Source organism: Castanea sativa, chromosome 1, assembly GCF_040712315.1.
Source record: "Castanea sativa cultivar Marrone di Chiusa Pesio chromosome 1, ASM4071231v1".
NCBI classification, from domain to species: domain Eukaryota; kingdom Viridiplantae; phylum Streptophyta; class Magnoliopsida; order Fagales; family Fagaceae; genus Castanea; species Castanea sativa.
Genome location: NC_134013.1, coordinates 53,911,097 through 53,983,185, shown reverse-complemented (window position 1 = coordinate 53,983,185; position 72,089 = coordinate 53,911,097). Strand labels below are relative to the sequence as shown.

Here is a 72,089-nt window from a genome sequence, read left to right as displayed (position 1 = left end):
TTTCTTCAAACTCGTACATCAGAGGAGTAGGTTTAGTATACCGCTTTTTGTAAAAGACGGGATTGGGTTTTCCAACAAATCTTTTAATTTTTGGTAAACTTATGTCATCATCAAAAACATTTTTGGAAGATTTTGAAGACAATGAGTCGAATTTGTATCATCATCGAAACAATTTCTTTCTCATTTCTTGAAATAGCACAAGCGCACTTTTAGAAGTAGAAGTCCGCTCGGTTTTAACTTTTAAATCAGCAATTATTTTTTCAATCTTTTTCAACAAGCTTGATCCTTGGGAATTAACTAAATCAAAAGTTTTACTCGAGAGGTTTTAAAATCAATATTTTTTCTTTTGACTGGGTAAATCAATCAAAGGTTTCTCGTGTTTTGAAATAGAAGGTTTTTCATCAATTTTTTCTTCAATACGGCCAAGTCGTTGACCACTAATATGCAAAGATTCATTAGTAAAATTGTTTTGTTCAATAATGGCAAAACATGTGAGTTTTATCATCAGCAATTTTGAAAGGGGAGGCTTTCACCTCGGTGCTTTCTTTATCACTTTTGCAAGTAATCAAAACAAGCTTCAAGGGGTGGATGAGTGGATTTAACAACAAGCTTTATCATGTTTAACAAAAGCAGATTTTTTTTATTACGTTCAAGTAATTGGTATGAACCTCATTTCTTGAAACATAATAATTCTCAAGATAATCAAAAAACAAAATATGTTGTTTTAACAAATTCATTTTTTCTCTCCATTTCCTTTTGATTCTGTCTTTCTCAGACTGAGCAAAAGTACTTTGGTAATACTTTCTTTTATCACGGTTTGCTTTAGAAAAGAATTCATTACTTAAAGCAACCATATCAATTTGAAAAGCAGGGGTTTCAACATCCATATCCATCAAGTTTATCACACGCAAATGGTTAAAAGGAGGAGGAGTTTCAAGAGGTGGAAAATCGTATCCTGCAGGAGCTTCGCATTTTGCATCTTCTTCTTCTTCATGATCATCTTTTGGAAGAAATTCAGGTTTAGTTGAATAATAAGTATTGCTAACTTGGGAATTGTTGCTAGCAACTCCTTTTAGCCTTAAATCAAGTGGTTCAAAATTCTTTTTCAAAAATTCGTCAACATCAGCATTTCTTTTAACAACACTTTCAGATCCAACAAAGGACTTTCTTCCTTCATTGATTCTCAAAGGTTTGTGAGCAGAAAACATTTGGTATCATCAAAAAATATTTAACAAGCTCCATCGAATATTGTGCAATTTTAGTAAGATCAAGTTCATCAAAAACATGTTTAATAGGTGGTGCAACTTGTTCCAAAGTCCATTCTTTGGGAAGAGTAATATCTTGCCATTGAATCATTTTAGGGACTTGGATCTTAGCATCGTGTGGAACATTGAATCAACATAGTTTAAAGAGATCACGTCCTCTAGACCGAGGAGTTAGCCGGGAATCAAGCAATCTATAAAAAATTCGGTAAAAAAGAGTAAAGTCTACTACCATCATCCATATCATATCCAAGTCGATATTCAAAGTTAAAGCTTTAATAATATTAGGATCATCAAGAGCAAGAGCAAGATCGGATAACAATCAAAATAAACGGACCATCATACAAAGAAGCAAAGGATCATGCCAAGAATGCTATCATTAAATTTCTTAAATCTAGCATCACGTAAACACATAAGCACGTAAGCATCAATTCCTTTTCTTGTTAAAGGTTTAATGTTAACTTGAACCAAACCAATGTGTAAATATTTAAGATTTTTCTTAGACAAAAACTCGTTAATATTTTTCTTGGAAAATAAACAACATTTTTCATGAGTTCTAGAAATAGAAAAAGTTTGTTCAACAAATTCGAGCTCTATATTCAGAGAAAATACTTTTTCAAATTCCAATTAAAATCATAAACAGATTTAGTAGAAACTTTAGGAATATTCCATTTTCTAAAATCTGGGTACTCACTTTCTTCAACAGTGTGGTCTTCTTCATTCACAATATCAGGAGGACTACCAGTCCTAGAGCTAACAGAGGAGTCGAATCTCCACATCCTATCAATATCTAACTTAGTTATAACACTCAATTATTATGTTTTTCTCACAACCGTTGCATTTCGTAACACATACCGGACATCAACCCTATTCCTCTCACGCCCTCACGCTCTCCTGGCTTCACGGGCCTTACTGTTCGGATCTGGGACTTTTTACAATGGCGGTGGCGCCAATGACGGTGAGATCGACACAACAACGAAGTATCACAAGGTCAGGTAGACACGGACAGAAGATGAAAGACTCAACAACACTATCGGCCAAGGAAAGAATGGCTCTGATACCATATATATATATATATATATATATAAATTAGACTAAAGTAGAATTTCTATCTTGTAACGCAAAATAATGTAAAAAAAACAATGAGGATCAGCAAGAAAACAATGATGATGATACGGAGGATACAGAGATAAAGAATGAAAACGCAGAACAACCAGGAGATGAAGAACAGTTCAACGACGAAACATGGGAAATCAAGGTATCTAAGGAGTTGAAGTAGAAAATGGCAAGTCCATGGCAAACCAGCATTATCATCAAACTTATGGGTAAACAACTTGGCTATCGTGCTTTGCAAACCAGGTTAGGTAGTATTTGGCGCCCTTCAGGTAATATGGCTTGAATTGAGATCGGATATGGATATTTTATCATGAAATTTGATGTTCTTAAGGATTACCATCATGCTCTTATGTGTGGACCATGGTTTGTGGGAGATCAGTATCTCCATGTCCAAGCATGGGAAGCTGATTTTGCCAAGGTCACATCCACTGCAGTTTGGATTCTAGAAATAGATGCGATAACAAATTCTGGGACGAGGGGAAAGTTTGCTAGAATGTGTCCAAATTAAATCGACCTCCATAAATCTCTTCCCAAGCGTTTTAAGATAGGGACATTTTGGATAGAGAAATGAGAATGTCCCACTGTTATGCTTCAAATGTGGTCGGATAGGAGTAGGACATAAAGAATCTACTTGTACGGAACCTATCATTCCTGTGAATCAAAACCCAAACATAGAATCTCCAACACACCGAATGGATAATTTGAATCTCGGGATCCATGGAAAATTGTTCAAACAAGAAGGACACGTGTCCGCGGAATAGGACAACGAGAATACATCTCAAAATTTAAAACTTCTGTTAACAATCTTCCACCGAATCCGAAAGTCAACTTCACCCAATCATCTAATCCCTTCCATTTGCTGCAAGTTGACTCAGCTGATAAGGTTGCATGTCAATCTACACCTCATAGACCAAGTGAGGTGGATGAGCCTAGCATGGTAATTTTACAATCTTACTGGCTGCCACCTCACAAACACTCGACTCGGACAGGGACAGCATGCATGCAAGCACCGAGGACAACAATCCAATGCAAGATGCAAAGACACGTACTTCCCAAGATTTTACCCCTCTCTACCCGTGGACTTAACCCCTGTTTTTATACCCAAAAAACAGAGCACACCGAGCCTTAAGCATGGCCCCATCATCCGACCAATAATCCACGACACCAACACCTCCAGCCATCCCTCTCTCTCATCAATGGAGAGTCCACATCACCCAAACGCGATATAGGAAGTCCACATCACCCAAACATGAATCCCATGCCCATGCCCACGAACACTCACTCCCCCTGGATCACCTCAACCACCTAATGAGTTACTTTCACATAGAAACCTCCAACAACGAGGAAGTGACATATGTCCGTATTCCAATCCATCCACGGACATGGGTTGCTTGGATTCGAATCAGAGAACCCAGACTCCAAGTTTGCCTCTTCGGGTAGACTCAACCACTCGACACCGCCAAAGGAGGACTTTCAGGGGCCATGCACGAGTCCGACAAGTGGGACAACATGCACGAATGCCAGTTCAAGCTCCACTACCACCCATGTAGAGGAATATTCAGGAAGGCTCCGACAGTGTGATGTCTCCGGAAACACTGCCAGTAGCCATTTTCTGCTTCTTAGACTTAAGCGAAATCAACCTATAGCACTTAGGGCATGTTTGGATGTTTAAAAAAGGAGGAGAGTAGAGTAGAAGGAAGGGGAGTAATTCAATTACCTTGTTTGGGAGTTTTTTAAGGAAGGAGGGGGAGGGATTTGGAGGGGTTTGGAGGGGTTTCAACTATCTCCAACTCCCTCATTTTTAATTCTCCCAAATTGGAGAGATTTGGAGGGAGAGTAGAGCACATAAAATTATTTATAAAGTAAATTACCTAATTTACCCTTATTATATTTATAAAATTACAATGTTAAAAACAAGGGGAAGGGCTAATTACTCCCTTCCCCCTTACTAATTATAAAAACATCCAAACAAGGTGGAGGGTAATCATTCTCATCTACTCTCCTCCCCACTACTCTCCTCCCCACTACTCCCCTCCCCTCTACTCCCCTCTACTCTCCTCCCTCTCTAAACTCCCAAACAGGCCATTAGGGAGGAGGAAGCAAAACTTTACACCACCTTGTTCTCCAACCAAAGCCTTCCATTCATTGTGTCCGTCATGTTTTGGCCAAGGCTCGGCGAACTCGAACCAATGTATAGGATCAAGACTATGACAGTGACTCATCAATGCATCACTCGATCCATATTGAGGACGCCGAGGACCTCAGGGAGGGTCCCCAATGATTATCTCAATCCAAACACATCCTCCATGAAGATAGTTTCCTGGAACTGTCAGGGAGCAAGAAATGAAGCTTTTCGTACACATGCACACGAACTTTATCGTTTGCATCGCCCTCAAATTCTGATTATTTTTGAACCCCGGATTGCGGATGACCGTGCCCAAGCAGTCATAGATACTCTTCTGTATTCTCGTTCCCAAAGGGTCGACCCAATAGGCTACTCGGGCGGTATCTGGCTTTTGTGGAACGAGGACAGTAGGCTCATTGTGGAGATTCTCACCACTAGTGAATACAGTATCCATGCGCTTGTCAAGGTACCCACCAACCCTTACAATTTTTTTTCTTACGGCTATATATGCTTCGCCAAATTTCAATAAGTGTAAAATTTTATGGAATTGTTTTAAAGAATTATCACCATCTGTTAATATGCCTTGGATCCTTTTAGGCGATTTTAATGATATGCTTGTTGAAGACGAAAAAATGGGAGGCTTCCTCTTAACACAAACTAGATGATGTTCCGTGGGATGCATATAGTACTTATTTTGCTTCACTAATATATATATATATATATATATATATATATATATATATATATATATATATATATATATATTAAGACTTACATATAGTCCCATCAAAAAAAAAAAAAAAAAAGACCTACATATAGTACTTATTTTGTTATATAATATTAATGTTTGCCCACAATATTATTGAATACTTTAAAACTTGATTTTTTTAATTCATATTTTATTAAAAAAAATTTGTATAACACTATAAGATTGTAACATATTATAATATTTACCGTTAAAATTAAGTAGATTTTATTTTTTAAATTAATTAAATGATTGTGAAACCTATAAATAAGAATTTAAAGCATAAAATATTTATATATTCTAAAATTACATAAATTTAAGCAAGCTACCAAACACTTCCTCAACCACTCTATTGTCACAACGAAATATGGAGACCTCAATCACAAACACCCAATTCATTATCTCAATGAAATTAAGGAAATCATTTTTAAGTATCAACATAAAGATAATGTAATTAAATAAAGAGAAATTGGCTAAAAACACATCAATTTATCAAAATTTAATTGTTTTTAATTGGGCTCCCGTATCCTTTAAAAAAAAGCAGAAAATAATTTGAAATCATCATCAATTTTTATTTATATTACTGTGGCTCATACCACACAAAACAATAGTAAAAATAAAAAATAAAAAAAAACCCTACATAGTATGAGTTATAACACCAAAAAAAAAAAAAGTTGACTTCATAAATAATCAATTAGAAAATTTATTTTCTTTAGTTCCAAAATAAAATACATTTATGACTTTCCCAAACCAAAATCTCAAACACCCAAAGACTCAAAACGAATCACAACCTTCACAAAATCCACAACATCCAACTTCAACATCAAAACCGTAAGCTACCATCACTGAATAAAAAATGTAATCCCCCTTCCTTAGTCATAGCCTACTCACACGGGTTAGAATCAAATGGTACCACAATGTTGAAGTTATGTATGTGTCTTTGAAAGGCTGAAGGTAAATGACATCATTTTTTTTTTAGTGTATTTGAGATGAGATGGCATGAAGGGTTGTGGGCATGTGTATATAAAGGAGTAGAAGTGAAAATGGTGAATAGAAATGCAAAGAGTTTTTTATGTGTGAGAGAGAGAGGAAAAATCTTAAAACATTGAACCAAATAAAAGAAAATCTTCAAACATTGAATCAAATAAAAGAAATTGTAGTCTTAAAACATTGAATAAAAAATGTAACGAAAAGTAGTCTTGAAACATTGAACTAAATGAAATAAAGAGTCCTTATTTTTAAATTTGTTCTTATCTCTAATGTAGCTTAAGAACATTTCAATTCCCTTCATAGAGTGCGCCACATGGCAGAATCTCATGTTTTTCCGCATGAGGTCTCTGCTTTTATATATATATTGATATGTAAAATGCGTTTAGAGATTGTATCCATTCTTGTGGTCTAATGGACTTAGGTTTTCACGGGCCCAAATTTACTTGGACCAACAAGAACCCAATTTGGCATCGAAATATTAAGGAATGATTAGATAGAGGCTTAGGTAATATAGAATGGAATATTTTATTCCCTAGGTTAGAAATTCATCACATTCCTCGTTCCAAATTAGACCATTGCCCCATTTTATTAGAATCTGAATCTCCCACATATAAATCGGCCAAACCTTTTAAATTTGAACAGATGTAGCTTACTGACCCTTCCTTCTCAACTCTGGTAGAGAGCAATTGGAATTCCTTTATACTATCTTCTTCCTCTTCCATCTCTAGGTTACAACATCATCTAAAATTTTTAACTACCAACATTATTGATTGGAATAAAAATCATTTTGGCAACCTGTTTTGGAAAAAGAACCGCTTATTAGCTAGACTTAGAGGCATTCAGATAGCTTTAGCATGCAAACCCTTAGCATATCTTTACTCTCTAGAACACTAGCTCATCTTAGATTACAATCATACACTCCATCAAGAATTCCTTTTTTGGCAACTTAAATCTCGAACTACACGGTTAAACTATGGGGACGCTAATACCAAATTCTTCCACTTAAAAACTTTGCAGAATTGCAGTTAGTCTTGTATTACGACTCTTAAAGACTCCACTAGATTATGGGTATTGGGAGACATGTTAACCACCCACATCAGAGATGCGTCACCAAATTGTTTATGTCCTCATCTCCTCATATTGGAACTCATCTCCCTTTGGTTAGACATTACCTTCAGTACAATCCCTTTATTGAACATCACCAATGGCTCTCTAGTACTCCCTTACCTGAAGAAATTTACCATAATTTTTTTTCCACTCCTTCCTTTAAAAGCACCAAGTTCGGATGGATATTATGCAATTTTCTTTCAAAAAATTGGCACATCCTTGGATTTGGCATTATTTGGGCCATTCAAGAAAATTTTGAGACTACGACAATTCCTAAAGATTGGGGTGCCACAAATCTCGTCCTTATCCCAAAAATAAATCACCCGCACGTGATCACACAATTTGCCCTATTAGCTTATGCAATACCCTCTATAAATTGGTATCTCATAGTATCCTGCAAAGGCTAAAACTTTATATCGCAGACATTATCAATCCATGCCAGACAGGTTTTGTTTCGGGTCGCCGGATGAGCGACAACATTATTATTGTCCAAGAAATTATTCGTATGATGGTCAGAAAGTCTGGACCCAAGGGACATGTGGCTCTTAAACTTGATCTTGAAAAAGCGTATGACCGTCTTAAATGGTCATTTATTCAGGAAACGTGTGAATTCTTCCAAATTCCCCCTAAATTGATTCAACTTATTATGAATATGCTTTCCTAAACTCTTTTTAATATTATGTGGAATGGTACACCTTTATCAGCTATTATCCCAACTAGGGGAGTACATTAGGAAGATCCTTTATCCCCTTACCTGTTTATTCTATGTTTGGAAAGATTATCCATCCTTCTGGAAGAGACGGTTTGAGATAGAGCTATTCATCCTATTACATTTAGGGGTCAAATTAAAATTTCCCACCTTTTATTTGCCGATGATATCTTTATTTTCTCGAAAGAAAAAATCACGGAGTGTCAGAATCTTGAAAACGTTCTCCAAAAATTCTGTCAGTGTTTTGGAAAAATTATTAGCACACAAAAATCACATCTTTGGTTTTCACCAAACACATCTAGGCGAATAAAAAAACTGATTGTTAGCGTCTTTGACATCCCCACTATAGCTCAACTTGAAACTTATTTAGGAACTCCTATTTTCACTACCCATTGAAAGGCATCTGCTTATCAATATATAGTGGATAATATCCACACAAAAAAAAAAAAAATTGAAGGCTAGCAAGCTAAATACCTTTTTGTTGCAGGCCGAGTTACTTTAATCAATTCCACCTCGACATCTATCCCTATTCATGCCATACAAAGCACCCTTCTCCTGCAAAAAATTAGTCGGCAACTGGACAAAATAAATTGCAAATTTCTATGGGGAGACACTGCCAATCACAAACACTGCTATATGGTGAGTTGGGAAACCATAACTACTCCTAAAGATGCGGGTGAATTGGGTCTAAAAACTGCACGTCATATGAATGTGGCTTTGCTTATGAATCAGGCATAGAGGCTTCAACAAAAGTCATCTATGTTATCGGCTCAAGTCTTAAAAGCCAAATACTTGCTCCGTACAAACCTATATGATAGTGGCATAAACCCTAGAGCATCTTATATTTTGAAAGCATTACTAGTAGGAATAAGATGGCTTCAATGAGGTATGAAATGGGTATTAGGGGATGGACAGAACATTCGTGTTTGGGAGGATCACTGGATACCTGGAGGGCCGCTACGAAGTTATATTCATGGCCCTTTTCTGCCCAATGAAGAACAGAGGTTAGTAAGTTCCTTGCGGGAAAATAATAATTGGAGGTTAGAAATATTACAATTTCCCATCCCAACACATATTGAACAATTTATACAAGGCATCCCTGTGGCCCAGCTGACTAGGTTATCCGATACTTTTGTAAGAATAAGTGAATAACGGTATTTGTTCGGTCTGATCTGCATTGAAATTTTTATACCAACAAGCCAATGTTCCTTTTGCAAAAACCTATTGGAATTGGATTTGGAAACTACAATGTCCCCAAAAAAATTCAAATTTTTATTTGGAAATCCATACGAAACCGATTGCCTACCCGTCTATATTTGTCATTTTCTCGACTGGAAATAAATAACTGATGTCCTAGATGTAACAATCCTGAAACTACTATTCATATATTAAGAGATTGTCCTTGGGCTAAGAGGATATGGTATTATTCTCCAGGTATTTTGCCCCTATCCTTTTTTCACCTCCCACTTCAAAATTGGCTATATACCAATGCTGCATCAGATTCTCTTATCTTACACTATCAACTACCTTGAAAAAATTTACTTCCCCTTCCTTTGTTGGCACTTATGGCTGGCAAGGAATGAACATATATTTAAAAATCAATCTTGCTCTCAAAATCAGATTATACACAAAGTGGTTCAGTGCGCTATTGAATTCTTCTTTTTAGTATGCCTAGCAAAGAATATTAAAATTAGACTTCCTAGGATTATTAAATGAAATGCTCTGCCAGAACCTTTTGTAAAACTAAACACAGATTGTAGCTCATTAGGTAATCCTGGTTTAGCTAGTGTAGGTAGATTGTTATGCAATAGCTCAGAAGATTGGATTTCAGGTTTTTCACTACATATGGGTATTACTTCCAATAATATCGCTGAGTTGGGTGCAGTTTGCTAGGGCCTCCTTCTGGCATGGAACTTGAGTTTCAGATTTATTCATCTTGAAATAGACTCTATGGCCGTTCTTTCCTGGTTAACTAATAATAAAGATATCTCACCAGTTATTAACCCACTATAATGTGATTGCAGGAATCTTATGGAGCGCGACTAGACCATCTAGGTGTACCACATATTCCGTGAAGCTAATGGATGCGCGGATGTTCTAGCAAAGAGGGGAAATCAGCAGCAGTGCCTTTTGGAAACCTATGATACCTGTCCCTTTTTGTATATATGACTTTTGTATGGGATATAAGACATATAGGAACTACTAGAATGTGTCCTGTAAAGGCTGTAATGCCTGTTGTTGTTTGACATTGTATATAATTAAATAATACTCCCCTTTTATATAAAAAAAAGTAAAACATATTAAACTACGAATCTGTGTTTTTTAAGGGCAAACGTTAGTAATTTTTTTTTTTAATGTTTTATATTTAGGTATCATAATTCATTGAGAACTTTTTAACAGACGTTTTTGTTTTTTTAATTTTTGCTTAAACCAACATATTTAAGAAGCTGTGTTTTAAATCTTTTGTAGCAAAAGCTATTATATTTTTAGTTGGGAGGAAATGATACTTTATCCCCCTTAAAATAAACTATTACACTTACTCTCTAAATTATGAGAATGCACACTTACCCTCTTTAAATTATTATCCGTGTACTACTTGTCTTCTTAAGTCTTATACTATGAGAGTGTATATTTATCCTCTTAAACAATTACTTGTGTAACATTTTGTACCTTGTTACATCAATAATTAATAATTTTGAGAAATAAGTGCGCATTTTCACAGTTAGAAGTAAGTGTAAAAGGGGTATAGTTTAAAAGAAGGCATATAATTTTGTACCATTGGACTCAAAATAGGAGAAGGAAGTTTTTTATTATTATTATTTATTTATTTATAAAAGTTTCAAATGTATGCATACAATGCTTGTTTTTCCTAATTAGGTTAAAAACTATGCTAACAAGCACATCAAATTTTGTGCAATTTAGATGTTATTTAGTATTCGATCTATAAGCTTATATTTTATACGTAAAATTTAAAATACATAAACTTAAAATTTAAATATTATATATAGACAAGATAGTTATTGATTTCAAATATTTTAAAAATTTTACAAGTATAGAGATATACAAAGAAAATGTAATGTAATACTAGCTTTGTCAAAATTCGTATCCGATAAAAAATATTGAGTAACATTATTTGAACCTAACCCATCTATATATATATATACACACACACATACAACCTTCGAACTTAAGTATGAATCCTACTTAAGCTAACACCATCAGGTGTTCTTACGTAGAGTTAAATATTAGAGCTCTTCACTAGACTAGCCCTTGAATACCACTAAGTTTCTAGGGGGTTTTATATTCTTCATGGATAAAAAAAATTAGTCTTTTTTATACTAAGGACGAGTTCGTTACGGGAAGGCATGAGACATCCATTCACATCCAAAGCATTTCTAGTTTCTAAAAAGTGAGTAAGGATTATTTCATGTTTAATTAATTATTTTATTTATGGTATAATGGCCTAAAACTACATAATATGAAAAATGACAAAGTGAGTAAGGGATGTTTAAGTAATTATATTATTTATGGAATAATGGCCTAAAACTATGTAGTACTACATAGTGTGACTGTGATAAAATAATAAATAGGGTAAATTTTAGTAAACTACCTTGAGGTTTGGGCTAATGCCAATTAGATCTAAGACTTCTCAAAAGTGACCAATTTGGTCCCTCAACACATTTTGGTCCTTAAACACTGTTACCTTCATTACTTAGCCTCTCTCTTGCCTCCTCTCTCAAACTCTATCTTCTCTAGTGAATGCTTATGATCTTTTCATTGTGATCACAATGATATGAGCATGCATTTTAAGCACACCGACTACACAACTGCACCATGACATAAAACACAAACATACACAGTCATGTAAAACCCAAATCCCCCCAAAATCCTAGATTATAGTGAATACACTTAGATTCATAATCATATACACCAACAAGAACAGCATATTAGATACATTTTGAGACAAAACTAAAATCAGAAAATACCCATATATCCTTAAATGATCATTCCCAAATAGCACATTTCAAACCCAAATCAAATATCACCATAAAAAAACCCAATCCCTAAATCAATAAGACCCAAATCAAAAGAGAAATAAATAAAAAACAAAAAAGTAGAATAGAGATAAAGGAGAAAGATTGGTGGTCATTGGGTGGTGTCACTAGTGTGGTTCGTGGCTTGTGGTGGTGGCGGAGCTTGTGAGTCTTGGCCAAATGCTCGAAAGTCCTAGCCAATTGTCTCCATGGCCATTGGTTCAAAGAGAGAGGGCAAGATGGTAGTTGCAAAATATGAGTTTCGGCTATGGCCAAAGCTTGAGAGAGAGAGAGAGAGAGAGAGAGAGAGAGAGAGAGAGAGAGAGAGAGAGAGAGAGAGAGAGAGAGAGAGACTTTAGACACCGTGGGTGAGAGGGAAGAGAAGCTAGAGAGGTCTTGAGAGAGTGAAGAGAATCATGGGATGAAAGAGGAGAGAGAGAGGCTGAGAAGTGAGAATAAAGTAACAGGCTAATGGCGTTAAGAGATTAAATTGTGTTGAGGGATTGGGTTGGTCAATTTTAAAAAGTTTTGGATTTAATTGGTATTAATCTAAACCTTAGGGTAGTTTATTGAAATTTACCCTAATAAATAGTAGAAACAAACATGATAATAATAATAGAATTAACAAAAGGTGGAAGTAGTTAAAACAAGATCAATTTTATGAATCATGCCAAAAAGTTGACTTAATTATCTTGATTGTTAATTGGATAGGAAAAATATCATATATTTATTTTTGGCTAAAATACAAAACTCATCTTTTAAGTTTCACTAGAATTTACTTTAGTTCTCAAACTTTGCTTTCGTTTATTTTTAGTTTTTTTAATTAAGGTCTCTTCGTCAACTTCCTTAAATATTTTTTTAAATTATGGAAAATATTTTCAAATCATTAATTTGATTTTTTAAATTTGAAAATTTGAAGAAAAAAAAAACATTTGGACAGTTAACTGCAACAATTAACAGAAATTTATGAAGATGTTTTCTTTTTAAAAAAAGTTTATGGAGATGTCTTAATTGAATAAACTTGATACTTAGAGAATTGAAATGAACAAAAGCAAAATTAGAGGACTAAAATAAATTATGATGAACTTAGAAGGGGAGTTTTCCATTTGGACAAAGTTTGTCAACAAACTTGGTTGTAGCCAAAGGCCACAACATCACTCAATATCTTTTTATTAGATGTGAATTTTGACAAATCCACTATTAGATTACATTTTCTTCTTATATCTTCCATGATTGAAAAGTTTCAAGAAGATTAAAAATTAATACCTATGTTATCAATCAATTATTTAAATTGCAAGATTTTGTAGTTTAATATACATAAAAAAATAAATTGATGGATCATATAGTAAATAATATCCTATTAACACAAAATTTGATATGTGTGTTAAAAATATACAAAACATGCCATTTAACAATTAAATTTTCAAAATATGTAGTCATATTAAAATTTTTAAATGAAGTTGTAGTTTTAAGTTATAATCAAGTTTGTAACAAAATTTTGTTCTTTTCATTTTAACCTTACTTTTTAGATAAACTAACCACCGCCACCTCCTCTCTCTCTCTCTCTCCCAAGAAAAAAAAAAGGGACCATGTCTAATAAAAGGAAATGGACTTCTAAGAAAATTATGACTTTATTTTATTAAAATCAAGTCGGCCCACTTTCAAACTTTTCGTTCAAAAAGGGCCTAAATTCTTCCTTACTCAAAAGTAAAAACCCTTTTAACCCAAAACGATCCAAAGTCCAATAAGATTACTAATTAATTTTTTAGCTTAATAGAAGCCGACAAAGCAATCTCCTTGCAATTGGGTTGACACGTGGTCCCCATTTATCCAGTCATGTTCAGGTAAGCCTATTACCTCCCTAATCCCCTTCGATCCTCTTCATTTCAAGGTTTTCTCAATTTTGTTCATTTTACCATAAGAGTTAATTTTTTAATAGAGAGGTGCTACGTCCACAACATTTTTACAACAATTTTACAATAAATCATAGGTGGTTAGTTGTTATAGGTTCAAATTTGAATCTAATACTAAGATTACTTTTTTGTCTTAACAATAACAACCAGTAACAACTTGCCACTTAGGATTTGTTGTAAAAATATTGTGGACATATCATTTCTCTTTTTAATATAATATTATATATAACCCATCATGTCATTTAAAATTTTAAACTAGATTTATTAAATTTAATCCGAACTTTGAAATACGTCCATTTCAATTCAAATAGAAAGGATTGTTTCCTCCCCCTCTCCTTCTCTCTTCCCCCTTGACTTAGTGGCGAAACCAAAAAAATGTTCTTTGTGAGGCCATGGTTATCCTTAATCTTGTAGATACAATAGAGGCGAAAATCACTTTTTCATCTTTACATTTTCAGTCAATTCTCACTTTAGTCTCTATATTTTATTTTTACCGGATTTAGTTCATATCCTGAAAAACGCTTCCCAGTTTGGTTCCTGCCGTTACTCATTTAACAGAATTATCCTACGTGGCAAACGGTCCAACAGTAAGGTGGATGGTGGCCAAAGCCACGTGGCACCTACATGGTTTACTTGGTCCTCAAGGAACCTCAAACAGAAATAACTTGTGCTTCACGATTAACCCTAGTTAACAGAATCTTTATATGGAAAGAATCTCGCCAAATATGCGCATTTATGAGGATCTTCTCTACAAGGAAATGTTTCCCTCCGCCAAGGAATCGAGGTCGGTTCCCCCACTACTATAAAAACCTAAAACCCTCAGAAACCAAGGTACGCTTAATTTACCCAGCTCTGGCACTCTAGAGTTGTGACACTTTCCTGACTTAACCTTTGGGGGGTATTTGGCCGGTACCATACCGGTACTCTCTTAAGGTCTTCTCTGTGGGAAAGGTACGCTAAGAAAATCATACTACTGGTTCCTAGACAAAAAGTTGCATAGTGCTTACTCACTCGATGGCAACCACCACCAACAACTAAGGAGACGAGCTCCGTATAGCGACACTTGAAAGGAAGGTCCAGACTCTCGCCGCGGCAGTTGAGTGCCTTACCAAGCAGAACTATGACTTAGAAGAACAGTTGTGCCAAAGGGATGCTGGGCCCCAGAATCAAGAAGAGGAGCAGGAAGGCAACAACCTTAGGGATGCTAACGGCAGGCAGAATATGGAAGGGCTAAAAGGCAGTAACGCTGTGAGCAGGCCGACAGAAACAGACATCGCCCTCCCAAACCTAGTCGCAGATATGCAGATAATGAGGGAACATATGGACTTGATGATGAACGCCCTCAGGGGATGGGTATCAAGTGATCTCGACAAACTAGTGCATCAAACAGGTCCACCCTTCACTGCACCTGTTACTTCATTCCCTCTCCCACCGAAGTTTCGTATACCGCAAGTAGAATCCTATGATGGGTCAAAGGATTCTTTGGATCACTTGGAGACGTTCAAGACCCTCATGCACCTACAAGGTGCAGAAGATGAGATAATGTGCAGGGCTTTTTCCACCATGCTAAGGGGTTCTATAAGAGTGTGGTTTAGCAGGTTGGCCCAAACTCCATCAGTACCTTCAAGGAGTTGATCGCCTAGTTTGCCTCACACTTTATAGGGGGACACAGGTACAAGAAGTCAACTGCGTGCCTAATGAACATCAAACAATGAGAGGACGAGATGCTAAGGTCTTACATCACCCGCTTCAACAAGGAGGCCTTCTTGATTGATGAAGCGGACGACAAGATACTCGTGGCCGCGTTCACCAATGGGTTACGGAAGGGGAAGTTTTTGTTTTCCCTATACAAGAATGACCCGAAGACCATGTCAGATGTACTTTACAAGGCTACCAAAAACATGAACACGGAGACGAGCTGCTCGCACGAGAGGAGAAGCCTAGAAAGAGGGAAAGACAAGAAGAAGGCAAGAAAGAGGTTGAAGGCCATGAGGTCTTGAGACGGACAAGAGGACAAACGCTTCAAGCCCCCCACGGGAAGATTCACAAATTTCACCCCGCTAAACGTCCCATCGATCAAGTGCTCATGCAAATCAAAGACGAAGGATCCCTGACGTTTCCAGACAAGCTGAAAGGTGATCCTAACAAGAGGTCCAAGGATAAGTACTGCCACTTCCATCGAGACTATGACCACGATACGTCTGAATGCTATGATTTGAAGTAGCCGATAGAAGCCCTAATTAGGTAGGGGAAATTTCAGAGGTTCGTATGTCAGGCCCCAAAACCCAAAAGGGTCCAAAGCGTGAGAGAAGAACTATTAAGAACGAGAATGTAGGAGATTTTTTTTCTTCTCCTCAACACATGATAAGGATAAATAACCCTAATAAAATCTCCATATTACAAGTCAGAACTCTATCACACATTTACAAACAATACAAATTACAAATAATGTCTCCAAATATATACAAAATTCCAAAACTCCAAATGGATCAACATCAAATCACAATCCTTCCTAGGATAGGCAACCTCAACGATAGAATCTATGTCTACCATGCCCAAGGCTAACAAATCTCAAGAGCCCAGCCTCCGATAGAATTAGCAATGGCCTCAATAAAGTCAGAAAGTTGAGTTACCAACCAATCATAGCATAAATCTCTCAATTAGCATAATGCTCCAATCACCACCAATAAAACAAGCTCCATGCCCGAGGTATAGCAAATTTATTTGAAAAACTGTTGGAGAGTGGAATGAACTAAAGCCCAGTAAGTAGCATAATTAATGAGGGTGCAGGAAATGCAAGTCTCATTATAATGGGCATTTTACAAAAAAATGTTATACTTTGGGAATTTCAATGAAAATCCAGCAAATTCATTTTCATTGGTAAAATGACACGAATGATTAAAACTATGCAGCAAAAAGCTTTCTTAAAATATCTCAACATGAAACTACATACCATACATTGTGAGCAATAACAACACTATTCCAAACCATAAAATCCAACCCAAGGCCACATGACAATCATCGACACAAAGCCGGAACTCAAACGCTGACACAAAGCTAGAACTCATTTGCCGACACAAAGTCAGAACTCATCTGTTGACACAAAGCCAGAACTCACCGGCGTCACAAAGACAGAACTCATATGCCGTCACAAAGAAGGGTGTTAAGATACCAATGTCACACAAACTATAGTATCTAGCTAGGTAATCACCGGGTAATCACACGTCACGGCATAAGGGTAAAACATAAAGAGCTCACAGATTACATGAATTCAAAACAAAGTTCATTTCCAAATAGTTTCACAAAACCTTTTAATATCCAAAGATATCCACAAGCTTCTCAAAGCCTTCAAACTCATTTCTTGTCAAAAGATTTTGTATCAACTCTACCAATTATCAAAGCATCTTTAAATTTTGCAAATATTGCAATAAATCCATAAAATCCATTCTCAAGAATTTAATCAAAGATGCTTTTCTTTCCCATGCCAAATATTCATGCATTTCCCCATATGTAATATTAAACATGATGCACTTTTCATATATAGTCATATACATTAAGGTTACAACACAATAGTTCTTAGAAAGATATAGTTCCACAAATAATTTTCCAAAATGTGTTTAACCCAAAAGCAACGTTTATGCAACATGGTTATTTTCCAAAAAATCCCATTAAAAAGCTACTTATCTCGGGATGCCAACCAATTTTACCTCAACCGGGCACCATGAAATCAACCAATCTCATCACTAGGTCCATTATCAAGTACCTTGGAACCTAGAAACACAAGTATTAAGCCTATTAATAACATGGCCTACTACAAAATTACGCTATCAAATTTGTCTCCATAAATCGGAAAGGATTCCCTCAAAAATCAAACCTAAGGCCCTAAAGCCTAGCTTGACCATTCAAGACAAGTACCCCTACACAAATGGGAACCAAACAAGCATACAAGAAACTCATAGGACTATAACACAACCAAAGCTTTTAATTTCCCCACTGCAAACAATGTGCATTTACTAACTTGATACAAAGTATGTCGCTACCAAATTCTGATTAAATTAGCCAAAGTAAAACACTTTTCAAAGAAAGCACATATGAACTTACAAGCTAAATCACACAATAAAAGGTTAGAGTAAATTCCTCAAAGTCGCAGCATTCTAATTACACTTTCAGATAACTTCCAAGAGGTCAGTCCTTTTTTTAAATTTGTTTGGTCCACTTAGCGTTATCCAAAAAGGGAGAAACCTTTATATGTCTAGTATGTACCACTAAAAATTCAACTCAAAATTATTTTTCTATAATTTATTAAAAATTATGTAATGCAGCTTACTCAAATCTGTCAGGGACAGATTTACAATTCCAAAATAAAATTACTATAATCTTAATACTATGCCAAAAAATTTCAGACTTGATTGACCTCAAAGCTACATGTTTTAGCACATGATAACAACTATGAATGCAACCAATAACCTCATATAGCTGCTCTAGGAAACAAAACCTCAAATACCCATTAGTAAAATAGACAACCAAAACATTTTAAATTCATTACCACAATAATGTGCATCATAAGATAATATAGCATACTCATGAATCTCTTTGGGTACTAAATAATTTATTTAAGCTAAGATAAGATCAACCAAGGTTTGGGAATAATTCCACAATTTCTCAGGGTTTTAGTCTTGCTTTCAGATCTAGTACATAGCAGGGTAGCCATTTTGTAAAAAAAATTTGCTTAATGAAAATTTATCCGATTAATTCAAAACTTTAAGGGAACATTCCCCTATATGCATACAATGTACCATAGAAACTTCAGCCTAAAACGAGTTTTTTGAAATTTATTAAAAATCATACATTGCGGTTGACTCAAATCTGTCATGACAGCTTTAGAAAATTGCTATAGTTGTAAGACTAGCCCAAATTATTTGAGAATTCACTCACATTAAAACCACCAGATTTAAGGCATGTTATAAACAAGAAATCAAACCCAAAATCTCATAGAGGCAATATACCAAACACTTGGCATGCACAAGCACATTCTCAAATCACTATGGCAAGTAATAGTTAACATTTCATCAACTTCTTACATATGACAAAAATCATTACAACAACTCAACTCAAAACAGAAAAATAATCATAAAACACGTAAAAGTCAGCCCCTCCTTCCTCCAATAAACCAAGTGCCCAAAACCTCTATGGTTGAATACCCTAATACCAACTATCAAATACCTACACCCCAAAAATCGTAGTTAACCCTACCAAAGTGTTATCCCCATCCATTGGATCAATCCCACATGAGCATTGAGCCATAAATGAAATAATCAAGGAAGTGGCTCAATGGAAAACTTACCTTAAAATCATTGTTTGGGGCAGCCAAAACTCATGGAAGATCATACTTGTTGGATTTAAGCTATTGAGGAGGTTATTTGAAGTGGTGGTAAGGATATAGGACCTTTAATGGATCAGTCATGGAGGATGGTGAGAACAAGAAGAGAGAAAATACAAAAGAGAAGACAAGGGGGAGAGAGAAAACGTGTAGGCTTGGGGGGGAGGGGGGTGGCTGACTTATGGGAGGGGGCTTAATTACAAGTTTGCCCCAAAAATATCTTGTGTTTAATTACCACTCCACCCTTAAGGTTCCTCCCATATTTCATCTAGCCCCATAAATCACTTAAGTATTCATAAGTCCTCCATAAAATAATTAACCACACTAATTAAAAAATAAAGTCCAATTTAGATATTATTCTCATTGTAAAAATTGCTTAAAAAAAAATATTTGGGGTATTACATCGTAAGCAAAGAGAAGATAGGCTAGCCACAAGAGCAGGGCCCCCGGAGGGAAAATGAGCTCCCAAAACCACCCATCAGGGACATAAGGATGATTGTAGGGGGCACAACAACTTTCTATTCAACTAAGAAGGCGTGCAAGACCTACCTCAGGATGGTTCAGAACGTTCAGCTGATAGGTTTGGTCCTGAAGATGGAGCGCATTGACAACCCTGTAATTGGGTTCTCGGAGGAAGACGCTCGACATCTCCATCATCCACATGACGATGCGCTAGTTGTGAGTATATGGATTAGCGACTACAACACCTACAAGGTCCTAGTAGACAACGACAACTCTGCCGATATACTCTACTACCCAGCCTTCCAACAAATAAGGATTGAGAAAGAACGGTTGACACTAACGAATGCACCACTCATTGGATTCGGAGGAACAAGAGTGTACTCGCTCGGTGCGGTTACCTTGCCTGTCACCATTGGCGATTACCCTCAGCAAATCACTAGGGATGTCACATTCCTGGTAATAGACTATTCATCCACCTACAACACCATCCTGGGCCACCCTACACTTAATTCGTGGAAGACCGTAACCTCCACTTACCACCTGATGGTCAAATTTCTCACCGAATATGGCGTAGGAGAGGTATGGGGAGACCAAGTAGTGGCACATGAATGCTACATCGCCATGCTAGAGATGGACGACCATTTGCCAACAATGTGCATAGAAGAACGTCAGAGGGGGGCAGAACCGGTCGAGAGGTTAGAAGAGGTACTCCTTGATGATTTTATGCCTGACCAAACGACAAGGATAGGCACTCTTGCGAGCCCACTAGTCCGTCAGGCATTAATATCATTTCTAAGGAAAAACTAGGACGTCTTCACCTAGAGCCATGAAGACATGCCCGGAATCCGCCCTTCGGTCATGGTCCATAAACTGAACGTATCGCCCACCTTTTTCCCCATCCATCAGAAGAAGCGGGTATTTGCTCTAGAATGAGACAAGGCCATAGCTGAAGAAGTTTGTAAGTTGAAGGAAGCAAGATTTATACAAGAAGTATATTATCCCGACTGATTGGCCAACGTAGTGATGGTTAAAAAGGCCAACGAGAAGTGGAGGATGTGTGTAGATTTTATAGATTTGAACAGGGCGTGCCCCAAAGACAGCTACCCGCTCCCCTGCATAGATATCTTGGTCTACTCAACGGCAAGACATCAGTTGTTGAGTTTCATGGACGAGTTTTCTGGTTACAACCAGATCAAGTTAGACGAAGCTGACTGAGAAAAGACCTCGTTTGTCACCAGCTAGGGTCTCTTCTGCTATCAAGTTATGTCATTCGGACTTAAGAACACAGGTGCCACGTACTAGAGGTTGATGGACAAGATGTTTGCGCACCAGATTGGGAGGAACATCCAAGTATACGTGGAAGACATTCTGATTAAAAATGTACGTGAGGACGGGCAGCTGGACGACCTCAAGGAGACTTTCGAAACCCTTCGGCACTATAACATGAAGTTAAATCTGAACAAATGTGCATTCGGAGTGACGGCAGGAAAGTTTGGGATTAATGGTATCCCAAAGGGGTATTGAGGTCAACTTAGACAAGATACGTGCCATCATGGAGTTGGCTTCGCCATAGACTGTCAAGGAGTTATAGAGTTTTAATGGTAAGGTCGCTGCATTGAACAGGTTCGTTTCGAGGGCCACGGATTAGTGCCTAACCTTTTTTCACACACTAAAAAAGGCCTTTGAATGGACGACCGAGTGTCAACGCGCATTTGAGGACCTGAAGGCTTATTCTTCCCTACCTTTGCTTAGTCCATTTAAGCCAGGAGAAGAGTTGCTTCTTTACTTAGCCATCTCTTTGGTCACTGTCAGCATAGCCTTAGTTAGGGAGGAAGACAGGGTATAGAAACCTGTATACTTCACGAGCCAAGTGCTCCGAGGAGCAGAAGAAAGGTACCCCCTATGGAGAAGCTCGTTTTCACATTGATAATTGCAGCATGAATGCTAAAACCATACTTCCAGGCTTACATTGTTGTTGTCTTGACCGATAAACCCTTGCAGAGAGCAATGAGCAGTCTGGAGGCAACTAGATGGATGGTGCTATGAATAATTGAGCGGAGTGAGTTTGACATACAATATTGCCTGTGTGCAACCATAAAAGGGCAGGTTCTTGCCGATTTTATTACAGAGTTCACCCACACAGACAAGTAGGGGGTAGGAGAGAATCCCCAATGGGTGGTCCACATAGATAGGTCGTCAAACAAACATGCAGGGGAGTTGGAATAGTACTCCGCAGCCCGAAGGGAGACGAGGTTGAGTGCATGGTCTGACTTGACTTCCACACAACAAACAATGAGGCCAAGTACGAAGATCTGATAGCAGGATTGGATCTCGCACAAGTGACATGAGTCACGGATGTGATTGTGCATTGCGACTCCCAAGTGGTCACCAATCAAATTAACGGTGGATACGAGTGCAGAGGAGAACGGGTGAAGGAGTACCTCAAACAAGTGAAGAATTAGATGCACAACCTCAATACCAAATTCTTTCAAATCCCAAGGGAGGAGAACGAGCGAGCCGATCGTCTTGCCAAGACAGCGTCAGCAGAGCACATGTCTTTTCCCAGTCAGGTACTTTTCTTTGTTCAGGACTCACCTACGGTCAGTGTGCAAGAGATAGGTACCGAGAATAACTGGACGACATCAATTGCCTCCTACTTGAAGGATGGTGTGCTACTTGACAATAAGGAAGTTGTAAGGAAGTTGAGGGTCTACGCCACACGATTTGTACTGATTAAAGGTATCTTATACAAAAGAGGTTTCTCCTACCCATACCTGAGGTGCCTTATTCTCAAGGAAGCGGACTATGTCATGAGAGAAGTCCACGAAGGAGTCTGGCAGCTGAACATAGAACAGCAAAATATGGAATAGAACATAGAACAAGATACAATAAACTGAGGGATATTATTAGATTGAACAAGTTTTTTACAGGACTAGAAGACATAGACTGAGAAATATTACACAAACTGGCTAACTCTCTAATTTTTCTTTCTAACTCTCAAACTCTCATTCTGCTTCTTCAAACTCTCTGCTGAACTAAGGATACAAATAGCCTATTTATAGGCAAATATTTTACAACAAGACAAAATATTCTACAATGTGAATGCTGATTTTTTCTTTACAGATGTCCAAAATTTTTGAGTGATCAGTGCCAGTTGTCTTCTTAATCTTCAGAAAATATTCGCCTGTGGATTCGTTTCTGACAATAGGCATTATGGGACTGAGCAAAGGACTAGGCATCATAGAGTTCAATAGTTTCTATCTTGAAGAAGGTGTGACGGCAAGTGAGAAAGGAAAGCCAAGACAAAAGTGGGTCCCACGAATTTTTTTTTTTCATATATCTTTTGTACATATCTTACTTTAATCATCTCTTCCTTGGAACCATTCTTCTTCAATGTCCGCATCTGGATCATGGTTATGGTAATAAGGATCATCGAAGTCGAAAGGACTGGGCATTTCCCAATGGTGTTGATAGGGCCATTGCTGTCGGCAAACATCTAGGTCTGCTGGCACAATGTTTGGAAGGATTCCTTGATTGAGGGATTCTGCCATTGTGAGTGAATAGTGACAGGATATCCAAGATACGTCTGTGTGTCTGTGAATAGTTCCGTCGGCATTTGTTACCCAATGTACTTCTGAAGGGTGGACAATTCCTTCTGCTTGAACATTATTTTTGGAGTTCAGCTTAGCTACTAGACATGCTGAATTGATTTTGTGACCAAACCGGGGGTGATCTGTTTTGTGATACTTGAACCATTGACCATTATGAGCATCATTTTTCAAGATTTCATGCCAAAATTTGTTAAAATATTTATTTTCATGAGGAAAAGTGTATGAGTAGAATCGTGGCTCAAAATGAATGCACAAGTAGTACTCATTGAGTAAGTACCACATGTAAAAGTAATGCGTAACATTCCAATATGTTATCCAAAATGCAAATGGGGTTTTCCATGGTTGCTCAATATCTGGGAAATTGGCAAGGAAATGGCTTTGGGGTTGTTTAAGGTAATCATGGAGGACTCGAATGATTCTTTTGGATCTGGCTTGGAGGGTCAGGGTTTTTATTTGGTCTTTTATGTCTGGGGGAAGGCTTTCTATCATGTTCATGATATCATCAGAGGATGAAGTAGAAAGGTTAGAGGATGAAGAAGGGCCTGAGGATGAGGATGAATCTGTTATTGGATATACATATAAGGGTGGATGAATTATTGTGGTATGGAGGACTGGAGACTTTCTAGAAAGGTAATCAGTGATAAGGTTATCTGTACCTTTGATGTGTTTGACTTGGAATGACCATTGTGAAAACCAATTTGACCATCTGAGTAACTGGGGATGGGGGAGCATTTTTCTTTTGAACTGGAGCATTTTTGGGAAAGAAGACATATCCATTTCTACAAGAAAATTGTGACCAAGGAGGTGAAACTGGAACTTTTCAATACCATGTTTAACTGCCAGAATTTCTTTGAAAGTGGAATGATAATGGAGTTCTGAAGGCTTGAATGCACCGCTTTTGTATCCGCAAATGTTTCTTTTTCCGTCAATTTCTTCAAAGAGAGCTGCTGCCCAATACTTATCACTTGCATCTGTTTGTAGAATTCTTTTTCCTGTTCATGGAATCTGCAAAGGAGGAAGCTTTCTTGCCAATTTCTTCAATTGTTGGACTGCTTCTGTATGAACTGGATTCTATGCTGAAGGAGATTTTTTCAACAACTTGGACAAACAATCTCTGTGTCTGGAAATTTTTGGAATGAAATCTGACATGTAGTTAACAATTCCAAGAAACTGCTAGATCTGTTTGGTGCTGGTGAGTGTATCTGGAAATTCACTGAGAGAGACCGCTATGTGAGGCTGCAGAGTATACTTTCCATCTGAAATGTTTACTCCTAAGAAATTAATAGAGGATACTCCTATGACCATCTTCTTTTCTGAAAGCATTATCCCTTGAACTTTTACTAAATTGTAGAATTCAGTAAGCAATTTTTCATGGGATTCTGCATCTTTTGAGAATAGGAGGATATCATCTACATAGATCAATGCATTTGACAACAGTGGTTGAAACAGAGTTACCATTGCTTTTTGGAACTGGGATGGAGCATTTTTGAGGCCGAATGGCATTACCGTCCATTGATAATGGTGGTCTGGAATGCAAAATGCTGTCTTGTATCTTTCGTCTGGATGGATTCCTAATTGCCAAAATCCTGCTTTGAGATTAAACTTTAAAAATACTTTGGCATTGGAAAGATTCTGGAAGAAAGCACTTTTGTTTGGCAGTGGAAACTTGTCATCAGCAAGGAAATGATTAAGATCTTGGTAATTTATTATCAATCTGAGCTTTCCTCGAACTTGTTCTGCATGCTTGTTAACATAGAAGGCTTCACATGCCCATGGAGAAGTTGTGGGTTCAATGAGGCTTTCTGAAAGAAGGGTAGCTAACTCCTGCTTAGCTAGGGACAAGTGTTCTGGGTTCATACCTCTATGACTAGATTTTGTAGGATTAACATCTTCATTCTTTTTGAAGGGGAAGGTTATGAAAAAGGCTGGGTTTTTCCAAAGAGGATTTAGGTTTTTGAGGAGGAATTCTGAGTGGGTGGCTGCACAACATTCATTGATAATCTGGGCTTTCAAGGAGTCAAAAGGGTTTATTGAGAACAAATGTGGTACTTGGGTCCATTTGAGAAGGTGCTGTTTATGCAAGAAGCCTTTTGAGGACCATCTGAGGCTGGGTATCTGGTGAAGGAGGTCAAATCCTTTGAGGAGGTCTTTGTCTGTGAGGGGGGATCCAAGGACTTGGTGTTTAATGGTAAGGGTTGGGAATATTCTAATGTGAATGAGTTTGCTTTTCTGGGTGATCAAGAATGTTTCTCCATTGGCTGCTCTGAACATCTGATGATGAGGTAACCAAAAATCTTCTGGTAAAATCTTAGGATGAATGATTGTTGCTGCTGCTCCTGTATCAAATAGAGCTATTACTGGGATAGGTCTGGAATAGGTATCAAGGAGGATGTGAACGTGAGCTATTGGTGTGGGGCCAATTATTGGGGCTATAAGAGGCTGAGATGTGTATATGGTTTGGATTTCTGGGTCTGAATCATCTGTAATGTTTGAATCTGACTCATCTTCTGAGGTTGAATAAGCCATGACTGCCAAGGCTTAGGAGGAATAGTCATCATCAAGGGAAAAGAGTGATTCAACATCTGAAAAATGGAGTATCATCTGCATGAATCTGGGCTTGCTCCAAAAGCTTTGCTGCTTTTTCTCTTTTTGGACAATTTTTTGCAAAATGACCGGGCTTTCTACATACAAAACAAACTTTTGAAGTTTTGCCTTTGAATTGCTTTCTTCTGAGAAACTTCCATTTCTTTTTTTTGAAAAATTTCTTCTTTGGATGAGAATGTTTCTTCTTCCAAGAATACTTCTTGTAATGATCTCTTCTCTTTGTTGGACAAGAACAGGTTTTGTCATAACACTTGATCTGCAAATCTTTCCTTTTGTAATTGTCTTTAAGCTTGCTGTGGATCTTGTCAATCTCTGAAAGAAACTTTCTTTGATTGAAAAGTTTTTCCAAAGCAATAAGGACATGCTGATAAATCTCACCTAAAGAGGCTTGCTGCAGGGTGATTTTTTGAAGATTCATCATACGAAGAGTCTCATCACCAAGTGGTTCTGGGAATGAGTTCAAGAAAGTGTGCTTGGAATTCACATCATCCATGCCATTAAAGGCGTAGTATCTGCTGGACATTCTGTCAAAATGTTTTTCCAAATATTTTCTTTAAAAAGAACAGCATTTCATCAGTAGAAATTCATCTCTTGCTACTTCAGTATAATGGGCTAATAAACCAAGAAATTCATTATGGAGGATCGTGAAAAAATCCTCGAGTGTGTTACTCTGGGCTGCTTGTCTTTGCCTGTATTCTCCAAGGTTAATCCACCATTGTCTCAGTCTACCTGTGAGTCTTGCTACAAATTTGGCAATAATCTAGGCAACTGTATTGTTTGGGGCTTGAAGTTCTGCTGTACACCATGAATACATGTTGAAAATCTCATCATGCCATTTTGAAGGAGGACTGTTATCAAGGGTAAACAAGTGCTTTGAATCTGTGGTTGATGAGTAGGTTAATCTTGTGTGGTGATCAGGGATGACAGGTGGTGTAGGAAATATTGGTGGTGGTGGTGGAGGTGGAGGTTGTTTAGGGCGAAGGACATCATCTTCTTCTTCTACTTTTGGTTCAGTCATGAAGACTTCATCTAGATCAAAGCCAGATAAGTCTAAATCTGTGTCATCAATGACCGGAAGAACAAAGGGTTTTGTTGGTTCTTGAAGAGTTAAAGTTCTGAGAAATGATGATATCGGGTTTGGAGGATCAGAATTTATGGCCAACATGCTCATATCTGGGGGTCTGGAGGAAGCACCAATAGTTGGATCTGGTGGTTGGTATAAGGGTTCTTTGTCTTTTTTGATGGGAGGAGGTTCCTTTTATGGTTTGGTTTGAGGTTCTGGTCTGGGTTGAGGTTCTAGTTGAGGTGGTGGTGTTGGGTTTGTTATGCTGGAAAAAATTTCACATGGTTTGAAAGGATTTTGGGCTGGATGTGTCATGTTTAGTGGTTGGAGGTTTTGGTATGGGGGAACTGGGGAAAATGGTGAGGGTACATGTATGGACAGGTCTTTATACAGTGATTGACGAGGTTGGTATGGCATGTAGACTTGCATTGGAAGTGCTTGGGTAGCTGCCTTTTGTGAGTTTTCCAAAGACTGGAGTTGCATCAACAACTGTTTTTTTTCTTTTTCTTTTTGCCCGATGAGTGGAAAGGAGACAGACAAATCTTTTACTGTGGAGGCAATTGTTTCCAATTCTTGTTCAATTTACTGTATTTTCTTCTTCAAATCTTCAATGAGAGAATTTGAGGATGAGAAGGTATGGCTTACTGCTTCAGTTAACTTTTGTTGATTGTCAAGGATCTTCGAAAGAACTTGATTTTGTGCTACAGCATTTTTTGCCTGCCAATTGAGAGCTGCTTCAACTGAGGAAACTTGTTTTTTCGTTCCATCTAGATTGGTTCCAATAGGGTTTTTGATTTTCCAAACATGTTTAACATTGGCTTGTAGGTGGTCAAAACTTTCTAAAGGAGGAAAATGTTGTGAGTATGAGGGTGATGCATGGTCAAACATACAACAAAGTAAGGGCTTTTGTGTGTGGGTTTGACTGGAAGGCTTGGGTTGACATTTTTGTATTTGGGGAAGGACTTTCTGGTAATATGGGATTAAAGGTGGTTTCTAGTTTTGTTGGTTTTGATCATGACTTTCTTTGCATGGGGAAAGGGATGGAGGTTTTTGTTTTATGGATCTGGGATAAAGGACATAGTAGTCAAACTTTCCTGAAAGTTCTCCAAGGAGGTCAACTTCTGGGTCACCTGCTTCATATCTTTCTTTAAGAAGCTGCTGTGAAGACTTTTTCTTTCTTCTTTTCTGATCTTCTTCAAATACTTCTTCTTCTTGACATTCTGCACAATTACAAACATCCCACCATATGTGTCCAATGGATGATTTTCCTTCATAGATAGGTTTTTCATCTTCTCGAAATGATTTAATCTGAAGACCATCAAGACCTTCATATGAAACTGGTTGGATCATTGCCGTTGGAAAGACTGTCATTTCTTCTTTTTCTGGTGTGGCTGTCATAAACCTAACTTCAACATCACCGTTCTGGTTTCTGATGAAGAAATGAGTGTTGGACTAGATTGGCTAAGATGCCTAATGAAAAGTCTCATATTTTGTGATCCATGATTTTAGAAAGAGTTTTTTCATCTGATCTTTGTTCAACTGTCTTGAAACAAATGTGCACATAGGCGTCATGCCTGGATCAACTTGGATCAAAAGAGCATCATTGGACTGGGCTATTTCTGGTATAGCTAAATCAAAAGCATGGTTTTGGAGTTTGTAGGCAAGCTGATAGTGAAGTGTAGCTGCAAAAGTATCATGCACTTAAGAAGCTCCTACCATCTGGACTTGGACTTTAAGAGCATCACAAATGTGAGGGTCTTTGAAAGACATGTTAAAATTGGGGAAAAGGGTGACAAAGACTGTTCCCGCATTGAGTGTGGTTTGGACAGTTCCTATAACTGCATTGTGGTATTCCAAAAATCTAGAATCAAGAAGAGCAATTCTAGAAGCTATAGGGAGTCCTTTTCTGCCATGAAAAGTGAGTGCGAGTCTTACTGCACCAAAATGGAGGTGAGTATAACCTTATCTTTGCCATGGAATGACAAACTCTCTGGGAAGAGCAAGAGTGATAAAGTTTTCTTTTTCACTAGCTGGAATATTAAACTGGTCAAACTTTGAGGCTTGGACATATTCTTTTACACTAGAAGGATGAGAAGGACCTAAAAATTTTTTTATGGATTTTTTGAAGGTTTTTTGAGGTTTATCAAACACAGTATAGGGATTTACAATGGGAAAATCAGTAATAAGAATTTTACTATCTTCAGGGATATGGGATATTTCATATAAGTAGTCTAATCTATTTACAGTAGATTTATGAAGGGAAAGATCACAAGAAGTTGTAATGGTATCAGTGATTGCTGAGGATGTAACTGCTGAGGATGATGAACTAGCCATGGTAGTTTCTAAAATGAAGAACAATTTTCCTAAGATCTGATAGGACTAAAATGCCACTCCTAGGCCCACGTCTACTAGATGACTCTGGAAAAATAATTCTTTGACACTTTTAGTACAACCTCTTAGTGTTCTACTTGATTATCAAATCCAGTTTTCTGATGTGATTATCATAGATGATCCATAATAAGTGGCAACTGTTAATCATAGAGCATACTAATCAGGACAATAATTCAAGTATACTAATCAAAGGAGAGTGAAACTGGTTGCAAGGCTTTAGCAGTTTTGTGTTGCATAACAGTTTTGACTTGTATGGGAAAACTTGTATGGCTCTGATAACAATTATGGGAGAATTGGCAGACGGATCCCTTTCATCATAAGATGTGCCTGGGTCGTCATGACCAGACGAGTACACTTCATCGTAGTCCGTTCCTTCGTGGACCCATGATTGATCACTCGACGGCTCACTAGACATATGTCACCTATACGTGACATGTAAACCCCTAAGACTCTCTACGGGTCTATGAAGACGACGGGCCAATAACATTTAAGCTAAAAAAAACAAAATTAAAAATAAGGTGTAACAGATGCTTACCTATTGACGATTAGTAGGGGAGACGGACACCATGTAGCTGATGGAAGAAAGCGGTGGATGGTCTCCAAGATGCAACGGAGAAGGCTACATTGAAATAGAAAGTAGACGGTGGCACTTTGGCTCTAAAAATTTTTCAAAAAGTAAAAATGAGAAGGGCAGGCCATATATATATATATATATATATATAGATAGAGAGAGAGAGAGAGAGAGAGAGAGAGAGGAAACGGCACGGAAGATGAAGGGACGCATCTATACGAGCAATTAACCAATTGGAACGTGCCACGTGCCCTTACTACATTAAATGCACTTGTCTAGCCTGTCTAATTAGGATACATCTCCTAAAAAGTTGTATTGAACCGTCACTTTATGGGTCTGTCTAGGAAACATGGCAACGGATCCATAGAGTGAGGGGGCAGCTGAAGAGGATAAAATTGAGATGGACGGTCAGATTTTACAGAAACAACTTTGGGCAGCTGCACTAGGGTGATGGACGAAGAGAGTAGGTAACACAATGACATAGTGAGTGAACAGATTAACCTTGTTGGACGGATAGGAAGGTAGACAAACACTAAGGTGGACGGTGGCCAAATCCAAATGGCACCTACATGGTTTACTTGGTCCTCAAGGAACCTTAAACAGAAATAACTTGTGCTTCACGATTAACCCTAGTCAACATAATCTCTATATAGAAAGGATCTCGCCAAATATGTGCATTTATGAGGATCTTCTCTAGAAGGAAATGTTCTCCTCCACCAAGGAACCGAGGTTGGTTCCCCCACTACTATAAAAACCCAAAATCCTCAGAAACCAAGGTACGCATAATTTACCCAGCTCTAGCACTTTAGAGCTGTGACACTTTCCTGACGTATCCTTCGGAGGGTATTTGGTCGGTACCACACCGATACTTTCTTAAGGTCTTCTCTTTTGGTGTTGTGCAGGTGTTGTATTGTGTTGAGCACGTGAGGACAGTGGAGCTTACTGACGATTTTCAGCATCATCATATACGTATGTGTGTGTCCATTATGAATTGAACCCAATTACTCTAGTTGAAAATAAATAAATATCATAAAATTATAAAATAATTATAATAAAAATAATCATATTGAACTATTTTACATTACTTTACTAAATTTTTTACAACGTATAGTTCATTTTTTCAGAAAATTATTTTTCATATATCATTTGAATAGTTATAATAAATAAAAGAAGTAAAATGCACCCATATCACTCTATCTTCGACTATTTTCTAATTACAATCCATTTATTTTACTATTATCATAACAGAATCATGAGATATCTATTTATATATATGTTGTGTCTTATATATAGATAAATAATGTGTGTTGTATAAGTAATCTACAACTATGGGCTTAAGTATATTGGGCTTATATTTTTAACATCTTCCCTCAAACTCATGATGGGTGAAATGATGTCATTTAATTTAACACTCCCCCTTCACTTGTGGGTTACTTGAGCTGTCATTGAGGGGGGTCTAACACATGAAAATTTAAATAAGAGGCAAGTTGGACATAGGGAATTGAACTCAAGATTTTTTGTCCTCATGCCATGCTAAAGTCTTAAAAATTGTGTATTAAACTGGAAGTAATAAAGTACAAGGGTTTGCCTTATATATATGAGTAGATAAGGTATGTTGTACAGGTAACCTATAACTATGGACCTAAGCCCATTAGACTTATATTGTAACAGTTATTAAATAAAATCTAAATCATACATAATCAAACAATAAAACACTAAATGGAATAATAAATAGAAATCAAAGTTCAACAATTACACTCAATTTATAATCATATATATATATATATATATCAGCATATATTTGAGGGACTTATGAGTTAATTTATTTTAGTATGGTCCATATATTGAAAAATTTTAAGGGGGAGCAACTACTTATTTTTCTAGAAAAATACTTGTAAATATAAGTATATTATCATATATAATAAAAAAGTTTCAAAATATTTGGGGTGCCATGGCTCCCTGGCCTCAATAAATTAATCAATAAATCTATAGGTGGGTAGAATGAATAAAAAAGAGCTGCAGCAAGGATTTCGACTACTACTGAGATTCAAAGTATAGGGTTTAATTCAGTGTGGCCGATACCGTACCGGCCAGTGCACCGGTACCGGTACACTTTTATATTGTACCGGAAAAAATACCGGCCGTACCGGCAGCGTACTGGCCATACCAGCCAATTTCGGGCAATACCGGCCGCTACCGGGCGTATCGGCTGGTACAGAAAAAAGTTTTTTTTTTTTTTTTTTAGTTTTGTAATTTTTGAATTTTTGAATTTTTGTAAAGGTATAATAGTAACTTATTTACATTAACTTCTTAGTATTATTTGTTTTCTTAGTATGCAATGAACAACTAAGCTTTCTATTTTTTATATTGTGTTTTTTTTTTCTTTTATTTGATACTAAAGTCTAAAATTATGAATAATTTGTTCTGAATTGAGGTAATGTTTTATAATAAACTTTTATATTTACTATAATATAAGTGAAATATTATATGTTTATAAACATGGTTCTAGATATTTTGGTGTGTGTGTGTGTGTGTGTGTGTATAAAATAGCGGTAAACCCGAAACGGTACACCGGTATTGACTGGTATCCGAAACATATTGTACCGGTGGCCAAACCGGTACAGCCTCCGGTACGGTATTGACTTCCTTGGTTTAATTGGTGGATAATTAATTTGCAGAACAAAAATAACCTACTTACTAGGCTGTAACCAATGACCAGTGAAGTTAGTTGGAGGCACTCTAATGAGTAGGCCATTAAAGAAGATCACATATATGCTCAATGAATATGGTAGAGTGTAGAAATTAAAGATGAAATGTGTTATGATCTGGATATGTGAATAAATTATTTTAGTTGGATTTGAGATGACTAGCCTCCTAGAACATGAGAGAAAGATAGAAATTTGGGTTTAATTATGCTGGAGTTCCCTTCCCCCTTTCACAATACATAAATAATACTAATAATGAGATAACTGTTGAACTAACTCCTATCAAATACAAATTTGAAACTGTTAGGGTCATGCGTTTTGGTATTGTCAATCATCCCAAATTATGTATCTTTTATTGAGTTTTGATGTGTCTTAAAGTTGTAATTGAAGACGAAATTAAAGACACAAATTTTGCTCATAAAAGCCTAAGAAAAACACATTTTCAGCATGTACCTCGATAGCAGATAGAAACTTACTACCTCCTCAACACAAGCTTGATACAAGCTCAATCTATTGAGATTTTGTTCTCGATAGGAGCTCGATTTGTCGAGCTTCGCAGATCAGCAAAATTAGCAATGCAAAAAAGTCCATAAGTTATTCGTTTGAAGCCTAAATTGAGATCCATTTTAAGGACATCATAAGCCATCTATTAGGAGGCTTTTGAGAGAGAGAGAGAGAGAGAGAGAGAGAGAGAGAGAGAGAGAGAGAGAGAGAGAGAGAGAGAGAGAGAGAGAGAGACTCCATTTATGTGGCTAGGGTTTTGTAACCATGATTTATCTATTTCACCAAACCAAAGAGTTTTAAGGTAGATTTGAAGATTTCATTGGTGAAGAAGCTGAAGTCATGGCAACCTCCATAGACTTGCTATTGTGAGGAAAACCTTCGAGAGGTTCTTAAGGTAGTTGGAGGTTCCAATTGTGATTATGGGTGGAGCAATCATATATTGAAGAGTTTAAAAGTTCTGAAGCAATAGAAGATTTCTACTATAAGTTCATCTACTGGGATTGTAGAGTCTAGGGATAAAGGTTTTGAAGTATATATGACACTTCTTTTTATTATAGTGGATTACTTTTTGGGAAGGTTTCTTCCTAGGTTTCTTTACTATGAAACTAGGTTGTTTCATTGGTTTTCCTGGGTTATCATATCTTGTCTTATTTACTATTCCGTTGTGCATGATATTGATATTTGTTTGTTTGAACAAGGATTATTCATAATAGATCTAATTAACAACTTGGGTTTAAAACTAGTTTATTCTATCAATTGAGGTCTATATTTCCTAACAAGTAGTATCAAAACGGGTACACTCTAATTGAATTAATTTCTTGAGTGTGATCCTTGACACCCGTTGTCAAGGATCGTGAACAATCTTTTTTGATACCTCATTTGTTTGACGGTACTAATTATGCATATTAGAAAGTTTGTATGAAAGCTTTTTTGTAGGCTCTTGATAATAAAGTTTGGTTGGCTGTTGAAGTTGGTTGGAAGAAACCAAGTGAACCCCGAGCTACTTGGGATGATGGCATGATCAAAGCTGCAAACTTCAACAGTAGGGCTTTAAATGCTTTGTTTAGTGGTGTGACAAATAAGGAGTTTAAGAAAATATCATCTACTGAAATTGTTAAGGAAGCACAAACCATTCTTGAGACCACTTATGACGGTACTAAGGCGGTAAAGACTGTCAAGTTTCAAAGACTCACTAGTAGTTTTGAAGAAATAAGGATGGAGGAGGATGAAACCTTTGATGAGGTCTATGCTAAACTTAGCATATTGTGAACTTTACCTTCAATCTTGGAGAATCTATAGTATAATCTAAAATTGTTAGGAAAATCCTTAGGTCCTTACTTGAAAGATTTCATGCTAAGATCACTGCCATTGATGAAGCGAAGGACATTGATAAAGCTCATTTACCTGAGCTTGTAGGAAACCTTCAAACCTATGAGATGGATTATGTAAAATAGGAAAAGGTGGAAAGAGTAGGAGCATGGCCCTTAAGGGTATAGTGGAAGAGAGTGATGACTCTGAAGATGAAGATGAGGATGAGAATGAGGACGAGGACTTGACTTTCATAGCTAAAAAGATTAGAAAGCTTCTCCATTATAGGAAAAAGGACAAGAACAAAGCTCCAAGGAAATTTGAATCCTTTAGGAGGGGTAAGAATGAAAAACCCCTTATTTAGTGCCATGAGTGTAAATGTTTTGGTCATATGAGGATAGAGTGTCTAAACTACCCTATGAAAGAAAAGACCAAAAGATGTTAAGGACATATTTTATGTAGTTGGCTAATTCTTTGACAAAACGCACTTTACTGGTATTTGGATTGATCTAGGATGTGTTTAATATTTCAAAGAACATGTTATTCAAGTCTAGTATTAAAGCCATGAAGATTAGACCAAGAAACAAGTGAAGAAAAAATGTTTACTAAAGTTGGACACCTGCTGGATAACTGCTCGACAGATAGCTATCTATCGAGGTTTAATGAGGCTCGACAGATACTATCTATCGAGGTTACAGAAATCAGAATTTTTAGATCTGATTTTTGGGCCAGGCTTTTGTATTTGTGTAGGGTTTCTTTTCTCACAACCCTAGGCATATATAAGGCTTATTTTAGAGGCCGTCATATAAGAGAATACAAGGAGAACATATGCAAAAGGTGACCGAAGCCTTATTCTATCAAAAAGAAGCTACTGCGTCTTTGCGCCTTAGGGTTTTGTAACCAAGTGCTTCTTGATCTTCATTGTTGATAAAGTGAAGAACTTTGTAGCCAACATCTTCTTCTCTAATTGGTGATTGAAGTCGCGTACTGGGATTCGGGCAATTGGTTAGTTACGTACTGGGATTTGTGTATCAAAGGGTGACGTTTATATATAGAAGAGTTCAGAGATTCTGAAGCGGTAAAAGGTTTCTGCTGTGAATTCATCTACGGGGATTGTAGAGTTTAGGGACAAAGGTTTTGTACTAGATCTGAAACTTCTCTTTACTATAGTGGATTGCTTTTCGGGAAGGTTTCCTCCCAGGTTTTTTACTGTGAAACTGGTTGGTTTCATTGGTTTTCTTGGGTCATCATATCTTGTCTTATTTATTTTTCCGCTGCACTTAGTTTTGACATGATATTGATGTTTATTTGTTTTAACAAGTTTATGTATAATAAATCTAACTAACAACTTAGATTTAAAACTTGTTAATTCTATCAACCGGGGTCTAAATTTTCCAACAAGTGGTATCAGAGTGGGTACACTCTGATTGGATTAATTTCCTGAGTGTGATCCTTGACCCCCGTTGTCATGGATTGTGGACAATCTCTTTTGATTCCTCCTTCATTTGATGGCACTAATTATGCGTACTGGAAAGTCCGTATGAAAGTGTTTTTGCAGGCTCTAGGTGAACAAGTATGGCAAGCTGTTGAAGTTGGCTGGATTAAGCCAAAGGAATCCCCGGTGGATTGGGATGATGCAACAATCATAGCGGCAAATTTCAACAATAGGGCCTTGAATGCTTTGTTTTGTGGGGTGACTAATGAGGAATTCAAGAAAATTTCATCCATGGAAGTTGCCAAGGAAGCATGGACCATTCTTGAGACCACCTATGGAAGTACCATGGCAGTAAAGGCTGTGAAGCTTCAAAGACTCACTAGCAGTTTTGAAGAAATAAGGATGGAGGAGGATGAGACCTTTGATGAGTTCTATGCTAAACTCATGGATATTGTGAATTCTGCCTTCAATCTTGGAGAATCTATTATGGAATCCAAAATTGTTAGGAAAATCCTTAGGTCCTTACCTGAAAGATTCCATGCGAAGATCACTGCCATTGAAGAAGCAAAGGACATTGATCAAATTCCTCTGATTGAGCTTGTAGGGAACCTCCAAACCTATGAGATGGGATTAGGCTCAATGGGAAAAGGTGGAAAGAGTAAAAACTTGGCTTTTAAGGGTATAGAGGAATATATAGAGGACTCTGAAGATGAAGATGAGGATGAGGATGAGGATCTAACCTTTATAACTGATGAGATTATCAAGCTTCTTTAGTTTCGAAAAAAGGATAAGGGCGAACCTCCTAAGAAATCTCACTCCTTTAGGAAGGGTAAGAATGAGAAACCCCCTATCCAATGCCATGAGTGTAAGGGTTTTGGTCATATGAGGATAGAGTGCCCAAACTACCTTATAAGGGAAAAGACCAAGAAGTTCGAAGATAAAGGGTTGGTTGCTACTTGGAGTGACATTGAGAATGACTCTTTTGATGAGTATGTGGATGAATGTAGGCACGTTCTGGCCTTTGCTGCCTCAACCGATAAGGTGATTGTGGAGAACACCTCATTAGAAGAGAAGGTCAAGAATCTTGAGGATGAGCTTAGTCAAGCTAGAACTCAAATAGAGAGGATGTCTAGTGCAAAGCTTGAAGAGGTTTTGAGTGCTCAAAAGCCTAATTCTGATAAGACCGGCTTAGGATATGCTGTCTCCTCCAGCCCCTCCTCTTCCACGGCTTCTGGATCAAGGACTGTCATGGTGCCTCAATCCAAGAATAATAAAGGTATGAAATCCAAAACTGTTTTGGCTAATTCTAAATCCTTTGTTAGACCTCATGTTTGTCACTATTGTGGTGTTTCTGGACATATTCGTCCTAATTGCTTTAAGTTGTATCCTCAAAAGTAAGTGTCCAAAAGGTCACAGGTTTCCTCTCAAGGACCTACACCTTTGTTTGGAGAGTTATTAAAATTTTTGAGCTTTTTAACTCAATTTCAGGAGAATTTTAATTCTTCTTTGTCTTTTAGTAGACATACTAGGACACGTGCCTTTTCATCTTCACGGCCAAAGACTCATGTTGTGTGGGTGAAAAAGGAGCTTAAGACTTAATTGTCTTTTTTATTTGTCCTCTGCTTTAATTCTTTCTATTTAAAGTAGGACTATCTTTGCTTGATTTCTTATCTGCTTTTTGAATCATGCCTTCATGTATATGCATCTTTCTTTCATGCTTTCATGATTGTTTGTCTATTTTTGTTTGATTTTTAGTTTTTATTTTATTTTGTTTTCAAAAAAAAAAAAAATCAGAAAAATACAAAAACAGTGTGTTTGTGTACATCGGTTCTTGTGAACCTTAAAATGGCATTTGAAACAGAGTTTTCTAAACTTTGTATCTCTTGTAACTTAGATGAGCATTCTTATGCAAAACTAAGTAAGTGAGCTTTGTAGCTCTTTATTTGTGATGAGTAAGGTTAAGTGATCTCTTGTACTTAACACTCGTATCACTCTTTTTGACGGGTAGGACTAGAAAATCCTAAGAGAAAGGCATAAATAACTATCTCACCACTGTTACTCGCCAATCATGATATGACATCTGTATGCTTCGGCATAGCAAAAGTGCAATGTCAATGACATCTGTATGCCTCAGCATAGCAAAAGTGCAATGTCAATGACATCTGTATGCCTCAGCATAGCAAAAGTGCAATGTTAAAAGCTTAACATAATTGGGTATTTCTTTTCTCTCTTTTATATATACATGTATGGTTTGCTAAATAAAAAGAAAATATGCAAAGAAAATAAAAGTAAAAAGGACAAAATGCTTTAAATATGATTGCAAGCGTGTTTTCTAGGAAATGTGAGAGTTATAGGATGTACCTCAAATGTGATAGTCCCCATCAAACAGTTATGATTGTGTGTGAATTAGAGTGATTTTCTCATATCTCAAATCGTCATAACATAGAGACACTTGTGCAATCTTGCGATGTTTTCACACACAACATGCAATATTCTTTGCTACTTGATACATGTGCAGGTACAATGTGATTTGGCCATCACAAGGTTTACATGCGTTGATGTATGCTCACTAAACTATCTTAACTTGTTTTTGAAATATAAAATTAGTTAGACGTGTTTAGTGTGTGAGTGTGTGTTTTGAGATTCATGTGCTTAAGATTGTTGTTGAGAGATGTTTTTGAGAGTCTATTGTGTTGATTGGATCATTGGTTGAGTTGCATGATTGATTGCATTCATATTTGTGTTAATCATTTCTTGAAAAATTGTTTTTAAGCCATCTCGACACCTTCTCGACACCTCTCGACACCTGGCTTATCTGTCGAGCTCTTATGTAGCATCTTATCGCAATCTCGACACTTCTCGATAGTTAGGTGGATCGATCGAGATATCTTCTGTCTCCTCGATAGCTTCTCGATAGTTGTTCTATCCATTGAGGTCTGCTCGATAGCTCCTCGATACCTCTCGATTGATCGAGATCCTCTGCATGCATTTTTTTTATGTTTTGCATGTTTTTTTTATCTTGTCATCCATATCATCTTGTTTCATTACATTCATGCATTTTTATGGATTTCTTGTACCTCATTGATCATTTTTTATCATCTTTATGTTTCTCGAGTAAAGCTTTCTAGCTTCTTGTACCCATTGTCAATCGTGACAAAAAGGGGGAGAAATTAGAGAATTTGTGGTTTCTTTCCTTAAGATTCTACAAGTTAGGGGGAGAAATACATTCCTTTGTAAGGGGGAGATGTGTTTCATCTTGTTAGGGGGAGTGTTTACCTCCTTGTTGTTGTAGAAGCTACTTTTAGCTTCTTGTTCTTGTACCTTAGGTCTTATGACCATGTTTACATACATGATGCTTATCAAGTGGTATATATGTTGATGTATGTTTTCTTCACCTATCTCTACATGTGTTGTTTCTTTTCTATCTTTATACACATGTTTCTTTATTTGTATGCAATCTATTGTTTCTGTCTCACACTAAGATGCCTTGATGAGTTTTGTTTAAAGTGTTTTAGAAATATAGGTTGTCAAAGTCTTCCATGCCATGAACTCTCTTCTTGCAAAATTTTTCAAGAGTTTGTGTTAGGGTAGATTTTATTGTATTCAATAAGTGAGTATGAGTTGAGTAATTTATGGCTTCTCTCATATGTTCATTTGTTTGTTGTGGTTTTGTCACGGATTGCCAAAGAGGGAGATTGTTAAGGACATATTTTATGTAGTTGGCTAATCCTTTGACAAAACGCACTCTACTAGTATTTGGATTGATCTAGGATGTATTTAATACTTCAAAAAACATGTTGTTCAAGTCTAGTATTAAAGCCATGAAGATTGGACCAAGAAATAAGAGAAGAAAAGGTGTTTACTAAAGCTGGACACCTGGTGGACAGCTGCTCGACAGATAGCCATCTAACGAGATTTAAGGAGGCTCGACAGATGCTATCTATCGAGGTTATGGAAATCAGAATTTTCAGATCTGATTTTTGGGCCAGGCTTTTGTATTTGTGTAGGGTTTCTTTTCTCACAACCCTAGGCATAGATAAGACTTATTTTAGAGGCCGTCATATAAGAGAATACAAGGAGAACATATGCAAAAGGTGACTGAAGCCTTATTCTCTCAAAAAGAAGCTACTGCGTCTTTGCGCCTTAGGGTTTTGTAACTAAGTGCTTCTTGATCTTCATTGTTGATGAAGTGAAGAACTTTGCAGCCAACATCTTCTTCTCTAGTTGGTGATTGAAGTCGCATACTGGGATCTGCGCAATTGGTTAGTCACGTACTAGGATTCGTGCATCAAAGGGTGGCGTTCATATATTGAAGAGTTCAGAGGTTCTGAAGTGGTAGAAGGTTTCCGCTGTGAGTTCATCTACGGGGATTGTAGAGTCTAGGGACAAAAGTTTTGTATTAAATCTGAAACTTCTCTTTACTATAGTGGATTGCTTTTCGGGAAGGTTTCCCCTTAGGTTTTTTACTGTGAAACTGGTTGGTTTCATTGGTTTTCCTGAGTCATCATATCTTGTCTTATTTATTTTTCCGCTGCACTTAGTTTTGACATGATATTGATGTTTGTTTGTTTTAACAATTTTATGTATAATAAATCTAACTAACAACTTGGATTTAAAATTTGTTAATTCTATCAACCGGGGTCTAAATTTCCCAACAGATCAAAAGGTAAAGTTTTGGTTGCCACCTTGAGTTATATTGAGAGTGATCTTTTTGATGAGTTTGAGGAAGAATATAGTAATTATATGACTTTTGCTGCCATAACTGAGAAGGTAATTGTAGAGAATGTTAGTGATAGTAAGGATTCTTCCGATGATGAAGCACCTAAGAAGTTGACCATTTAGGAAGCCTATGATAAGCTGTGCATCGAATACATGAAATCTGAAAAGACCTCCTTTCTCCATAGAAAAGAGCTTATTGAGGTAAAAACTGATTTGTTAGTCAAATTAGATAAGACTCTTATTGTGGAGAGAAGGTCAAGAATCTTAAGGTTGATCTTAGTCAAGCTAGAACTTAAATAGAGAGGATGTTTAATGCAAAGCTTGATGAAGTTTTGAGTGCTCAAAAACCTAGTTTTGATAAGACTGGCTTAGGATATGATGATTTCTCCGGCCCTTCTTCTTCTATAGCTTCTAGTTCAAAAACTATTTTTGTGTCTCAATTTGAAAAGGTTGATAAAGGTAAGAAATCTATTACTGATATGTCTAATTCTAAAACCTTTGTTAGATCTCATTCTAGGAAATCTAGTAATTCTAAAACTACTTATGTTTGTCACCATTGTGGTGTATTTGGACACACTCGTCCTAATTGTTTCAAGCTGTATTCTCATAAGCAAGTGTTAAAACGGTCTCCGGTTTCTTCTCAAGGTTCCACACCTTTGCTTGGAGAGTTATTAAAAGTTTTGAGCTTTTTAACTCAATTTTAAGAGAATTCTAACTCTTCTATGTCATTTGGTAGTCATACTACGACACGTGCATTTTCATCTTCACGACCCAAGACTAAAGCTGTGTGGGTGAGGAAGGATTCTAAGACTTAATTGTTTTCTTTTTTTCCTCTGCTTTAATTCTTCCCATCTAAAGTAGGACTTTCATGCTTGGTTTCATATCTGTTTTTAGAATTTGCTTTCATGAATTGTATTGTTTTGCATTTATTTTTTTCAATTCTTTTTATTTTATTTTTTGCTTTAAAAAAAATAAAGAAATATTTGAAAAATACAAAAATAGTGTGTGTTTGTGTATACTGGTACTTGTGTACCTTTGGATGGCCATTGAAACAAGGTTTCTTAACTATGTATCTCTTGTAGCTTAGATGAGTATCTTTATACACAACTAAGCAATGTAAGCTTTGTGGCTTGTTATGTGATTTGTAAGATTTGGTTAATCTTTTATTTGCAATTCATAAAATCCGTGCTCGGCAAGGTGTAACACTTGTATAATAAGAAAATGATGTTTGGCTAACACAATTGGTTATTTCTTTTCTCTCTTGTGTGCCTTTGCATTATATGCCTTTTATACTTAAAAGAAAAATATGCAAAGAACTTGAAAAAAAAAGAATCAAAATGCTTATATATATGGTTGCAAGCATATTTTTAAGAGATGTTGGAGTTATATGATGTACCTTAAAGATGATGGTCCCCGTCAAATGGTTATGATTGTGTGTGGATGTATTTGATTTTCTTATATCGTTACTCTTCATATATGTGAAACTTATGCTTTCTTGATAAGGTTTCACACACAACACATAATTCTTTGCTACTCTTGATACAATGTATAGTTACAATGTGATTTGGCCATTTAAAGTTACACTTGTACTAGTGTGAGTTTTATTTAAAAATACAAAAAGTTATGTTTTTGCTTTAAAAAGTCTTTTGGAGTTTTGAGTTTTACATTTTTTCCCTCCCTTTGTGTTCATAACATCTTGTTGTCATGTTCTTTTTGTAGGTCTATGATTTCTTGTTCTCCTTGTTTCCTCTATGTCAGTTTTATGTCTGTCTCTAGTCAAGTTTTTTGGTTTTCTATGCTATTTGACAATCATGTCAAAAAGGGGGATAAATTAGAGATTTGAATGTCCTTCCTCAGTGGGAGTAATAGATTTAGAGGGAGAACTTCATGTTAAAGGGAAGAATTTTTTTTGATGTAATGGGGGAGAGTTAGTTTGATACAACTTGATATTGATATATTTTGTGTTGTTTATCTTTTGGTTTTGTAACCATTTATATACATCATGTGTTGTTTTTATATATGATGATGATGTATGTGTTTCATTCTTTATCTCATATGTGATGTTTCTTTTCTCATTTTATACACATATTTCTTGTTTATTTAACTTGTCATTGTTTTCCACATGGTATCTTGATGCGTCTTGTTTAGTGCCTTTTAGGAAAGACAAGTTAAAGCCTAGTCAAGATTTTGAGCCTTCTTCTTGCAAAAACTTCCAAGGTTTAGATATTTTAGACTAGACTTATTTTATAATCTTGAGTAGAATGTATTCTAGGACATTCAATGTACTCTTGTGGTTTTGTCATAGATTGCCAAAGGGTGAGACTGTTAGGTTTAAATTTTTTATGTAATTGACATATATCCTGTGACAAAACACAATTTACTTGTTTATTATTTGTCATTGTTTTCCACAAGGTGCGCATAACATGTTTGTTAAGTTCTTTCAGGAAAGACAGATATGAGGCCAATCAAAAAAGTCAATCCTAGTTCGTGCTATGGTTTCTCAAGACGGGTTGTTTTTAGATAAGCTAGTGTCTTTGAATACGGGTTCATTCATTGTATTCGGGTTATTATTGTATTAAGCTTACTTTTGTACTTGAGGTTTTGTCATAGATTGATAAAGGAGGAGATTGTTAGGGTTATGTGTTTTGGTATTGTTAGCCATGAAAAATTATGTGTCTTTTATTGAGTTTTGATATGTATCAAAATTGTAATTGAAGACTAACTTAAAGACACAAAATTTGCTTAAGAAAAGTTCAAGAAAAATACAATTTCAACATGTACCTCAATAGTAGCTTCATAGAAGCTAGAAACTTACTGCCTCCTCGACACAAGCTCGATCTATCGAGATTTTGTTCTTGATAAAAGCTTGATAGTAGCTTGATTTATCGAGCTTCGTGGATCAGTATAAATCAGCAACACGAAAAAGCCCATAAGTTATTCGTTTGATGCTCGAATTGAGATTTGTTTGAACTGGAATTTAAAGGACATCATAAGCCATTTATTAGGAGACTCTTAAGAGAGAGAAACACTCCGTTTATGCGGCTAGAGTTTTGTAACAAAATTTTTTTTTTCACCAAACCAAAGAGTTTCAAAGTAGATTTGAATATTCTATTGGTGAAGAAGCTGAAGTCATTTCTACCACCATAGACTTGCTACTATGAGGAGAACTTTCAAGAGGTTCTTGAGGTCAGTTGGAGGTTTCAATTGTGTTGTGGGTGGAGTGTTCATATATTGAAGAGTTCAGAGGTTTTGAATCGGTAGAAGGTTTCAGCTGTAAGTTCATTTACTGGGATTGTAGAGTCTAGGGATTAATATTTTGTACAAGATCTGAAATTTCTCTTTATTATAGTAGATCGCTTTTTGAGAAGGTTTCTCTCCAAGTTTTTTACTGTGAAACTAGTTTGTTTCATTGGTTTTCTTGAGTCATCGTATCTTGTTTTATTTACTATTCCGCTGTGCATGATATTGATGTTTGTTTATTTGAATAAGAATTATTCATAATAGATTTAATTAATAACTTGAGTTTAAAACTTGTTAATTCTATTAACCGATGTCTATATTTCCCAATAGAAACAACAACAACCTAATCTACTGCTGCTTATTTATCCTTTTCTGCTGCTGCATATTTCTGTATCTTATTTTTCTGTATTTCGGACATAACAAAATGCATACCTTTTCTGTTTTGTTGAGTGGAGTATTTCATCAATAAATCTCACCCAAGAAAACCCAGATAGTTGGGTATCAGACAGTTGGGTATTAGACAGCTTTGTTCAGTCAGAAATTGGATGTCTTCGATGTTTAACAAAAAGCAATTTGAAATTGGAATGATCCCATTTTTATTATCAATTTTCGCTTTACAAGTGATCAGGTTGCAAACTTACAAGTAATCAGACAACAATGGAAACCAGCATTACAGTTGGCTATAGAGTACAAACCAGCATTAGGTATGGTTGATTTGGAAGAAAGTGCTCAGCCAACTTTCATAACCATGAATAAGTTAATTAGTTACTCGCTTACTTTGAAACTTGAAAGATGATTAGCATGGTCGTGCTTACCTGTATCACATACTAATTGGTCTCTACCCAGATAAAGCCACCCACAGGAATAGTCTTTAAAAGTGACTAGAATTTGCTCCCCTTATTATGTGATTCTCTTTTCCTGTGTGCACTTCTACTATTTCTTATTTTCCATATTTTTCTGTCACATAAGCTTTAGCCACTCATAACAAGCCCCAAAATAGGTTCCACGTCCAATCGAAAGATTCAACTTGCATTAACACTAGAACTATGGTTTCCTCTTCCTCACAAACACCCTTCTATATATCTATGACTTCTCATTCATGAAGATAATTAACTAGTCATCAAGGAATGCAAAATCAGAAACAAGACAAAGAGGAGATAGTCATGAATTAGTCATGTTCTTTGCCCTGCCAATCTGGTCTGCCTAATGTGAACTCCAAGCTTGGGTTCTTGCAATCCAAAGTTGACCCTAAGTAGCTCTTCAGTTCGGTTGAATCACATTCCTGTCATGTTTTGGAAATTTGGTTACTATCAAGTATACGTGAATGTATGCAATTGAATAAATGTTCCTGCGAATAGGGTCATGTGAAAACATGTCCAAACGGCGAAAAAATATGTGATTATCTTGATACTATATGAATTTTTAGCAGCATATGTGAATCATATTGTACAATGGAATCCAATACTTGAATCAGTACCTGTATATGGTGCCCTCTTGATCTTTGTTGTGAATCGAAGGATGCTGGTCTTAGCACCTCTACTTCACTGGAGTTAGCTTGTGGCCATGCGTCTCTATTACTGCATTTTTGAAAACTGAGTTAGCCCGAAACTATTTTGGTATATTATTTATTTTATCATACATGTTGCACAGTAGCAGTGAAGAGATAGAGGTAGAATTTTTCTTATAGTGTTAATTATTTGACATCATCATGAGAATTTCAGTCATGTTTGAAGAAGATACATGCATGAAAAAGATATATGAACTCAAAAATATTTATTTAATTCAAATTTAGATTTTAATGAAAAAGATATATGAACTCAAAGCCTTATTAAAGGTCCACCACATGCAAAACAAAACGCTCTTTACAATCTCGAAGTTGATTCTCAGAAGAAACAAATTGGACAGCGTTAGGAAACAGCTAGGGAAAATATTCACTTGAAAACGATGGCTTCACATGTTTAACCAAGGTGAGTATTAGAGAGTGATGGTGACCACAAAACTCAAAAATAAACTCACACAATAGACAGTAATTTATTTTGTTTCCCATTTAGTCAATAGGCATGCAATTAGTCGAGCTTTGGGTTTGTAGTTTTGGACCATCAACTATACCTCTACATTACAAGCTTGCAACTAGAATACTGTGCCAATTTCAAGTCAAGAAAAGGTGAAGTTATGTCTACTCAGGTTGCATTTGAAATGAATACAAAGAAGATAAAGGATGACTATCCAATCCCAATGTCAGTAATGCTGGGAGTGAAAAAAGGAACAAAAAATGTCTCTTAATACAAAAAGGAAAGAAAAACTTGAAATTAACATCTAGACTCTAAGAAAGACTGTATTTATTTACTAAATGCATTTAATTTAACACTAAGCCTACGACAGAACTAGTCAAGACTGAAAGTTTCAATAGTTTCATTGGGTAGATCAAGCAGAAAAGTTTCTGAATTTCAGCCACCCTTATTATATAATCTATCATATATTTTATATTAAAGTTGAAACACAGTTAGATTTCAAATTGAATTTTAATTAGTTTCGATTTATTGTTTAATTCTACACTACGCATATAATTTATTATTCTATTTTTAATGTCAACTGATTTATTCATAATACTTAACACGAATACTTAGATGGCCGCCCAACTCACCTAAATAAGACTATCTCATTATTTATTGTTAAATGTTTTTGTATGTAAGCACACGAGTTACAATCAAATAATATAATTAAAGTAGATACTCAACAAGTTAGAAGGCCTCTATCCCAAATTAAGTGTCCAAATTATGTTTTGAAGCCACACTACTTTTGTTCCAAATGTCCAAATGTAAAACCACTTTCAATCCATTTGAAATTTATCTAAATTTCACCAAAATTTATCATTGACTTAAGTATAATATCAATGAAAAATTTACCATGTTTCAAAAAATTAATTGTTCAGTTTTAGTAGATGTTCATAATAACTGAATTTTCATAACTTATATAATAATTGTTATAAACTTGATCAAATTTCATTATATCACAACATTGAGCTTTATTTTTATTTTATGGATAGGTACAATATTGAGCTAATCTCATCCTTTGTATATTTTGTATTTTGTTTCCTAAGACTCTTAAACTCTTGCAATCTTTATCTATCTCTTATATGTATTTTTCAATATAGATATAACACATACACCACTCAACCATGTAAGTGGCAATATATTCAAAACACCGCGTGCTTCAATTTAGGATCAGAGTCAACTCTTCTTCTGTTCACCCAACTGAACCTTCCCCAACTAATGTTCTCCTTCCTTCATTGACTAATGCTCACCATTTTATCTATCAAACTTACCAACAAAAATTACCTCTACTAGAAAACTCAACTGATTCCATACCTTTGAGGTCAAGACGTCCTTGGCTTTCTTAGTGGCTCTAATCTGTGGCCCCTTCTACAAAATCTATCAATAACACCTCAGCCACAAATCATGTCTTCCTTTCCTGAACTCGTCAAGATCAACTTCTTATGAGACTCCTAATCTCCTCCTTTTTCTCCAATGAGATTCTACTCCTTATTGTTGGTCTCACTTCCATCCAAGAAATTTGGAGCACACTTGAGTCCTCACTTGCCTTTTCTTCTAATACCGAGATCTTCCAAATTCACATGCAATTTCAAAGTTTCAAACATGGATATTTTCTGTAACTCAGTTTTTACATAAAGCCAAGTTAATGTAGCTAGACGGCGCCTGTCTATTCAAGACTTCAACATCTGTCTACTGCACCTAGTTTGTTTTAATGTGCCACAATTTATCTAAGTATATATAGTTGTACTTAAATACGTCAATGCAATTGCTGAGATTCACAAGCTAGTTTGTTTAAATATTGTGAACAAGATTAGGCGTGCCTTTAGATTATTATTCTAAATTCTAATTTGCTGAAAAGGGACAAAAGTATATATGTGACTTTAAAAAATGAGACTTTAGAAAAATTTACACAAACAAATAACAGAAGGAAAGTGGATTTGTCTATAAAATTTGATAATCACAAATAATAACCATGTCAGAGTTCAAATTGGTTTCAGGATATATCTATACTATGTAACTATTCAAACATAACGAAGATGAGGTGCAAAATCATATTTATAATGCATTTCGTATATATATTACAGGAAATTGTTGTTAAGCTGATATACTAATAGAGATGAAAGCAGGAATATCAAGTGTTTTTCAACTAACATAGAGTAAGAGAAATCACGTCTTGTCCATTTTTACTTGTGTTGGTCACGGTGCATGGATGATGGTCCCGTAAGGATGGGTATCACATGTAACAACCTTGTTTGAGAATGGAGGATTAAAATGACCTGAAAATTAATCTTGGTGCCTATTTATAATCATCATAATCATGTAAGGAGTTGTGTCATTCCTAACAGTTGCAACCATTCCAATGTTGTAACCCTTGTCAAAGGTCAAATCTATTCAACAGAATAACACCTTTGCACGGGAAGCTATCACCATCTAAGGACTGAGTGTAATGAGTGAGGGCACACTATTATTATGTTATCGTTCACCCCATTCCCATGCTTAAAACTTGTCATCTCTAACTTGATAGTAGTAATGTATTTGCCTAGTTAGAATTAGTCTTCCCTTATTGTTTTGACCATCCCAGCTATCGGAGTTTCAATTTGATGCAATGGTTTTTCCGTATATCTGCTATGTATCTACATATTTGATAAAAAGAAAGGTTAGCATATATTCATCTAAGAGCTAACCAACTCTATATGGGGTAGATAGGATGGTTATAACCAACTCTCTAGGTTTGGAAATATATGACGTACTTTTAGCTCACAACATAAACATTTGAGTCCATAAATTTGATATGCTAATATCCTCTTAAGAACGAAAATAGATCTTTATCTAACTTATGGCAATTATTTTAATCAGTTTATTGGTATTTGCGTATGTAGAAGTAGAATTATAGTCATTACTATCTCTGATTTGGAAGATTTATAAAATCAACCTCACTCTGATTTATGACTTACCATGTAAATCAAACAACTTTGTACATTACTGTTTAGGAAGGAATGACTCTTCTCCCTTACTACGAATTTTCAACTCACCGTACTATGAAAAACACCATGCATTACATATTCTACGCATGATATAATTGTTTACGTACGGAGGAAAATTTCATCTGAGATTGATATTTATATTAGTCAAAAGTAATGTGCAAAAAGTCATTTCATTCTCCAAACCATGTCTACTATGACCAATTATGAGATGTTTATGATGTTTTTCTTTTCACCAACCATACATCAATCTGAGTAATTATTGGGTTTTCAATCTTCATATTTCTTAATGATGTTTAAAGCGCCATGTACAAAGTTACTAAAACCTAATTAATTACATAAGTTTTAAAAAAACCCTAGTTAGGTGTACTGTAAAAACCACTTTCTTTTTTATATATACATATTAAAATAAATGTAATTATTACTATAAGATTGTAAAGAAGCTTTTAAGTGAGTATCTGTTATAAGGAAATATTATTTTAGTATTGTAAATGACCATAAGTACTTTACTTGGTAACAGGAAATAGATTATACATATTTAAAGCACATAGTTAGATCTTAGATGTACGTTTTCTAAAATCATTTCATTATATACCCAACTAAATAAATGGCAACAAAGAAAAAAAAAGTGAAATCAGACTATATTAACCATTCTCGTGAAGAGCATTGTGGTTAAATGTTATTATCCAATTCTTCCATGCAGGAGAGCGTAGTTTTGCTTTAAGTTTATATATGTTTCCATAATTTTGAGAAATGGCATTATGAGGGCTGCGGTAAAAGAATTACAATATAGAAAAAGATAATTCCCTACATAGATTTCATATTTAATAGCAGATTTATTATTTTCTTCCCTCTTTTTATGTTACATGATGACAAAATAGAAGATCCTGATGCTGGTGACTAGCAATTAACTATATGACCTTTCCAAAGGAATTAGATAATTAGTATTCATAATAAACCAATAATCTATTTATGGTGTCCATATGAATAGTATAACAATCAAGTACGCTCAATCAGCTACTTTTAGCAGCAGGCACTTGAAATGAGATAAAATAAAGAAAACAAGATGTTGAGAAATTATAATATATATATATATATATATTTTTTTTTTTTAAGAGAGAAATTAGAATATCTTTGAATACTATATAGATAGTACCTCATATCATTCCCCGAGGGAATCAATGACAGAGCAAAAGTGCAGAGAAGCATTAATGTTAGCATCTAATTGAATCAATTAGAGCCATTATTAACTATAGATGCATTAAAAATAAAAAGGAAAAATAATTATAGTAGTAGCCCAAGTCCCAAGTCCCAAGACAAGACTAAACTCCATCTAATCACTCTTGTAGTCGTTATATATAATTCTTAGCCGACAAAAATTAACTGGGCTCTTAGATTGTAATATTCAAAAGAAAATAAAGGAGAATAGAAGGAAGAAATTTAATGGAAGCATGGAGAACATTTAAAATGGAAGCTGGTGCCATGTACGATTTATATATAAATTATATTAGAATATAGTTGCTTTGAACCTTGAAAAGAGGAAAGCTAGCACTTACTCTTATAGAGTCAAGGGAGTACTGGTCTTTTTGGTCATATATGCAATATCCTCGTGGAGAGAGAATAAGAACCAGATTTTAATAAACAACACAGTCACAATTAAAATAAACTATAAAATCATCAATTTATATAATAATAAAAACTGTAATATGATATACATAGTTCTAAAGAAAAAGAAAAAAAAAAGTGTTATATGTGGTTGCTTTCGCTTATCCTCATTAACATTTGATTGTGTCTCTAACTTTTCTTTGATACCCATTAAAGCTACAAATCTCATCTCAACATAAATGCAAATCTTCTCAAACAAAAGATTAAAAAAGAGAGAGTGAGAAAACCAAACAGAAATAAAGCAAAAGCTGCCTCAAGAACCCTTTTTTATTCTTCAGAAAATGGTGGACGTGTGTTTTGGTTTCTAAGCCAAGGTACCATGCAAAAAAAGCAAAAGGAATTCAGTACTTAAAAGCGTAGTACATACATGCAATCTTGCATAGCATAAATAATAATTTAACAAAGGGGGGGGGGGGGGGGGCGCCGCTACAACAGTGTTGCATACATGGGTGTATTAAAGGGAGAGACAGATATTGATGAAGAAAGCTATATTAGTACCTTGAAGAGTTACTCCAAAGAGTGGTGGAAGCATAGTCAAGTACATGATCTTGCTGCACAGGACGATGATCAGACGGTCCTCTTTGATCATTATATGAATGACGTAGGCCAAGCTCACTATTGCTCCCAATTGGTGAGATATCATCCTCTCCAGATCCATCTGATTGGCCTTCAAGAAAAACCAAAAAACACTTTCATTACAATATTTAACTAGTCATGCATGCTTATAGTGAAGCTTGAATGTGTGTAACTACATGTATGTATGTATGAATGTTGAATTTGCATTCATCAATTTTACTAATGTCATGTATGTATATAGTACTCATGGAAGTTTCTGTTTTAGAATTTATATTAAAAAAATAGGGTTAGTAAAAAGTAAAGGAAATGACAAAGAGAGAATTTTTTTCCTTTTCCAAATGGGGCTCAGTAAAAAATAAAAAAATAAAAAAGGGAAAAGAACAACACAAGGGGTAAGAAAAAGTTAAGGCTGCTAATTTAAAAAAAGAAAAGGGTGTGAAGGCTAAGCAATACGAATTGTTACCTGAGGACGCTGCAGGTTTGTCCGTGGTCTTAACAGTTCGATACATCTGCAAAGTGATTGGGAAGAATTGCAAAGACATATATTAAACACTTTGATTATGAAATAAAAATTAAATATATTGGCACAAAAATAATAATAATGTGAAGAAAAAAAAAGGGGAAAAAAATAAAAATTAAGATCTCTCTTTCTCTGTGCTATTCTATTTTCTGTGGGCTTTCTGGGTTTGTCTTGCTTTCATCATTAATCACGAGGTTGATGTTTGATAAGGTTATAATGATGTGTATTATTGAGAAATGATGACTACTTTGTCTGTCATCATTATACTTTGCTTTTTTTTGCTCTCTCTCTGTCTCGTGTGTTTGTGAGAAAGCAGAAGCTGTACTCTGTCTGGTCTCTCGGAAGCTATAGACTGAAACAAAGCTCACTAGCCTCTAATTCACTACTTTCATCGGCTATTGTGCTGGTGGGATGGACCAACACCGCCCTAGATGAATGAGCTACACAAACAAAGACACAGAAAAAGAGAGAGAGAGAGAGAGGTTTTGTGATATTTACCTGTAAGTGGCTTTTTACATGCGCTAATGTGAGATCCTTCACATCCATGAGCTCAAGAACTGATTTTGGTGTAGCTCCTGAAACTCATTCCCCAAATAGATTTTAGACAAAAAGGAAAAAACACCCATGAAAAAAAAAATCTAAATTTCAACACGAAAAATAAAAAAAAGATATAAAAAGTAAGAGAACATATATTTATATAGGAAAAGATGAAATCTTTACTTTCATGGCCACCAAGAAGCTCAACGGCGTGAACAAATCTAGCGTGGAGAGTGCTTGTCCAGCGCATTCTTGGTGCTCTCATACTCCTCTTTGTTGGAAGCTTAGGCATAAATCTTGATCTCATCATCCCAATCCCATGAGGAACCTCTGAAGGTCCTACCCCATACTGATTATGGTGATGATGATGGTGCAATTGGTGAGATTTGAAAGCATCTGTTGAAAGCCCATTAAACCTTGTTGCAGTTGCAGTCCCTAAACGATTATAAGCCGCGGCCAAAGACGACGCATTAGGCCCCGAGCTTAAGATTGACATGGCATCCAAACCCCCTCCATAAGGTGATGAGTGAGCGTGAGACACAGACGAGGAGGAAGTGCACAAAGAGGGATTATTAGAAGGCATTTGATAGTAGCACATCTTAGCTTCCTTGTCTCTTGTTGTGTGGACTTGGTCCACAGGCAAGAAAGGAAATGAACGGTGGTGTTGATAGACCGGAATCCCTTTGATCGGCTTTAACCCGTCTGAGGACAAATCGAGTACTCCATGGTTCATGTGGTTTAACCGATTGTTAGGGTGGTGATGATGATGAACAAGATGCCTTGGTTGTTGGTAAGGATTAGGTGTTGTGAAATTCCTCCCTAACGAGAGCTCAGTATGAGCTTGGGACTCGGTTGTCCTCCTAGTGTCTACTTCATTGCTAGTATTGCAAATTTGTGAAGAAGAAGAAGAAGAAGGGTTGGGAGGACTGATGTGTAGTGAAAGATCAGGAAGTGGGGTTGAAGATGGTTCAATGAAAATCCCATCCAAGGGCATTTTCATTATCCCCCTTTACCAAATGGAATAGGAATGGCTTAATTTCCTTTGCTTAATTCAACTTTATTCTAAAGAAACTGGAACTATTTCACAAGTGGGTCTTCAATCTTTTTTGAGCTCTCCTTGAATTTCTTCTTCTTTTTTCTCCAAGAATATATGGAAAGCTATGAAAGAGCTAGAACTACTGCAAGCTTGATATGCTTTTTAAGACAAAAGGCGGAGAACTCAAAGTGACTTGAACCAAAGCAAAGAAGAAAAGAAAAAAAAAATCTTCTATCTTCTAAAACAAACAGACATGCTTAAAAAAAAGGGAGAGATGTAGGGATAGGGAGGAGATAAAAGAGATAGAGATTTTATATATATAATATTATTGTACATATATTTGTTACTAAGCAAAGGAAGAAGATTAAAAAAAAAATCCAGAAAGGCAAGGAAAGGAAAAGGAGGGGATATAGGTCCGGTGTTTCTCGAGAGTATATCTTGGAAAATGACACTGGAAGAAGAAGAGAACACAAGGTCTTTCTCTCTCTCTCTCTCTCTCTCTCTCTCTCTCTCTCTCTCTCTCTCTCTCTCTCTCTCTCTCTCTATATGGTCAAAACCCATAAAATGCACCAAAAAATATGGTCACTTTGGATTTGCCTTCTCCGGAGACGACGGGTTAAAAAATGTTAGAGAGAGAAAGACAACCTCATGTGTGATTCCTTTTCCCCCACTCTCCTCGCTCTCTCTCTCTCTCTCTCACTTTCTATTTCTCTTTAATATTATTTTTTTCATACAAAATAATAATATTCATGGGTCTCATTTCCATACATAAATGGACAGGCAAAACATAATAAGAGAGTAAACGCGCAGGACATCTTACTTTTTCTTTTTTTCTTTTTTTTACTTTCACTTAAAATATAATTTTCTTTACAAAATCATGGAGAAGATTTTGAATTTGTATTATTATATTATAATATGTTAAGTATAGAAAGACGCCCCCATTGACTTGAGTGAGAGTGAGAGTGTGTGAGAGAGAGAGACCCACAAAGGGGTTTTTGTTTGTTTTCATGTGTACGCATTCTAAGCCCTAATCATACATTGTAAATTCTAATTCTTCTAACATATCCTCCTCCTCCCAAATATTCCCTTCATAATCTTTCAACAACTTTGTCTGGCATCCTGATTTTTATTATGTCTTCCTCCACATCACCGTCCAATATCTTCTAATTGACTACACCCTCTATGTGTTAGGGTTTTCAAAACCCTAGGCTAAATCGAGGATAATCATTTAATTTTATATTATGGGATCCTTAACTCTTTCATTGGGAACTAAACCCTTTCTTTAAATGCTGTCAATGGAGATATCGAACTTGCTCTGGCGGATGACACCTCTTTGTGCCATTTTTTTTCTTACAAAAATTAGTGGAGCCTTTATTTATTTGCTATGTTACCTTCAACAAAATATTACTATAAGGAAACACTAATTCATAGGTGGTGTTTGAATGGTGCATTAAATGCAAAAATTGGGTAAAGTTAATGCTGTTGGGTTACTTTCTCTTGCAATGGTTTCTACAAATAGCTTCAAAAATTAAAAGGAAATAAATCATCTCTGTCTCTCTCTCTCTCTCACGCCTTGTTGTAAGAAACGATCTTTGTCCAATGTACAGTAGACAGAAAAGTATATTCTTATTCTAGAAGTTGTTTACTCTATTAAAAAAAAATATTGTTTAAAGAAATTGAGGATATGGCTAGACTTGTTCTACGCAAATTATTTTACACAATCTAAAAACAATTAAAGTCGTAATTTTTAACTTGAAGTGTGTATAAAACTATGTAAAACAATTTTGTGTGATAAACACTACTCTTGAGGATAGATTTACAGTACAATAAAATCAATATTTTCAATAATAATACTACTATGGCAACAACGATCCTTAGTAAGAGTTGACTATATAGATCCTCAACAATAACAAATGATAATGTTTAGAGTGGCTAAGAAAGTGAGAATAGATAAATTTGAAGGGGGTTTGTTTGTTTGAACACTCCAAGCCTTGATATATGCAAATATATAAATATGCCCAACTCCGTTTCGTATAATAAAACAAATCAAATCATATAAACATGCTAAAAACAGAACTTTTTTCTGTGTGGCTAAATTATTATTATTATTATTATTGCTAAGAGCCTAAGATAAATGACATGTTCCATGGCTATATTTTTCCAACGTACCTTCACCACATTTTTATGAAAGTGTGGGTGGCAGTAAAGGAATTTACAACAAGGTTAAACCAGGGAATAAAAGATCCAACTTAACAACTTTGGTTAACTTGATCAGTGGGTTGGCTGAAGAAATACAAATAAGTTTAGTGTCACAAACTTTTCCACAATTTTGCCACAACTTTGTTATGTGGCGACTCGTGAGTGGTGAAAATAAATTAGTGGATCCATAATTTCATCACTCATAAGTCACCACGAAGCAATGTTGTGGCAAAATTGTGGAAAAATTTTTGACACTAGACTTACTTAAGATACCCTCATTAATAAGTCAATGAAGTTTCCTTCTTTTTTTTTTTTTGCAAGTAATTATTTGAGTGCAAAAAATTACGTATCTTGTATGGATGTGCAAGGCTTTTAAAGCATTTACAGTTGAGTTCGTAAAAAAAAAAAAAAAAAAAACTTATTTTAACACTTAAAAAAAAATTTATCTATTTTAAACACCGTTTTTACAATTCATCCAACATTCTATTTCTTGTTATTACATCAAAATTCAACACTATTCAATTTGTTATTCATTTCACTATCTTTTTCTCTCTTGCTCACTGTCTCTCACTTCACCAATAACAATTTCTCTCTCTTCCTCTCTCTCTCTTTCTCTTGTTAGGACATATGTGGAAATTGTTATGTACATATGTCATTTAGAATTGACTAATCATTTGACAAAATGTAATTTACTTGTATTTGGGTAAATCTAGGATGGTTTAAATTTTCAAGCAACTTTGTGTTCAAGTTAAGAGTTAAAGCCATACAAATCTGTTCAAGAAACAAGTGAAGAATTGCTGTATTTTAAAGCTCGACAAATATCTCGATAGATTGAATCTATTGAGGTTTAAAAGAAGTTTTTTCCTCAAAACTCGACAGCAGCTCGACAAATAGCATATCTATCGAGGCTTACGAAAATCAGATTTTCAGATCTGTTTTTTACGCATATCTAATCTATTTGTGTAGGGTTTCATTTCTCAGTACCCTAGACATATATAAAGATTATTTTAAGGACCATCAAAGGTGATGCAACTTGATGCAAAGTGATTATTCACTCAAATTGTAACCGGAGACAATTTGCCCTAGTTCATCTTTCTCTTGAAGAACCTGCTGCGTTTGTACGCTGTAAGGTTTTGTAACCAAGAAATTTTTTGATCTTCATTGTGTGGATGAACTGAAGAACTTTGCAGCCAATATCTTTCTCAAGTTGGTGAGTAAGCTACATACTGGGATCTGTTCATCGATTGGTTAGTCATGTACTGAGAGCCGTGCATTGAAAGAAGAGATTGCCACTACATTACAAGTCTAATTGTGTATTGGGATAAGGTACTGAGATTCATTTACTTGTAACCGCTTGTTTTGATAATAGTGGATTCTCGGGAGTTGTGACCTTAAATTCATATAGTGAAGTTTTGCCTCAGTGGTTTTCCCCATTCGTAAACAAATCACCCGTGTCAAATTTAATTTCACTTGCATTTAGTTATTTGGTGATTTGTTCGTGCTACCACATGTATTGTATGTAGTTGAATCTAATTAATTTACTTGGCTTAATTAATTGATTTAACTTACCAAAGGGGTAAATACATTCTTGGCCTATCATCTCTTTCTCTCTTCACCCAAAAATAAAACTAGCCACCACCATCACAATCAATACCCATCTCAAAATCACACCTCATAACCAAAAAAAAAAAAATCGAACCACAACAACCACCACCTCCACAACCCACCACCACCACCACCCACACACCCATTAATAGCCACCTAAATCACATATACATACCCACAAACACAAATAAATAAAAAATAAAAACCAAATCAGAACTGCAACCCACTATTACCACCACAACAACAAACCGACTCACCATCACCATCCACTACCACACAGACTGGAACCCACCATGACACAACCCACCAACCACAAAATCAACCAAAAACCAAATCTGTCAATCCAAAATTTCAAAACCACTGACCAAAACCATCGATCTACACATTGGAGGACATAGTGTGAAGTTTAGGAAAGAGAAGGACTAGAGAGAGAGAGAGAGAGAGAGAGAGAGAGAGAGACTCTATGAGAGAGGGAGAAGAGAGACAATATATATAAATATTATTAATTTCTTTTACAAACTTGCGACAATAACTTCTTATTTATAAGAAATTTTGTAGTAAGGTCATAAAAAAGTTTAGGTATACATACCTGGCTATTAATGCTTTTTGGTGTGAGGGGTTTTAAAATAGAAATTTGGGGGTTTTACAACCCCAGATGCTAATGCTCTTATGGGGATACATTAACATTCTTTCTTACATAAATCATGCTCCCAAATTTGGCTTTCCAAAGTGCTTGAATTGGGTTCTATAGTCGATTGGTGAGCTACTTTTCAGGACTATGTACCTTAGGCCACAAATAAGGGTTAGGTTCAATTACATTTAATATGACTGAGAATGGGTGTGGCATAATAAATATTCAGGACCTAAGAACTGATATGCCCAAAGAAGTGACGAGAACAGTTGAGATCGAGCCATTTTCCTGAACCAGAATTAGTCTAGAGTCGACTATTCCCCTTTAGTACTATTCGGTAGGGTAAAAAACCCAAGTTTGTGTCATATACCATTCTGGTCCGTCTAGAAAGGAAAATTTCATATTAGATCAAAGAGAAGGAAATGTGATTAGTTGACATCAATAATCATGAGTTGACTATGCTAAAAATGGAAAGTGTGATGAGTTACAAGGGGCAAGGCTTTATAAAGTTCAGAACTCTTTCTAAGCCGTGGTATTTATATCCAAATGAGAGGAAAATCTTATTAGTTAAATAAGAAAATGGGTCCGGCTAATGTGTGCCTTAAGCCATCCACTTTCGGAAATATTTTATGAGAAATTGAAAAAGCTGTAAAACTTTTTCAATTCCCAATAAAACATTTTTCAAAAATAGTATACTACTGTGTGCCCTTAAGGCACACGTTAGAAAAATCCTAAGAAAATTGATATTTTGCTATAATTAGTCATGAAATGAAGTCAAAGAAAAAAGGCAAAAAAAAAAAAAGATAAAAGAGAAAAAAGAAGAAACAAGGATAAAAATATTCTTCAACCAAATATATATACTAAAGAGCTTGTTTCAGTTCTGAGCACTCTACTTCCATCTAATAAACTTATGTGGGTGAATATGGTTAACAAAAAAAAAAAAAAAATTTCCACATTCGCCTACCCATTTAATTCCCAAGATGAGTTTTATGAACAGTGGCTCCCTATCTTTAGGGAACACTTTTCATTCTCTACATTTTTAATTCATTTTTCTCCTCTCTCTCTCTCTCTCTCTCTCTCTAACACATACACACAGACCTCGCTAATAGCGCCTTCCAAGTCTCTGATCGTCGTGTTGGGCAACTTGCTCTCTCTCCTCTCTGGGCTCTCTCTTCTTGGTTTACTCGCTAGGCAACCATGGGGCAGTGATTAGCGGCTATTGTGGACGTATTCGGAGGATATAGCTTGGGCGGAGGACCTAGCCAAGGGCGGAGCTACATGTTAGGGTGGGAGGCCAAAATTTTTAAAATTTTCTTTTTACTATATAGAAATATTTAATATTTTAATAATTAGCCCTCAAAAATGGGACTTGGCCCTTGGTCTAATAATGTTCTTAAAAAAATTGTCCAATTTGTCTAGTAGTTATAGAGAACGTATTTTTTCTCAAATTCATTTTATGTGATAAAATGTGTTCTCGTATTTCTTAAAGTTTTGGATCATTTATGTTTTTGAACACATCATTAATTAAATTGAAATTTTTTTTACTCACAATTGTAGACAATTTGGTAACTTATATTGAAAATGAAAATTGTAAGGATTTCACTATGGAAGACGGTGAAAGATTAATTTAATTCTATGAAACATTTAATTTTAAGCATTCATTATGAAAGATACTAATTTTTGTGTATGTGTATAGATGCATGTGTTTATGTATGTGTATGAAAGTTTGTATAGACTAATAAATTAGCAACACAAATCGGCCCTCCCAAACAAAAACTTCTGGCTCCGCCCCTGGATCTAGCATCTCTAGCACTAGAGATCATTCTGCTGTGGGTGTGAGTGTTAGGAAGAAATAATAGATAATAATGGAAATATTAATATTTAAATAAAATAAGGTATAGAATAGAAAATCTTATATGAAATATTTTAAAAAGTGGTTAGCTAAAATAGGCGAAAATTTGAGGAAGCTACTATCAATGCTCTAAAGTTGTCGAAATAGTTTTTATTTTTTGGTGGTAAAACATTGGTTTTATTTCAAGCTGTTCAAACCAAATCTTATACACCGCATTGCACATATGACTTCAAAAATGAGGTGCGATGTGGTTAATTTTGGCTAAACTCTAAACCACATCGCACCACACCGTACCACACATGTGACCACAAAAATAAGGTGTGGTGCAATTATGATTTTAGCTAAACCGCACCGCAAAGTGTGGTGCTAAAAATGACCCAAAACCGCACCACACCGCGAACACCTTTATTGTCATCCAAATTAATCGATGTGAGAAAATTTTTAAGCACTACAGTTATTAGCTACTAATAATTTTGATCGTTCTAGCTTGTTTTCCACCAACCCTATTTGGATACAGGTTAGATAGGATATGGATAATAAAATGAAATATTTCCTTCTTTTTCTTACAAAAGGAAGAGCTTAGATTTAAATTATATATATATATATATATATATATATATATATATTATTTGATAGTTACCATGGAAGAAAAGAATTTAATGCCTCAATGATGACCATTTTGATTTCATCCGCATTCTAATCGAAGAAAGATAAAGGTTGAACTTTTATAAAGCAAGCACTCTTTCACATAAGAACAAGCGGACTTGGACACGATCTAACTAAACAATTCCATAAATATATAACAAGCTTTCTAGTCCTCCTTAGGGTGGGACTTCCTTTAATAACTTTTCTAAAGGCTTCTTTTCTTCCTTAGGATGGTGGTAGATTAGGGTGGCCATCATAAATGGTTTGTGTGATGGCGACAAAGACAGGTTCAAGATAATATATTAAGTCATTTTTATTCTTTTTTTGAATTTTCATCTTCCTTGAAACTCACTCCTGAAACATTTTCAGATGTTTAAGTTTTGAACCGTAAATGTATTCATTAAAAATACTAAAAACTACTAATTGAATTACACAATTTTTATGGTTTATTTGGATTGAGAGGGAGATGAGAGAGAAGAGTAGAGTAGAGTAATTTTTATTCAAAATTAGTCTTTTCTCAGCCGATTTTATTCTACTCCCCTCAATCTAAACAAGCAGTGAGTAAGAATTGGAAAAAATAAACTACATAAAATTACTGTTAGTTAGGCCTATTTGCACATATAGTTACACATCTAAACATGGGCTGATATCGACCAAGCAGGGCATATTTGCTCCGAAAGGAGAGGGAAAGCACGATTGGAGTTGGGCCACAAGAGCTTAAGGTCGATGACTTAAAATTTTTATATTTTTGTTGAAAAAGTGAGATGACTTAAGATGACAACATACACATATGTTTCACGAAAAATTTCGCACTGATCATAGTGTTATCATTATGTGAGCAGATGATATGATATCCCACATGTATCTTATTTTTATTGGTAGTCAGATTGACAAGAATGTATGGTGGAGAATATTGAATAATCTGTACCATTATACTTAATATATGGTACAGCTCTATACCATACAAATGATGCTCATTCCCCATCAATCAGAACCATTTGATCATCTGGGGTCCCACATTAGCAACTTTTGGAAAAAAAAAAAAAAAAGTAACCAAACAATAATAACTAATCAGTTTGTCTAGCTATTGAGCATAACTTTATTTTTATTTTATTATTTTGTTCCGACAGCCAAAAGAACCGTAGCAGCATTATCACGAAAAAGTAAACCTAATAAACGATGATAATCCCATCAGGCTGGATTTTCCTTTTATATATAATTTTCTTGGGGTCCACAGATTTGACGGTTGGAATCAAATTTGCACACCAGTTTTTCTTTATTTTAATTCAGAAAATGGAGCAATCTTGACCTTCGGATGTATGCCCACCCTGACATGTGATAAATCTGGGAACAACTACGGGAATCGGGTGGGTTTGGGTCAGCTGACATTTCCATCAAATTAGAGGTATTCAACTTAAAAACATGGTTTTAAAAATCAGACTGGTCTGTTCGACCGGTTTAACCGAAAATCAGTTATTAATTTAGTCCGATTATGTCTAATAACCGAAAATAATCCAATAATCGAAAACCATCTAGTTCAATCGTAAAAATTAGTAACCGGTATGGTTGAACCAGTTATTGGCCGGTCACAGCCCTCACTACCTCTGCTCTGCTTCTCATGGAAAATTTTCTTTGACTTCTTGGCTTTTGATGAGGAAGGTGCAAGATTGCTCTTCTCTAATTTGTGAAATCTCAGATCTGGGATAAAAGGAGATTTGGGGAGACACTTAGATTGGGTAAAATTTCATATTTATTTAAGAATATGTGAGAAAATGATTATGAAATAAGGAATATCTCTTGGTTTGGGCGAGGAGCCGAACTAGGATTTGGAGGAGAGAGAGAAAGAGAGAGAGAGAGAAAGAGGAAACAGGAGCTCTGCCGCTACTTCTTCTTCAGAGTGAGAGAGAGAGATTTGAGCAATTTGTATAGACTTTTTAGATAAAGAGAGGAGAGGACTATCTTTTTAAAAAGTTTGGTATAAACATGGTTGGATGTCCTTTGGCCATGTTGATGGTTAGGTGGGAGAGGCAAACCACTTTGTGATTCTACATTTATTTGCATTTCGTAAACACCGGTAAGGTTATTGCAATATTCAAGACAAGCATAAAATATATTTATAATAAATACAATTTTTTTAGAAGAAATATTTAATATGAAATTATATTAACATAGATAAATATTTTTTTAAAATAAATAATGGTTTTGTTAAAAGTAATGAAAATTATATATGATTATAAAACTTTAAAACCATAACCTTTTTTATTTGGTAGTTCGTTTAGGTTAATTTCTTTTCCTTTCTCTAAAAAAAGGATAATTTATTTTTCTTTTAATTTGAGTTAAATTTGACATGAAATTCTTCTAAAATTTTATATCTTTTTTTTAGTAAATATCAGTAGCTATATTCTTATTTATTTAATTTTATTATTTTTTTATAATTATTTTTTTATTAATTAAATTATTTATGACATTACTGGTTTGATCACCGGTCGAACCCTGGTCTGATTAGAAAACTGGTAACCAATCAATTTTCTAGTTCTTTCACCGTACCAGTTTTTAAAACCATGTTTGAAAGTTACCAATGTTTTGAGATTAAAGCTAGAAATTAAATTATCAACCTAAACCTAAACCGACCCAAACGGAGACTAAAATAATAATAATAATAATAATATTGGCTCACCAACTCAAAATCCAAGGTATCAAGTCGGGTTGGATTTGGTCCGTTTTGTCGAGTTGGTAAATTGGACATACACCCTTAAAAATAAATAGGTAATGCAATTAAAACTAGCCCCCAATGTCACGTTAATAGCTAAATCAAAGTCACAATGACCTCTTGTCTTGTCGCATCATATTGACACCGTTGAGTCTAAACTAGAAAAAAATTTATTTCTTTATTAAAAAAAGATAAAATAAAAAGATTTATAGTAGATTTTTTTAATATTTTAAATTTTGTTAAGTTTATTTGATAGTTGTTAGTGTGTGTGTATATATTTGCTGTTATATGTTCTGTAATTAAAGTGATGAATTAAAACTATATTTAATATCTATATAAGAATATAAGAAAATTTGTGATTTTTCATATGAACCAAACATTAAAAAATGTTTTTTAAAGAGCATTTCAAGAACACAACCAAATACCAAAAAAAACTACTAGAAACCAAGTACTTTTTCTTTAAATGTTTTCAATTTTTGGCAAAAAATCTTTTATTCCAAACCAAACGGAGTCTTGATTGACATTAACAGTCACAACATTAATGAAAATGGATAGAAGGATGAAGTTTAGAACAATTTCAAACATTAGGGACTAAAACAAAAATTTTTACACAGGAGACCAAAATCAAAATGATCCGTTTAGAAATTGCGATTTGCAATTTCGTTTAGAATTAATAATAACTGCTTAGTAATGAATAGGTAAAGGTAATGCAATTGTTTACCACCAACCCTAGTAGCCTAGGGGTACACGGGTACACTGGTACCACGGCCATAGCAGTGAAGGGATTTGGAAAGAGAAAATACATGGAGGTACATAGGTCTTTTATTTAATACTAGGCTAAGACATGATCATCAATTTTTTTATATATAGAATTTCAATGTGTCTCTGCTCTATGATAATTGCTCTTTATAATAATTAAGTCCTAAACATTGATTAGTTTTTGGTGTATGCAGAGTTTAACCTCAAATATCTTATTTGATAACAATAAGTTTTATTAATTGAGTTAACTAGAATTCACGAAAGTCACGGCATAACTATCAAATTAATTCCAATAATTTTTCTCCTATAAAAATGAATTTGCGGTTAGAGCATCCACAGCAGTGGAGCTAAAAATTTAGCTATTTGGCACCACAAAAAGTTATTTTATCTATTTTACCTACACACATGCTGCAGCAGTGGATCTATTTTAGCTTTTAACACAATAAAATAATATAAACATCACAATAAAATAAGATATCCACTACACAACCATTACAGGCACACAAATGGGCAGGGAATAAATAAATAAAAAAAAAAGCTCTAAGCTACAGTGCACATCTATCTATGGATGTGCACTGTAGCAATGAAGCTAAAAAAAATAGCTTTACCTCCACTGCTGTATGGTTATTTTTGTGTTTTGGTAGAGTTAAAATAGCTATATAGCTTTTTAGCTCCACTGTTACAAGTGCTCTTAGGCAGAACTGTTATTGCCTTGTTTACTGGTACTTGACAAACATCCTTTGGATTACACATACATATTTTGCCTTATGATGTTTATGGGTTGATTTACATGACATAATTATTGTCTCATTCCGTTCAAATTAATGAAGATAAATAGGGTGTTTGGGAGAGTAATTTAAGTTATGTTATTTAAGTGTATTTGATATACGTGTGGGTAAAAAAGTATGTGAAAATGTGTAATATTGTTTAAAATGTGTTGAAATGTGTTAAAACAATGGTGCCAAACAGGCCCAAATTGATTTGAAGGTTATGTTGGTCCAAATCAAATAATGAACAAATTTTGGTTATGGGATCGATGTTCATTTTCTTCATCATCATCTTTTCTATTTCCCTATTATAGCTACTTTTACAGCTTCTTAATTTCCTGTTTTACTTGTTTTTGGAATGTACATGTTGAAACATGTGATTTGAGAATCTCACGACATGTACAATTTGTTACAAAAATGAGTTATGAAAGAAGTAGCTTCCAAATATTGTGAAAACCCCTAGACATGGAACTAACTAGTAACATTTTTTAACCTATATTTGCTAAAATACTGCTACATCTCATTTCACATATATAGCTCGCAATCCATAGTACAACCATATGCATACAACAGTACAAAGTTTACAATTTGTTGATCCATAACGCGTTGCCCTAGCCATGGACTTCAACTCAAATATAAGATAGGTTGAGTTTTGAGACTTCCATGGCCTAACTAACTCAAATCTATATTATGTAATCTACAATTTATAAGCTTTAGTTGATATCATAATATCATTCCATATGAACTTTTGAAATATCATAATTTTACATATCATTTTAATATATATATATATATTTTAATTGTATTTAAATGCTTTTTTATATTTAAACCCTCTCCATTAAAATTTTGGTACATTATACTTTCTTTAAATTGTAACTAGAATATGTAATTCTTTATACAAATGCAATCATAATAGTTGACTAATGCTAGAATATATAATTCCATAAATAAATACAATCATAATAAATGTCTATTAATAATTACTTAATTATCAAATTTCATACTTAGACAAAAAATATCATTTTATCTTAAACTTTTATGTAAATTACACGGGTTACTGACTAGTAAAATTTATTTTGAATGAACCAAATTTTAATCTCAAATTAATTATGCAAATTACCAATTAATTCAAATGTATGATATGTGGATTCCACTTAGTTCAATCGATAAAATTTTTTATGGTTGAATGAGAGATCTAAAATTCAATCCCCACCTAAGTCTTGATTTGTGTCTTGATCTAATGATAAAGAGTTATTATTAAAAGTAGATGCAATATGTTGAAATTCTCTAAAAGAAAATCAGATATATGATCACCATTGTGGGATTATAAACCACAATTATGAGATTATATATATATATTGTTAGGTTCTAAAACTTTAGGATCTAAATGTATTAGAAATTCAATGTGTAATGTTGGCAAACCGTGATCAAAACTTAGAGTCTAGATTTAGGTTGCTCAAAGTGTGTTTATTTGTAAAGTTAGAATTAAGTGTACTGCAGGATTTATTGTACTAAATCTGCAAGGTTTAATCGATCGAAAATTAGACTCGATCGATCGAACCTCGTGCAGATTGTTTTTCTGTAGAATTTTCAACTCAGCCCAAGCCCATGTGACGTGTAGGGTTTTATACTTTATGTCTCATATAAAAAGAAAAACTATTGCCACGTTTTTTATGTTGTTGATATGCTATGTGTGTGAATCTCTTGTGAGATTTAGAGGTGTTTATCTTCATACACACTTAGGGTTATCAAAATCAAGATTGATGTCGAGAACTTGGTGATCTCTTTAGTTGCTGTTTCAAGAGCTTAAAGAAAAACACAAGTGGGTGTACTTGTGGTTGCTGTGGATCAAGGAAAGAAGTAGTCCATGGACTTAGAGCTGTCACATGGTCGTGGTAGTAAGCTTTCTACTCGAAGTAGCAATAGAATGTTAGTGGTCTAAGTTTTATTATAAAATTTCAATTCTTTCATAGTGGATCTGTTTTACCTTGAGAATAGCTAAGTTAAATCCTCTCGAGGTTTTTTATCGGTTTAGTTTTTCTGGGTTATCATATCGTTGTGTTCTTTATATTTCCACATTATTTACATAATATGATTTACTTGTGTTAACCTAGATCTGAATAATTTATCTAAGTAATCATTTGGTTAAATAACTAGGTTAAACAACTTGTATTTATATATATATATAATCTCACCCAATCAAGTTGTGTTCAAATTACACCTGATGTAACTCTAAGCAATGTTACATCACCTAATAAACATTCTTGCCAAATTTCATATTAATTAGATGTTATTTGTCATTCGATCTATAAACTCATATTTTATGTACAAAAACTTGAATTTAAACAATTGATTGATGATATAACTATTAATCTTTGATCACCTTGAAATTTTGCAAGCATAGAAAATATGTAAAGATAATGTAATTTAACGGTGAAATTTTAAAAATTCATATAAAATTAAAAAATATTGAGTAGTGTAATATTGTTTAAAGTTACACTAAATGTAAGTTTTATATATAGAGAAGAAGACAATAGGATCTTTATAAGGGGGTTGAGAGCATCAAATTGCCATTTGATTTTCTAATTTGTTGCATCTTTTTTGTCGGTCACAACTCAATGTGAAAAGAAATAGGTAGGCTCGTTTTCCAAGAAATGTTTATAATATACGAAACGAAAGAATTGAACTTTTGAAGCATTGTATGCTCATCTGATCTGACCATATGTGCTCTCTCATTAATGTGAGGTACAAAGTCTACCCAACTTAGAGATTCAAATGCATGAAAAAAAATCATGACCCTGCTTTTGAAGCTAAATGTGAGGAACCAATCCACATGACACAAAAATCCATCCTTTATCCTTTTCTGAAAAATTTCACCCTGAAACGCCTCCTTGAATATTTAATGCTCCTTTCATTCTTTCACAAGGCTTTCAGTCGTCTTTATTTACAATTCTAGCTGAGAATGACATGAGCTTTCGAAGTGATAGGACATCATTTCTATGAAAGAAGGTAGTAAACCTAACAATGACTTAGAAAAGAGTTTGAAATACAGCTAGTTTTCGTTTGTGTTTAGTTTATTTGGCTAAATTTATCTTTCATGAACAGTTTTTAAAAATTTTAATTTGAAATTTTCTAATTTTTCAAAGTATAAGTATACTTTAGAACACTTTTAGCAAAAAACTAAATAAGTTGATGTCAAACGCATACTAAAACTCCTTTGTAAGAGACATACCTACCTCATCTCTCTACTCGGCTTTAAAAACTAAAAGGTAAAAAAAAAATTTAAAAATAAATATCAACTTCATTTCTCCACAAATACATCAAGCTTTTGCAATACTCTATTTTCAAAACAGAAATGAGAGAGGAAGAGAAACATCAATAATAACGGACGTAATGAGAACAACTTATTCCCTATGACTTAGCATTAATGAAAAGTGCGAACCTTGGTCCTTTTAGCTTTGACATTAAAAAAATAAGAGAGATATTATTCTTTGTGACATTGGTGGTAGGGTGGTAATGTGTGTTGGTGGATCGTCTTTATGTCATATCAAGATAGGATTATTGACTATTTTGGTAAATCCGAACACAACTCATTTAGTAAGCATGTTAAAAAATATTAACTCTAGGGTTGTGAAGGACTTGCCTGCTTCCTTTCCTTCTACAACACTTGCTTTTCCATGGATGATCACTGCCACTACCCTTTTCCTCTTGTAATTGGGTAAGGGGTTTTGTTGTACTTCAAATCCTTCTTGGGGGAGCTCCAAAGTTCCTTCATGCAACCTCTTGTAAAAGAGTCTGTGAAGGATCCAACAATCCTTCATAGCACGCTGGATGTAACAATAGAGGAGTCAGAACTGTGAATGCTTCCTCTCTTCTTCTATTGTTTGGCTTCGCTACCTAATTTTGCTTGAAAATTTCATATGCTACCCATCTGTCTAGGACAACATTTAGTTCCCTTGAACAAAAATCTTCCTAGACAAAAACCCCACAAGGTAAATTCAAATCAGAACTTGTGAAGAATTCACTAATCAAGAAACAAGCGGTTATAAGTATAATAAATCTTACACACTAGCCTATCTCAAAACACTAACCTATAGTTGAACCTATTAACCTATACCAGTATCAGCTCTAGTATGCAATTGGATTTGTGAAGAATTCACTAATCAAGAAACAAGTGGTTACAAGTATAAGAAATCTTACCCACTAGCCTATCCCAAAATACTAACCTATAGTTGAACCTATTAACCTATACCAATATCAGCTTTAATATGTAATTGGATTTGTTCTTGTAGATACTTCTCCTTATACAGATCCCAGTACGTGACTAACAGTACAAAAACTTGATTGCTATTATAGGATGCTAAATTTTTTAATCCATGCTTGTAGATCTGGAAGCAGCTTGGTATATAACCCTAAGGCGCATAAGAAGTTGCAGTAGCTCTTGTAAAGCGTGTATCTCAATATGTATCTTTGTGTCTATGATGACGATGCACTGTAAAAGATAGCTTTTATATGCTCCAGAAACCTAGTACATGAAACCCTAGAATAGCATTATCATATCAGACTGAAAACAGATCTAAAAATTCAAAATCCACTTATCTTGATAGATTGAGAGGTATTGAGCCTTGCATCGAGATTAATTAAATTTTGATAAATCGGCAGGTATTGAGCCAAGTGTCGAGATCAATTGTTCCAGCTTTTCTTTTACTATTTCTCGAGTATTCTTCATGTTTTTAATAATTCTACTAGTAGATTTACTTCATGATGTTCTTGTACACGCTAGAACTAAGACCCAAATACAAGTGAAGTGAATTTTATCATAAGATATGCCAATTGCATAAAAATACGACCCTAACATCCATAACTTGGTTTTGTGTTGGGCTCACCTTTTTCAATTTTTGGGTTTCAACCCATGTTATTTGATTGTTTCTTCGGAATAAGATGATATAGGACATTGTGACAAGAAAAGGAGCCTTCTATAACCGTGATTATGACAAGTAAAATGATGCAAATTGATACAAGTGAAGTATAAATTGGATAATTTTACGGAATAAAGCAAAGCAAGTTGTAACTTGAATTCTGGGTAACATTGAGCCCAATGCCTGGCTGCCAGGGTCCCTCATTGTGGGAAATTTGAACTTTACACAAATTATTGAAGCAATGATGGTTGTGAGAGTCAAAAGAAAGATAAATTTGCTAGTATCGTATGTTTTTAGAGAGAGAGAGAGAGAGATGTGAGTTGGAAGAAAGGAATGTGAGAGAAAGATAGTTGTGTAACGCAAGGAAGACAATAATTTTTTTTTTCCTTTTATTTTTGCGTTTAAGAATTTGTTAGCAAGATTGGGAAGCTAGATTCCGGGAGGCCATGTGAGAGAGATGTTGTCACATGACAGAAATAGTATTCTGATATCTTAAAATCAAGCCCAATAAACATTCAAAACATGATAGTATTTAATTACGCATGCATGAGCAAAATCAAAACGAAAATAACATAATTATTCTTGAGTGTATACTTCTCAAAGAATATTTAGGAGAATGAAAGTCTCCGATGATTCTGTGTGTCCCCACCTTTTGACCTCTCTCTCTCTCTCACAGTTCAACATTCTCGTGGGTCCAAACCAACAATTACGGTCTCCAACAGCTGTCCAGCTCAATCTCTACGTGAATATATTAGCTTTTGGCTTTGGCCCTACTTGTTTGATGTTTATTAATAGAACTAGGGAAAGTCTTAAGAGAACCTGTCTCTCTTTACTCTCAGAGAGAGAGAGAGCGAGCGCGCGAGTAAGCGAGCAAATCAGCTTTCGTGATTCCCAAAAACAAAAGAGTGCATTATGGGACGGTCCTTCTTCTAGTTCAGCTCGGTTTGGTGACATGTAAAATGCTGCTGAATGCATTCTCATCAAAGGTCACTAGAGCGCAAGAAAAAGTAAAGATAACTCCTTTCCATAAAGCGATTCACATCTATCTCTCTCTCTCTCTCTCTCTCTCTTGCATGAAGATATATGAAGGAATATATATATTTTCAATCTGTCTTTTTCTCGTGTGATAAAATATGTCTATCTAAGACGTGTACAATTCAACCTTATTTTTAATTTTGGGTAACATGGTCCTACATCATTTGGATGTAACACGACAATTTAGCCTTGGAAGGATTTCGTAGATTTGTCACTGTTTCTCAATGAGGGATGGTTGTTACAAGTCCACATCCAGGGCGAAGCAATTGCAAATCTACGCCTTAAGTATTAGAATTTGCACATCAAGAAAAGATCAATCGTGAAAATTCACAAAAGCATAAATGTGACCAAAACATAGACAGCCATATTAATTTCCACATCAAATAAGATATTAATTTCACGATCAGATCATAGAAAGTCATTTCATTCGATCACGTGGCATGTTCTCTTGATGGTTACTAAAAGGGTTAGCAAATATCACTGAATTTTTCACATTTCTTCTTCTTCTTTGTTCTGTGGTGGGGTTCAAGTAAGGTGTACATGAGAGAGGTGCAAGAAAAATTCAGTGAAGAAATCTGGGTATCTAACAACTCTCAACATAGAATAGGAATAATTGGCTTCAGATGTGATTTTGATCCGAGCAACAAACCTATTTTTGGTCATATGATTTCCACATAAAGATAAATAAGTTGCTTTAATTTAATACATATTTAATTGTCTGTTTAATTAAGTTGCTTTAATACATAAATGTAAAATTGACCTCAGAATTGTACGGGTGATTTACTTAAATGTACGAAAAACTCCACGACAGGACATCTGCAAAAATAAAATAGGACACTATGGTGTTATTGTTGGTAATCCATTACTTAAGTTAAAGATTAAGTTTTTTTTTTTTTTTTTTTTTTTTTTTTTTTTAACTTTTAAAGTCGTTTAAGGTGGTTACTGTTATAGAACCATTTCCCTGATTTTTTAATTGCTATCGTGATAATGGTAGGTAATGGCTTGAAACCATCCAGGTGTAATTCGTGAAGGGTAATTAACTCATTTTAGGTTACCTTTAATTGTTTTCACTGAATGTTTGTAAGCTAAAATGTGTGTTTATACTTATATAAGTTTTGACCATTCTCTTGTTAGACATATTATGGCCTGAGTGGCCTAATTAATTGTAAGCTCATATATTATTATTATTATTATTTATTTTTTTTTTTTAAAGAAAAAGTAAGCTCATATACTTTTAGAATAAACAAATCAATCTTGAGTTAGTTTATGGTTAGATTAAGTATTCTTTTATATATAAATCATTCATTGGGTTCATTGTAACATAAGAGTTTAATATTAATATGCAGTTGCATGTTAAGAACTTTTTACTATGAACGCAAGCCGTTAAGTCAACTCACATAAAATTTTGTGTTCTCTCTCTTTCGTTCTTCCGCTTTTCATTCAACCACTCACAATCGCATAACAAATTTAACACTCCTAACTTGGTTGACCTGTCTTTTGCTTTGACAACCCCCTCTTTCTAGGAACTATAGGTCTTTAACCTCTTTACGAGGTTCTAGTCTCTATGTTAATCTAGTTGGTCATTCTTTTGATTTGAGCATCCC

The 72,089-nt window shown here is 35.1% G+C and overlaps 1 protein-coding gene across 3 annotated transcripts; it reads right to left on the bottom strand.

The window, feature by feature from the left end:
- Nucleotides 1-44,566: 44,566 nt before the first annotated feature.
- Nucleotides 44,567-54,032, bottom strand: LOC142638862 (transcription repressor KAN1-like). 3 transcript variants are annotated; one of them, XM_075812927.1, is made up of 6 exons: nt 52,511-54,031; nt 52,289-52,365; nt 51,734-51,779; nt 51,193-51,361; nt 45,472-45,571; nt 44,567-45,276 (listed from the first exon to the last, which is right to left on the bottom strand). In XM_075812927.1, exons 1-6 carry the CDS (start codon nt 53,325-53,327, stop codon nt 45,163-45,165), a joined length of 1,323 nt encoding a protein of 440 aa, XP_075669042.1. In that variant the 5' UTR covers nt 53,328-54,031; the 3' UTR covers nt 44,567-45,162. The 3 variants fall into 3 exon arrangements, with proteins under 3 accessions (XP_075669042.1, XP_075669051.1, XP_075669057.1); XM_075812936.1 differs by having other exon boundaries at nt 45,529-45,571; nt 52,511-54,027; XM_075812942.1 differs by lacking the exon at nt 45,472-45,571 and having other exon boundaries at nt 52,511-54,032.
- Between the last annotated feature and the right edge of the window lie 18,057 nt (nt 54,033-72,089).

What these genes read in the sequence shown, in the direction of transcription:
- LOC142638862 (XM_075812927.1), bottom strand. Translation starts at nt 53,327, where the DNA reads ATGAAAATGCCCTTGGATGGGATTTTCATTGAACCATCTTCAACCCCA. An exon ending in CTTTGGAGTAACTCTTCAAG is followed by an intron (nt 45,572 to 51,192) that starts GTACTAATATAG and finishes TCAAAAATGCAG; the next exon opens with TAATAGAGACGCATGGCCAC. An exon ending in CAAGAGGGCACCATATACAG is followed by an intron (nt 45,277 to 45,471) that starts GTACTGATTCAA and finishes AAAACATGACAG; the next exon opens with GAATGTGATTCAACCGAACT.